The following is a 71,524-nucleotide window of genomic DNA, read 5'->3' on the forward strand; positions in this document are numbered from 1 at the left end:
ATGTTATTTGGTGTTTGCGTTGAGCATAATATGATTGGATCATGTTTATTGCAGTACGGTTATTCATTTAAGTCAAAGAATAATTGTTATTATGTTTACATGAATAAAACCTTCTGTGCTCATACACTCAAGGTGAATGGTTTATTGAATCTCGATCGTAGTGATACACATATTCATAATATTGATGCCAAAAGATGCAAAGTTGATAATGATAGTGCAACATATTTGTGGCACTGCCGTTTAGGTCATATTGGGGGTAAAGCGCATGAAGAAACTCCATGCTGATGGGCTTTTGGAATCACTTGATGCTTGCGAACCATGCCTCATGGGCAAGATGACTAAGACTCCGTTCTCCGGAACAATAGAGCGAGCAACTGACTTATTGGAAATAATACATACTGATGTATGCGATCCGATGAGTGTTGAGGCTCGTGGCGGGTATCGTTATTTTCTGACCTTCACAGATGATTTGAGCAGATATGGGTATATCTACTTGATGAAACATAAGTCTGAAACATTTGAAAAGTTCAAAGAATTTCAGAGTGAAGTGGAAAATCATCGTAACAAGAAAATAAGTTTCTACGATCTGATCGAGGAGACGAATATTTGAGTTACGAGTTTGGTCTTCATTTGAAACAATGTGGAATAGTTTCGCAACTCACGCCACCTGGAACACCACAGAGTAATGGTGTGTCGGAACGTCATAAACGCACTTTATTAGATATGGCGTGATCTATGATGTCTCTTACCGATTTATCACTATCGTTTTGGCGTTATGCATTTGAGACAGCTGCATTCACGTTAAATAGGGCACCATCTAAATCCGTTGAGACGACACCATATGAGCTGTGGTTTGGCAAGAAACCTAAGCTGTCGTTTCTTAAAGTTTGGGGTTGCAATGCTTATGTGAAAAAGTTTCAGCCTGATAAGCTCAAACCCAAATCGGATAAGTGCGTCTTCATAGGATACCCAAAAGAAACTGTTGGGTACACCTTCTATCACAGATCCGAAGGCAAGATCTTTGTTGCTAAGAGTGGATCCTTTATAGAGAAGGAGATTCTTTCGAAAGAAGTGAGTGGGAGGAAAGTAGAACTTGATGAGGTAATTGTACCTGCTCCCTTATTGGAAAGTAGTACATCACAGAAATCAGTTCCAGTGATTCCTACACAAATTAGTGAAGAAGCTAATGATGATGATCATGAAAACTTCTGATCAAGTTACTACCGAACCTCATAGGTCAACCAGAGTAAGATCCGCACCAGAGTGGTACGGTAATCCTGTTCTGGAGGTCATGTTACTTGACCATGACGAACCTACGAACTATGATGAAGCGATGATGAGCCCAGATTCCGCGAAATGGCTTGAGGCCATAAAATCTGAGATGGGATCCATGTATAAGAACAAGGTATGGACTTTGATTGACTTGCCCGATGATCAGCGAGCCATTGAGAATAAATGGATCTTCAAGAGGAAGACGGACGCTGATAGTAGTGTTACTATCTACAAAGCTCGACTTGTCGAAAAGGGTTTTTGACAAGTTCAAGATGTTGACTACGATGAGATTTTCTTACTCGTATCGATGCTTAAAGTCTGTCCAAATCATGTTAGCAATTGCCACATTTTATGAAATCTGACAAATGGATATCAAAACTGCATTCCTTAATGGATTTATTAAAGATGAGTTGTATATGATACAACCAGAAGGTTTTGTCAATCCTAAAGGTGCTAACAAAATGTGCAAGCTCCAGTGATCCATCTATGGACTGGTGCAAGCATCTCAGAGTTGGAATATACGCTTTGATAAGTTGATCAAAGCATATAGTTTTATACAGACTTACAGTGTAGCCTGTATTTACAAGAAAGTGAGTGGGAGCACTACAACCTTTCTGATAAGTATATGTGAATGACATATTGTTGATCGGAAATGATGTAGAATTTTCTGTAAAGCATAAAGGAGTGTTTGAAAGGAGTTTTTTCAAAGAAAGACCTCAGTGAAGCTGCTTACATATTGAGCATCAAGATCTATAGAGATAGATCAAGACACCTGATAAGTTTTTTCAATGAGTACATACCTTGACAAGATTTCGAAGTAGTTCAAAATGGAACAGTCAAAGAAGGAGTTCTTGCCTGTGTTGCAAGGTGTGAAGTTGAGTAAAGACTCAACCCGACCACGATAGAAAATAGAAAAAGAATGAAAAGTCATTCCCTATGCCTCAGTCATAGGTTCTATAAAGTATGCTATGCTGTGTACCAGACCTATTGTGTACCTCACCATGAGTTTGGCAAGAGGGTGCAATAGTGATCCAGGAGTGGATCACTGGACAGCGGTCAAAATTATCCTTAGTGGAATAAGGACATATTTCTCGGTTATGGAGGTGACAAAAAGTTCGTCGTAAAGGGTTACGTCGATGCAAGCTTTGACACTAATCCGAATGACTCTAAGTCTCAATCTGGATACATATTGAAAGTGGGAGCAATTAGCTAGAGTAGCTCCATGTAGAGCATTGTAGACATAGAAAATTTGCAAAATACATATGGATCTGAATGTGGCAGACCCGTTGACTAAACTTCTCTCACAAGCAAAACATGATCACTCTTTGGGTGTTAATCACACAGCGATGTGAACTAGATTATTGACTCTAGTAAACCCTTTGGGTATTAGTCACATGGAGATGTGAACTAATCACATAAAGATATGTACTATTGGTGTTAAATCACATGACGATGTGAACTAGATTATTGACTCTAGTGCAAGTGGGAGACTGAAGGAAATATGCCCTAGAAGCAATAATAAAGTTGTTATTTATATTTCCTTACATCATGATAAATGTTTATTATTCATGCTAGAATTGTATTAACCGAAAACTTAGTACATGTGTGAATACATAGACAAACAGAGTGTCCCTAGTATGCCTCTACTAGACTAGCTCGTTAATCAAAGATGGTTAAGTTTCCTAGCCATAGACATGTGTTGTCATTTGATGAACGGGATCACATCATTAGAGACTGATGTGATGGACAAGACCCATCCGTTAGCTTAGCACTATGATCGTTTAGTTTATTGCTATTGCTTTCTTCATGACTTATACATGTTCCTATGACTATGAGATTATGCAACTCCCGAATACCAGAGGAACACTTAGTGTGCTATCAAACGTCACAACGTAACTGGGTGATTATAAATATGCTCTACAGGTGTCTCCGATGGTGTTGGTTGAGTTGGCATAGATCGAGATTAGGATTTGTCACTCCGTGTATCGGAGAGATATCTCTGGGCCCTCTCGGTAATGCTCATCACTATAAGCCTTCCAAGCAATGTGACTAATGAGTTAGTTGCCGGATGATGCATTACGAAATGAGTAAAGAGACTTGCCAGTAACGAGATTGAACTAGGTATGATGATAACGGCGATCGAATCTCGGGCAAGTAACATACCGATGACAAAGGGAACAACGTATGTTGTTATGCGGTTTGACCGATAAAGATTTTCGTAGAATATATAGGAGCCAATATGAGCATCCAAGTTCCGCTATTGGTTATTGACCGGAGATGAGTCTCGGTCATGTCTACATAGTTCTTGAACCCGTAGGGTCCGCACGCTTAACGTTAGATGATGATTTGTATTATGAGTTTATGTGATTTGATGACCGAAGCTTGTTCGGAGTCCCGGATGAGATCACGGACGTGACGAGGAGTCTCGAAATGGTCGAGAGGTAAAGATTCATATATTGGAAGTCTATATTCGGACATCAGAAAGGTTCCGAGTGATTCAGGTATTTTTCGGAGTACCGGGGAGTTACGGGAATTCGCCGGGAGAAGTAATGGGCCTTATTGGGCTTTAGTGGAGAGAAGGGAGAAGGGCCAAGAGGTGGTGCGCGCCTCCCCCCTGCCCAAACCGAATTGGACAAGGGGTGGGGGCGCGGCCCCCCTTTCCTTCTCCCTCTCCCTCTCTTTCCTTCTCTCCTACTCCGAATAGGAAAGGGAATCCTACTAGGACTTGGGAGTCCTAGTAGGACTCCCTATGCTTGGCGCGCCCCCTAGGCCGGCCGCCTCCTCCCTCCCTCCTTTATATACGGGGGAGGGGAGCACCCCAAAGGCACTCCAAGATTTGTCTTAGCCGTGTGCGGTGCCCCCTCTCTACAGTTACACACCTCGATCATATCGTCGTAGTGCTTAGGCGAAGCCCTGCGCCGGTAACTTCATCATCACCGTCGTCACGCCGTCGTGCTGACGGAACTCTCCCTCGGTCTCAACTGGATCAAGAGTACGAGGGACGTCATCGAGCTGAACGTGTGCTGAACACGGAGGTGCCGTATGTTCGGTGCTAGGATCGGTCGGATCGTGAATACGTACGACTACATCAACCGCGTTGATAAAACGCTTCCGCTTTCGGTCTACGAGGGTACGTGGACACACTCTCCCCGCTCTTTGCTATGCTTCTCCTAGATAGATCTTGCGCGAACGTAGGCAAATTTTTGAAATACTACGTTCCCCAACAACACGACGGGCAATGAGAGCCGCGACGACGCCTTCAAGAAGGGAGCGAGCTTCGCCGCCGCTAGTCCGTCCGAAGATAGGGCAGGTTTTCACCCCGTCCAACACTCACCACCACCGAACGCCACATCCCATTGACCATGCCGCCCACACAACCATGGCCACCGTGCAGCACCTAACCACGGGCTCTGCCCAAGAGCACCGCGGAGCCACCACCAGGGCCGCCGCCCTGGCATCCAAGACCTGGACACCACCTCACTCGAGACCCATCGCTACCTCAACCAAAGATACGAGCGGAAAGGAATCGCCTTTCGCATCCCTGGGCTGCCCCCAACACCGAAACCCAAAGGCCGGCCAAAATTGGCCTCCATCGACCCGTCCTGCTACCGGGTGCGAGATGAGCACGGTCCTGCTGCCGGGCGCGAGACGAGCATGATCCTGCTGCCGGGCGCGAGACGAGGTCGGTCCTGCTGTCGGGTGCGAGACAAGGTCAGTCCTGCTGCCGCGTGCGAGACGAGCTCAGTCCTGCTGCCGAGCTCGAGACGAGCGATGGACCCTAGTCGGGGGAGGGCCGAACCTTCGACGAAGGTAGCAACCAGACGACGAGGAGAGGGCCGAAGGTCGAAACAGGCCGCCTATAGACAAGCCAACGCCGGAAAGCCAGCCGTCGGCCCAGTCAACCCGCCGAGCTACCGTGGAGCCGGCACGGCGAAGCCACCTCACCGTCGCCGCCCACAGCCGGGACCGCAGCCACGCCGGGCCGGGGCCCCAAACCCGCGTAGCCAGCCGAAAAAAGCAAAATCCGGCCGACACGCATCACCACCACGGCCACCATTCCGACGACGACGAGTGCATCAGCCCCCGCGCGCCGCCGGCAGGCCCTTGCCACCGAACCGCCGGCAACCAGAGCCGCCGGGGCCTCCACCACGCGCAGCCACCCTGCCACCCACGCGGCCCAGGACGGCCAGCACCGCCGCATCTCGCCGACGGCGCGCTCACCAGATCCGAGCAAAATAAGCCCCGATCCACCGCCAAAACGGCCAGCCGCCGCTCCTCCACCGCGAGGAAGACAGAGAGGAGGGGGCCGCCGCTCCAGCATCCAGCGCCGCCGCGTTGCAGAAGAGGCCGGAGGGCCAGATCCGCGCCGGCGCGCAGCTCCGCGACGCACGCCTCGCTGTCCAGGGCCGGCCTCCGCGTGACCAGAGAGAAAGGCCCACCGTTGCCGGCAGCCGCACGGGCTTTGCCCGGCGGGGACGCCCGACGGTGCGAGGGGGGAGGGAGCAGGTGGGGGTGGCGGCGGCGGGGTTAGGTCACCCGAGCCGCCCCCCTGGAGAGCGACGCGGGTGGGTTCGGAAGAGTGCTTTCACTTAGTATTTTCAAAGTTATATCATAAAGTCATTTAACAAGAAATACACGTCCACTCAAAGGACAAGGACCATTTTCAACTCTGACCGGATACAAGTACATATTATACTAAGATTAAGCAAATAAACCTTCCATTTTCGTGCCGTAGCAATTGTCCTGACATGACTCACTAGTCTTGTATGTAAGGCGGGAGCATCCCTTTCAGGAAGGAGGTCAACATTATCAACGCTCTCTCAGGCTGGAAGGACGGAACAAGATGACCGGCACCTCTCACTGATAGAAATGTCAATCCACCGGCGTACTGTTGGACATATCCTGCCACCTAAGCAGTGAGGGAAGTCGTCAGTTTCAGGCTCAGGGTGACCAAAACATTGTACTAGTAGATGAGAAATGTTGTCGATGATGGGATTCACCTCCTTTGCCACCCATGGGCGCCATGGAGTGGTCACAGGAAGGCCAAGGTCTTGAATGGAGTACCTCGTCGCCGGAAGAGGGCACACGGAGTCGAAGTCACCACTGTAAAAATGTAGCAAAGTTTATTTACTACTAACAGTAAATACTTTCCAGGTGTCTGAGAATAACTGATGGTAATCTGTTACTACCTGAATATCCAAACGGGAAGGTTGTTCTCGATCAAGAATTTGATGGATGGGAGCATAGTCACTGGCGCGTCTTTCCACGTAAAGTTTCTGCAAGCACAAATCAGGTGGTTAACTTCCGGACGTGTGGATGAAAAACATTGCAAGATTGTTGACCGGTGTACGCTAAATCAGTGTCCAGTTCAACGAATTACCTGCAGGGCGACCACTCTGTCATCCTAGCGTGGAAAGCGCACTGCACCTCTGGATCGTTGAGATAGGCAATAGTAGGATAGTCGCTGCACGGATCATACCCAGGCAGCTGCATGCAATTTTACAGAAACGCGACGGTCACAAATTCAGAAGATGATCACTGGTTTCACTTTTGACTGGACAAGCAACTTAGAATTTCTTTTTCCTTACGTAGCCACTGGGGTGATATGCTCCGTCGGGCCCGTCGACGCAGACGGGAGCGTATATGTTGTACGCATCAATCTGGCCGGCGTCGAACGCGTCCCAGGCGCCGCTGCATGCTTTACCGGCAAAGTCGCAGTGCTCGGTGACGTTGGCGTAGACCTCGTCCGACATCACTCCGTGGGTCCAGAAGAAGTCAATGGTGCCCTGATTGTTCCTCTTGTCGTCGAGATAAGGGTTGCCAACCTTCAGCAGAAAGGAGTCCATTTAATATTCAGAAGATCTTTCGTCATTCACCATGTGTTCATACGAGTATGACTATCGCAGTATAGCTTCTAAATTTCACGTACCAAGATGCCCTGAAGGTTTATGATGCTTCTGTTGTTGTACGTGTTGTGGAGCAGGATGGTGGCGGCGAGCTGCGGCGCATAGTGGCCGGCGTAGCTCTCGCCGGAGATGTAGAAGGCACGGTCCTTGTACTCCGGGAACCTCTCCAGCCATCTCAGCAGAAAGACGTACGCGTCGTCGGCGGTTCGCTCGTCGCCGCTCAGGTCGTAGTCCGAAGACGTGTTGGAGTAGGAGAACCCGACGCCGGCGGGGGACTCCAAGAAGATCATGTTGGCCGCTGTCGGTATATTTCACAAGCAAATTGAGTTCTCTTCTGTAATTATTAAGCAGGACCAAATTAAAGGGGAAGGAATTATTAGCCTGTAGAAGACGCCCACCGTTGTTCCAGGCGTGCATGTTTCTGCCGAGCGTTTTGTTGTCTTCAGCTACACGGAACGGACCGAGCTCCTGCATAGCGCCGTAGCCCAGCGACGAGCATCCTGGCCCTGTGCATGCAACAAGTGCCACTACGTACTGAGAATTTTCCACAGGAGATGTTCAGTTGTCAACTTAAGCCTGGGAATAGTTTCACATCCATACCAAAGCCAGCCCAGTCCATGTGACTACACGCCCCCTCCCCCCCCCCCCCCCCCCCCCCCCCCCCCCAAAATATCAGCTAGAATCCAAACCAAACTAAACTGTAGTTTTTGGATTGAATCCACAAACTCAAATCATGAAGAAATTGGTACAGCTTCTCAACTGCACTAGTACAGCTTGTATGCAAATTTGTACAGACTAATCCCAAATTTCTGAAAAAATGGGAAGAACATGGTACGGAGGGAGGGAGGAGGAGAAGGTAGTGGGATGGAGCATCTGGGGGACGGGTAGGCGGTGGCAGCTACGATTCCGACCGGCGCACCGGCAGGGAGGCGACGGCAGCTTCGATTCTGGGCGGCGTACCGGCGGGGAGACGTCAGCAGTTATGAGCGGGCATGCACGGCGGTGGAGAAGTCGGGAGGCGCTCCGACAGCGGGGGTACCTCTTGACGGAGGCGGATGGGTGGGGGAAGCTGCGACCGGAGGTCCGGAGCTCGAGCCACCGCTGGCAACCGGCGGTCCCTAACCCTAGCTGGAAGCCTGGCCGGGGTCTCGTGTGAGGTAGAAGAATTGGTCGCTCGGCCGGTTTTTCTACGTAGACTGAAACCGGTCTGAGACCAATTTGTCTCAGCCCAGACCAAACCAAATCGCAACAGGGGCTCAACTACTAGCAACTAAACTAAAGCGGCCGAATGAAGAAACCATATTAAAACTACGGTTTGAGACCAAACTATTCCCAGGTTTATGTCAACGTATGTATGATTCTAACCTCCGTTGAGCCACAAGACGAGTGGCTTGTCCGAGGCACCAAAAGGCGATTCGACGAGGTAGTAGAAGAGGGCGCGGCCGTTCTCCTCGTCGACGGTCACGTATCCGCCGTACTGGTCGAAGTTGACGCCCTCCGGCTGGCCCGGCAACGCCGTGATCTTGTCGGCCGCCTTCAGAGAGCTCTGCTCAGACACAGAGCTCTCTGTACCCAGGCTGCCAGCGACCCTCTCGTGCTCGGCTATGCTACGCACACTAAAAGTGTCGGTGGTGCTGTCAATGTCCTTCCTAGAAGAGATGAACTCTCTCAGCCGAGCCTCTTGGGATGCATATGCACTGGCCTGCAGTGTGGCCACGCAAATGAGAAGCAAGACATAAGAAGAGAGGCTCGTCATCTTGGGTGAGATCAGATGGTCGTCTCAGAGATGCACGGCTGATTTTATAGAGGCATAGAGGAATGGAAGAGGTCGGTTTGCGGCAAGGACTTTGGGGATTTGGTCCTTATAATATTACATACAAAAGTGCTCTGCATTGGCCGTTCTGCATCAAGTTTGTGATCTTGTTTCCACCCATAAACCATCGGAGGAGGATCACTCCTTATGCTTTTGATTCGGTAAAACGGCCTTGATTTGTTGAATTGACAGGATAATTGAAAGCGAAAGGAGCAGTGTTTTCAACCAGTTCTTTATCCACTTCCTTGTTTTAGTCGCTGAATTGGAAGATAATCAACGGCAACTCCTGTACCTACCGTGTGCGAATTTCTTGCACAGTAGACCACCTGCGCGAGTAAATTGTCAGAAAAGACCCACGGCGAGGATCATTGACAAAGCCCACACGTGAACAATTTTCTTTGTTGCTTACTTCAGCACTTCTAGAGTTCTAGTGGCATCTACTCGAGAGGGAGTACACTAGTGCTGTCACACTTTCGATGAGTCGGGTTCACAAAACTCAAATGCTCTTTTCGTACGTACATGCTCTAAATAAATACGATATGAGTTTGGTCTGGAAGGTGGAGATGACGCGTCCGACACGTCTCCTTGGCGACGCGGGGAGCGAACCCGCCCCACGACGGTGGCCGGCGTGGTTCGCCGCCAATCTAAAGACGGCGGCCCTACAGCTACACCGCGGGGTGATCGTGCTTGGCCCGGACTCAGCGACGGTCGACCTCGTCGACGAGCGGGGATGTACGGCGGACAGGCGGTACAGGAGGGGGCTCGTGTTGGCCCCCGGAACCACAATCGGGTTCCCTTGTCACGTTGCGCGCATCGAGGAGGAGATCCAGGGCGGGGGCGCCGCCTCGGGAGCCGGCGAGGGAGAAACTGCGACTGGTGGGAGAGGAATTGCGACCGGTGGGAGATTAATTGCGGGCAATACTTATGGTGAGTCCGCCCCGATCCAGCCCTATCCATCTCTTCCCACAACCACACCCACCTCCCTCTCTGGTGACGACCGCGGCGGCGAAGGTGGAGATCGGCGAAGAGAAGTTGAGGAAGTTTGCTGGCCGGGACATGTTCCTGCATGCTCGGCTGAGGGAGATCGGCTCGTGGTATACAAGCAAAAGGGAGATGTATGCGGAGGCGGAGGCAATCTTCGAGCGGCTGACGGCGGCGGAGGAGAGGTCGCTGTTCGGGAGGGGTGGACGTAAGCATCCGCTCCAGGTGCTGCTCTGGGCGACGGAGCAGGCGGATTCGCCGGAAAGGGCTGTGGCGAGGAAGTGGGTGGAGTTCACCTCCTTCGAGACGGCGCACCTTGCCCCCGCCATGAGGGGATCAGCTCTCAGATCTCGCGAAGGGGTCCTGGCCCTCCCTGCCCCAGGCTCGGCCATGGCGCCGATCGTGATCTGCGACGACCCGGTGGAGCAGCCACCGCAGGAGGAGCCACGGATGCCGCGCCGTTCCACGCGCCTTGCACCTACCCCGACTCCACGCCGCTCGGCTCGCCTCGCCGGAAACGATGCCTGAAGGCTTCGTTAGCCAACAACCGCTTCTGGAGGTTGGCTAACGAAGATTCAGGTACCGATTCTGACGAGGATGATAACTCAGGTGAGGATTGTTGCCCCCTTTCTCCTTATGCTTCTATTACCTATGATAATAGAGAGCATCTTCGTGAAATTGATATACAAAGCCGAATCAGGCGAGTAAATAGGCAAATGAAAAAAAGGATGAACCAATACGTTCAGAGCTTGCTTCTGAAAAATGAGGTTGATATTGATAAGAAGGAATTTGATATGATTCAGACCAAATGTGAGGGTAGTTTTACTCATATTGATTCTCCTAGCTGGGGGAAATATCATTGTAAGAAGGTAGATATGCCTCTAATTAAGATGAAACCTAAAAATCCAATAATCTGGGATTATGCTAGATTCCCTGAATATTTGAGTGATATGGAGATGGAAGAACTCAATCCAATCAAAAAAGTAGCTGATCTTAGTTCGGTGGGGGGGACGAAATCGAATGGGAGTGACAACAGAGATGGCAAGCTGTCGAATGTGAGCATCCCTGAAAACTTTAGCCTTGAGGAAGAAGTTGATGAAATCCACATGGGAGAAGAAAGTCAGATTTCTGCACAAGGGGGAAAGAAAAAAGACAACAGAGGAGATAATTGGATGCAGGGGGGTTTGGGAGGAAAAAGCCCCCTAGGCTTTTGGCCCAATAAGGTGGACGGGCTGGGGGGCCCAGGGAGGAGTGTGGAGGGGGGAGGGATTTATAAAGGAGGCATCCCACCTTCTATACCAGAACCAGATTTCCTCCACCCCTGTCGTGGAATTGTCACGGCAGATGTCCTCAAGCTAGGACTTAGTCGTGGAGCCATCGCCGCTAGGAAGCTTGAAGGGGTTAACGGGACAAGGAACACGAGGGTTTAGACTGGTTCGGCCCCTTACGGTGAAGGTAAAAGCCTACGTCCAGTTGAGGTGGTATTGATTAGGGTTTCGATGACCAGGGAGCTTAACTGCTATGCCTGGCTCTCGACGAGATCTTTCTTCCCCCTAAACCGCTGCCGGGTCGTCCCTTTATATAGGGAGGTTGACGCCCAGCAGCTCTCAGAGTCCCGGCCGGCTCATAAGAGCGTCCGGCTCGGACTCTCAACTATTCTTGCCTTACGCTACAAGTTCTACCATAATGGCGGTTGTAACTACGGGCCTTAAGCCATCTCCGGGTCTTAAGCCCATCTTCGGCCCGCCGTCTTCAAGCTTGGCGCCGGGCTTCAGGTGATGACCCTTATGTGTAACCCGGCCCCGCCGGGCGGGTGACTCTAAGGGTTATATCCTCAACATTAGGCCCCAGATTGATTTGAGCCGGCTCATGTCAATCTTCAATCCTTTCGACAGAAAAATCTTCGGCTTACGTTTGTGTGAAGGCCATAACCCGGCGTGACGGCATCCTCTGGTTTCCGGGTAATCCGCCGTGACGTCATCTTCCATTAAGTCCATTTTTTACTCCATCATATCCGCAACGGATCTTATCTTTACTGCCATCCCGAAAATCGAGGCGTTTTATGGTGAGATAACCGCGCCGTGGTCTCCTCATTTCTCGCGCCCACTTTATGAGTCTGGCCTTATAAATAGCCCGACCCTCGGGTTTTTCCCATTCTCCTCCTTCTGTCGTCCTCTTCCTCTCGCTACTCTTGTGCTGCTCGAGCTCCGCCGCCGCCACCGCCGCAGCAGAGCTCCGTGTCCTCGTCGACCTTGGCCGCTGCATCACCCTGAACTGTCCAGAAAACCGCGGCGAACCCTCGCAGGACACCTGCATCTGTAAGTTCCTTCCTCTTCGTAGAATAGATCTGCATCAAGCTCCTGCCGTTCTTCCCGTGTTCTTCGCCGTTCGTCATGAACTCTTCATGGATTTCACCACCACCGCCCTTTCTTGATCTTAAGATAGTACAAAACCAACGCGCTAGCTGTTTGGCACCCATTTCAAATGTAAAATAGATCTCTTTTCACTGCATGAAAGCTCCGTTCGAACCCAAGAACTTCCTTTGCGTCTGTTTTAGGTCTAGAAATTTTCCTTTTAGCCGACCGTTTTGATCCAAATTAATTACTGCGATGTGTGAAACCTGTTTTCACCACACTTAGTGAAAATTTACACCTGCTGAGTCATGGCGGTTTACATTTCCGGCTTTAAAGAAACCACGCACTGTAAAACCTTCCGGCTCAAAAGAAGCCACGCGCCGTAAAATTTTCCGGCTCACTTACAACAAGGCTGTAGACGATTTGAATTACTCTCAATACCTCCAGCGGCTTAGATAACCCGATGCACTTAGATATATGTCATTAGGCCCCTCCATAAGCCGCCGCTTTAAACATTGAACTGTAAATTTCCTCCGGCTTATAATTAAATCGGACATTTTCCTTTTATCATAGGCTTCCGACTTTCACCATGCCTCCCAAAGTGCCCAAAGCACCCATCACATGCAATTGGATGAGGTCCAACGTCACCGACGAGACCTTAGCAGATTTCGTGAAATCGGGTTACCTGCCCAAGAAGGACGTCATGTCCTACCGTGCCCCTGACCCGTCAGAGGAGAGACCACAGCCAAAGGACGGGGAGGTAGTGATTTTTGCGGATCACATGAGCCGGGGCTTCGCACCGCCCGGCTCAAAGTTCTTCAGGGATGTACTGAATTTCTTTGACCTGCGGCCACAAGATATAGGACCCAATTCGGTGTCAAACATATGCAACTTCCAAGTGTTCTGCGAGGTCTACCTCGGAGAGGAGCCTAGTCTTCTGCTCTTTAGAGAGCTGTTCTATTTGAACCGCCAGAACGAGTGCGCCAACGGGCCGAGCTTAGAACTTGGTGGAATCTCCATTCAGCGACGGAGAGATGCCTTTTCCCTTACGCCGAGCCGCCAAGCCACCCAAAGGACTGGAACCAGACGTGGTTCTACTGCCAAGACACGTCGCCGGCTGACGAGAGCCCGCTGCCCGGCTTTCGCCCTTCACGTCTGGAACCAACTCACCCTCTGTCAGACAAGTTAACTCAAGCGGAGCGCCAACCTCTGATCCCCACCATCAACAAAATCAAGGCTCTCCTGGGAAATGGCCTTAATGGCATTGACCTGGTCCGAGTCTGGATCTCGTGGCGGGTGATCCCCTTAAGCCGCCGCCCCGGCTTAATGTGTGAGTACACGGGCCGGAAAGATGACCCCCTGAGACACAGCCGCAACGATCTTCCTGAAGACGTTGTTGAGGACATGACCAAGGCTCTCTTGAACGAGAGCTTGGCAGACTGCGGGAGGACCGGCTTAAGCCCCTTCTGCAAGACCAACCCGGCCCCGGCGGTAAGCCGCTGATCTGAACATCTTATTTTCTTCTGTAGATAACTTTCATCCGAACCTTAAGAAATCGTCATTGTATTTTCAGGCTGACGACAAATTCTGGAAGGTCAAATATGACCATGAGGCGGCCAAGAAGGCCAGGAAGGCTAAGAAAGCCGCCAAGAGAGCCGCTCCCCGCAAGAAGGGAAGTAGGCCTACTGCTTCAGAGCTGCTGCAACTAAGCGACAGCTCCGAGTCAGAGGTAACCCCTGAACCTGTAAGCTCTTGTTGTATGTCTTGTTTATTTCTGTCCACCTTATCAATACCGTTCATCAACAGGATGACACCGGATTGCAGCTCAAGAACCGCCAGTTGCCTCTGCCTGGAGAGACAGGAGAGTTGGTGGCCAACGCCTGGGCGAGGCACAGGCTTTGGAGGGAGAGGTAACTATTACAACAAACCTGATAACTCTGAGAGAGGTTTTAACAGACTAGATGGGAGAGATCAGGAAGGTTTTGATTGGAGAAACAGGGATAGAAATTACAGGGGGGGGGGGTCTGGGACTAATAGCAATGGTTCTGGAGGAGAAGGAACTTCGATGGGTAGTGGGAGAGATCTGAATGGCAAGGGGGGATCATTTGGCTCAGGCAGAGGGGGGGCAGCAAGAGAGAGCTCAGATTGGAAATGGAGATTTGGGACCTGGTAGTAACTTTGCGGTTGCCAATCCAAATATACAGCAAATGGGTATGCAAGGGGGACAGATGCAGATGGCAGGTGGATTTCCCATGGTGAACAACCCTAATTTCCCCCAGCTGGTGCCTGTTGGGATGGGGCTGGGGCAGTTTGGTTTCTTGCCACAGGAGCAAATGGCACAACAATACCAATATCTGTTGTCTAACTTGCCTAAGCAGGAAATATTGAAGATGCAAGGGCAAACAAAGGATGAGGGAGGAAAAGAGGCTCCAAAGAAGAAGGAAGTAGGGAACAATAGCAAAGATCTTTTTTGTGTCAAATGCAAAGAGCAGGGGCACCTCAAGAGTGACTGCAAAAACAAGGTGTTTTGTGTGGTGTGTCAGAGAGCATCACACAGTACTGAAGAATGTACAATTCTGAAGCAAGCTAAACCCGTAGCCAAGTATGTGGGGTATGGAGCTAGATGTTTGGGATGTCTTTTGGTTCAACATACAAAAGACATTGTTGCTACTGAGCATATAAACCCAATGGCACTTGTCACTGTACAGTCTGGGCAGTTGATGAAACTACAACTGCATATGGATTTGCTAAGATGTTTGAATGGGGGTGGACCTGGAGAGCTAAATTTCAGAGTCCAAAAACCTTTCTGATGAGATTCCCTAGCAAAACCAAATTGGTGGAGCTCAAGAACTTTGGAAAATTCACTTTGTTGGGGACATGAGCAATGGTGGAGGTTGATTTCTGGAGCCCAGATGATAAAGCCAAGGGGAAGCTTCACTCAGTATGGATAAAGATGTGGGGGGTGCCTGACACTTTGAGACACTATCTAGGAGTGTGTGAGATTGGATCTTCTTTAGGGCCAGTGGTGGAGGTTGATGTGGAGCACATACACTCCCAAGAAGAAATCAGGGTGAAGGTTGGTGTGAGAGACATGCACAAAATTCCAGCAGGGACTGAGATAACTACTAAGGACCTGCTGCTGTATGACATAAACTTTGAGTTTGACTCAGTTGCTGAACAGGGGTGGTACAAGTTTGATGAGGGGAACAAAAGAAAGATGTTTGAATATCTGGATCTTGAGAGTTTTGAGTCACAAAGAGAGAATAACATGCAAAAAAGAAGCAAACAAGTGGACACTGGAAAACAGAGCATGAACTTGGGAGATTTGGGTCTGAAACAATATGAGCAGGTGGTTCTGAAACCTAGTGAAATCTGTTAGACTGATGAAGTCTACAAAAAAAGCAAGGAGACAGCTGCAGTTACAGAATTACAAGAGAGGGAAGAGAGTCTGATGATCAGGTTACAGAAAGCAGAAGAGCTGGCTGCTAGGCAGACTGCACAACTTATGCTAGAAGAGAAAAAAAGGAAAGAAATGGAGTTTATTAGAAAAACCCTTGAGAAAGAGGTTAAAAGACAACATGAGCTACTCCAGATCAATCTGAAGGGAGGTGATGAGGTGAAAGGGTCACAATCTGGAGATAAAAGCAGCAATCAAGATGAAGAGGTAGAAGCCATTGATAAAGATATGGGAGTGGAGGACAAACAGGAAGAGGGGGAGAAATGACAGAGCAAGAATTGATTGATTAGGCCATTGGGATGGGATATGTTGAGCCAGTGGATTACACAGCCAGTCAAGACATAGACTCTTTCGAGACTAAGATCAAAAAAGCTGGGAAAGGGGAGGATGCACTGAAAGACGAAGAAGAGGAACTGAGAAGATGCGCTAGATTAAAGGGAAAAGAAGATCGTAACATCACAGAACTGGCCAAGGAAAGGGCAGCAAAGAAAGATAACTATGGTGAGTTACCTTGTGTTGGAAACTTTCCTAAATCTAATAGTCTCCTGCGAAAGGTTGCTAAGGGGGTAGGGGTCACACTAGGGAAAAATGCTAAGGTGATTAAACATAATTTGGAATTGATAAATTTTTTAGAGCAGGCTAGAATTGACTTGTGCCTGTCTGACTTAAATCAAAAGCAGAAACAAGATGTGCTGCTTGAGGAAAACAAGATCATTGACACTGGGGAGCATACCCTGGAAGATCTTCTTGATCAGGGAGACGAGGAGGGGGATAAAAAAGATGATGAGCACTGGGAAATAGTTAGAGAACTTTTCTCATCAAAGAAAGAGAGAAAAAAAGGAGAAAACCAGCAGAGGTTTTGGGGTGAAAACTGCCTTTGCTGTTAAAATGTTAGAACTTTCTGCTAAGAAAAGAAACAAAAAATGAGAGGCATCTTTTGGAATATGAGAGGTTTTGGGGGAGACATTAAAAGGAGATTTCTTAGGGAAATGGTAATGGACATGAAAGTAGACTTCCTGGGCCTGCAAGAGACCATGAGACATGAGTTTTCTAGAAATGATTTACAGAAAATCTATGCTGGTAGAGACTTCCACTGGCATTTCACTCCTGCTAGGGGGAAATCTGGTGGACTCTTGTTAGGGGTGAATTACACCACTCTTGATGTGATTTCACAAAGTGAAGGAGACTACCATATTAAAATGACAGTGCAAGATCTAAAAACTAGGTTCATTTGGGACTTGGTGGTGATTTATGGAGATGCTCAACTAGAAAGGAAAGCTAAATTCCTGGCTAAGCTGTCTAGAATCTTCCAAACCAGTATAAACCCCATTCTGATAGGGGGTGATTTTAACATCATTAGAAAAGCCAGTGAAAAAAATAAACCAGGTTCTCCTGGGCACTGGAGTTTTCTGTTTAATGCTATTTTGGAACAAACTGGAGTTAGAGAGCTCGAGATGAATGGTAGACAATTTACATGGGGTAACAGTTTGCCTGTACCCACCTTTGAAAAATTGGATAGAATCTTATGTAGTACAGAATGGGAAAAGGTATACCCCTTGACCCAAATTTCTGCCCTAACTAGAGAGAAATCTGATCATACACCACTTTTTTTGGACTCTGGGGACATTCAAAAATCTAATCCAATGTTCAGATTTGAAAATGCCTGGTTTTTGCGAGAGGGCATTGACAAGATTATACATGATGTATGGAATGACACTAATATAATTGGAGACAGTGTGGATAGGCTGTTGGGAAAATTTAGAATTCTCAGGCCTAAACTTAAAGGCTGGAACAGAAACAGAAATGCTTGGTATATTGAGCTGAAAAAAGACATTTTACTTAAGCTAGATAATATTGATAAGCATTGTGAACAAAATGGACTTACTGCTGATGTTAGAAAAGAGCAAATAGAACCTAGAGCTCAGTTGGACAGATTGTTGCAACAGGAAGAAGCCAAGTGGAAGCAAAGGGCTAAGGTGGATGAATTATTGGAAGGAGATAGTAACACAAAATTCTTTCATGCCATGGCAAATGGAAGACTTAGGAGAAATAAAATCAATAGGCTTGAGCAAGAGGAAGGGGTGATAGAAGGAGACAAAAATCTGGTAGAATATATAACAAGCTTCTATAAAAACTTGTCTGGTCATCCTGACAATTCTACGATTTCTCTAAATATTGAAAATCCAAAAATGATTCAGGAACAGTATAGAGACATACTGATCAATGAGTTCTCTTTGGAGGAAATTAAGAATGTGGTGTTTAATATGGCCCATAATAAGTCGCATGGACCTGATGGATTTACAGCTGAATTCTATCAACATTACTGGGAGTTGGTCAAATATGATCTTAAGGCCTTACTGGACGATTTTGGAAACAAAAAAAATTGATATTAGTAGGTTGAATTATGGGATTATTACTTTGGTCCCAAAAAGCAAAGACGCTGCCAAAATACAAAACTTCAGGCCTATTTGCTTGTTGAATGTCTGTTTCAAAATTATTACTAAAGTTCTGATGAATAGATTGAATATGGTGGCGACAGAAGTTATTTCCCCTCTACAAACTGCTTTTGTTAAGGGCAGATATATTATGGAGGGGGTCTTGATTTTGCATGAAGCTTTGAATAGCATAAAAAAGAAGAAACAAGGGGCATTGCTCTTGAAAATCGATTTTGAAAAAGCTTACGATAAAATTAAATGGTCCTTTCTTTTCCAAATGCTTAAAATGAAAGGATTCCTAGACAAGTGGATAGATTGGGTAATGGAAACAATCAGAGGAGGGAAAGTTTGTGTGAAAGTGAATGAAAATTTAGGGAAATATTTTCCTACTCACAAAGGGCCGAGGCAGGGGGATTCCCTGTCACCTCTTAATTTTGACTTGGCGGCTGATGCTTTAGCTATAATGCTTGATAATGCAAGAAAAAATGGCCTAATTAAAGGGGTGTTGGAAGAATATGCTACAAATGGGATTAACATGTTGCAATATGCAGATGATACCATATTCCTTCTACAAGATGACATAGATAGTGCACATAACCTCAAATATATATTATGCCTTTTTGAGCAGATGTCTGGTCTGAAAATTAATTTTCATAAGAGTGAACTTTTCCTTTTTGGGGAGGCCAAGAACAAAAAAGATGAATATGCTAGGATATTCACTTGCCCCATTGGGACTCTGCCAATGAAATATTTAGGACTACCTGTAGATTGCAGTAGAATTAGCAACAAACACTGGAAACCTCCAGAGAGTAAAATGGAGAAAAAATGTGAAACCTGGCAAGGGAGGCTCCTTGCTAGTGCTGGAAGGGTTGATTTGATACAATCTTCCCTGACAGGCATCCCTTACTTTATGATGTCCTTCTATGGATTACCTATTGGGGTGAATAAGCGAATGGACTTCTTTAGAGCTAGGTTATTGTGGCAAGAAGATGATAAAAAGAAAAAATATCATCTGGTTAAATGGTCTGGTGTCTGTGGACCTAAGGACATGGGTGGTCTGGGGATTCAAAACCTAGCTCTAATGAATAAAGCCCTCTTGAGCAAATGGTGGTGGAAAATTTACAATACGGAGGGTTATGGCAAGAGATTATCTCGAAAAAATATCAAGGATCCAAACCTGTTGGAAACTTATCTGTTAAACAAGGTGACTCCCAATTTTGGAAGGACTTACTAAAACATAGAGACTATTTTACCTCTTTGTGCAAATTCATGATAGGAGATGGAGGAAATACCAGGTTCTGGGAAGACTGGTGGATTGGATCTGCTCCACTTTGTAAAAATTGTAAAAATTTCCCCAGATTATATAATATTTGTTTTGATAAAAAGAAAACAGTTAAAGAAATTTTTGAGAAAGAACTTAATAATACAGGTTTTTTTGGGGAACGTAGCAATAATTCAAAATTTTCCTACGTGTCACCAAGATCAATCTAGGAGATGCTAGCAATGAGAGAGAGGGAGTGCATCTTCATACCCTTGAAGATCGCTAAGCGGAAGCGTTACAAGAACGCGGTTGATGGAGTCGTACTCGCGGCGATTCAAATCGCGGAAGATCCGATCTAGCGCCGAACGGACGGCGCCTCCGCGTTCAACACACGTACAGCTCGGGGACGTCTCCTCCTTCTTGACCCAGCAAGGGGAGAGGAGAAGTTGAGGGAGAACTCCAGCAACACGACGGCGTGGTGGCGATGGAGCTCGTGGTTCTCCAGCAGAGCTTCGCTAAGCACTACGGAGGAGGAGGAGGAGTTGGAGGAGGAGAGGGCTGCGCCTTGGATGTGGTGTTGCAGCCCTCCCTCCACCCCTCTATTTATAGGGAGAAGGGGGAAGGGGACCGGCCCCACTAGATGAGATCTAGAGGGGGGCGGCAGCCAAGGGGGAGGGGGCTTGCCCCCCAAGCAAGGGGGCACCCCCCCTTTAGGGTTCCCCCCAACCCTAGGCGCATGGGCCCTAGGAGGGGATGGCGCCCAGCCCACTTAGGGGCTGGTTCCCTTCCAGCTACAGCCCATAAGGCCCTCTGGGGCAGGTGGACCCTCCCGGTGGACCCCCGGAACCCCTCCGGTGGTCCTGGTACAATACCGGTATACCCCCGAATATTTCCGGTGACCGTATGATGACTTCCCATATATAAATCTTCACCTCCGGACCATTCCAGAGCTCCTCGTCATGTACGGGATCTCATCTGGGACTCTGAACAACCTTCGTTAACCACATACTATTTCCCATAACAACTCTAGCGTCACCGAACCTTAAGTGTGTAGACCCTACGGGTTCGGGAACCATGCAGACATGACCGAGACGTTCTCCGGCCAATAACCAACAACGGGATCTGGATACCCATGTTGGCTCCCACATATTCAACGATGATCTCATCGGATGAACCACGATGTCGGGGATTCAATCAATCCTGTATACAATTCCCTTTGTCTATCGGTATGTTACTTGCCCGAGATTCGATCGTCGGTATCCCAATACCTCGTTCAATCTCGTTACCGGCAAGTCTCTTTACTCGTTCCGTAACGCATGATCCCGTGGCTAACTCATTAGTCACATTGAGCTCATTATGGTGATGCATTACCGAGTGGGCCCAGAGATACCTCTCCGTCATACGGAGTGACAAATCCCAGTCTCGATTCGTGCCAACCCAACAGACACTTTCGGAGATACCTGTAGTGCACCTTTATAGCCACCCAGTTACGTTGTGACATTTGGTACACCCAAAGCATTCCTATGGTATCTGGGAGTTGCACAATCTCATGGTCTAAGGAAACGCTACTTGACATTAGAAAAGCTCTTAGCAAACGAACTACACGATCTTGTGATATGCTTAGGATTGGGTCTTGTCCGTCACATCATTCTCCTAATGATGTGATCCCGTTATCAATGACATCCAATGTCCATGGTCAGGAAACCATAACCATCCATTGATCAACGAGCTAGTCAACTAGAGGCTTTCTAGGGACATGTTGTGGTGTATGTATTCACACATGTATTACGGTTTCCAATTAATACAATTATAGGATGAACAATAGACAATTATCATGAACAAGGAAATACAATAATAACCATTTTATTATTGCCTCTAGGGCATATTTCCAACAGTCTCCCACTTGCACTAGATTCAATAATCTAGTTCACATCACTATGTGATTGTAATGAATCCAACACCCATGGGGTTTGTTCATATCTCGCTTGTGAGAGAGGTTATTAGTCAACGGGTCTGAACCTTTCAGATCCATGTGTGCTTTACAAATCTCTATGTCATCTTGTAGATGCAGCTACCACACGCTACTTAGAGCTATTCCAAATAACTGCTCTACTATACAAATCCGGTTTACTACTCAGAGTCATCCGGATTAGTGTCAAAGTTTGCATCGACGTAACCCTTTACGACGAACTCTTCTACCACCTCCATAATCGAGAAAATTCCTTAGTCCACTAGTTACTAAGGATAAGTTCGACCGCTGTCATGTGATCCATTCCTGGTTCACTCTTGTACCCCTTGACTGACTCATGGAAAGGCACACTTCAGGTGCGGCACACAGCATAGCATATTGTAGAGCCTACGTCTAAAGCATAGGGGACGACCTTCGTCCTTTCTCTCTCTTCTGCCGTGGTCAGGTCTTGAGTCCTACTCAATACTCACACCTTGTAACACAGCCAAGAACTCCTTCTTTGCTGATCTATTTTGAACTCCTTCAAAATCTTGTCACGGTATGTATTCATTTGAAAGTACTATTAAGCGTTTTTGATCTATCCTTATAGATCTCGATGCTCAATGTTCAAGTAGCTTAATCCAGGTTTTCCATTGAAAAACACTTTTCAAATAACCCTGTATGCTTTCTAGAAATTCTACATCATTTCTGATCAACAATATGTTAACAACATATACTCATCAAAAATTCTATAGTGCTCCCACTCACTTCTTTGGAAATACAAGTTTCTCATAAACTTTGTATAAACCCAAAATCTTTGATCATCTCATCAAAGCGTACATTCCAACTCCGAGATGCTTACTCCAGTCCTTAGAAGGATTGCTGGAGCTTTGCATACTTGTTAGCATCTTTCAGGATTGACAAAACCTTCTGGTTGTATCACATACAACCTTTCCTCAAGAAAATCGTCGAGGAAACAATGTTTTTGACATCCTATCTGCAAGATTTCGTAAATAATGCAGTAACTGCTAATATAATTCCAACAGACTCTTAGCATCGCTACGAGTGAGAAAATCTCATCGTAGTCAACTCCTTGAACTTGTCGGAAAACATCTTAACGACAAGTCGAGCTTTCTTAATGGTGACACTTACCATCATTGTCCGTCTTCCTTTTAAAATCCATCTGCACCCAACAGCCTTACGACCATCAAGTAGTTCTTCCAAAGTCTATACTTTGTCTTTATACATGGATCCTCTCTCGGATTTTATGGCCTCGAGCCATTCGTTGGAATCTGGGCCCACCATCGCTTCTCCATAGCTCGTAGGTTTATTGTTGTCTAGCAACATGACTTCCAAGACAGGATTACGTACCACTCTGAAGTAGTACGCATCCTTGTCGTCCTACGAGGTTTGGTAGTGACTTGATACGAAGTTTCATGATCACTATCATAAGCTTGCACTCCAATTGGTGTAGGTGCCACAGGAACAACTTCTTGTTCCCTGCTACACACTAGTTGAAGTGACGGTTCAATAACCTCATCAAGTCTCCACCATCCTCCCACTCAATTCTTTCGAGAGAAACTTTTCCTCGAGAAAGGACCCGTTTCTAGAAACAATCACTTTTGCTTCCAGATCTGAAATAGGAGGTATACCCAACTGTTTTGGGTATTCTATGAAGATGCATTTATCCGCTTTGGGTTCGAGCTTATCAGCCTGAAACTTTTTCACATAAGCGTCGCAGCCCCAAACTTTTAATAAACGACAGCTTAGGTTTCTCTAAACCATATTTCATACGGTGTCATCTCAACGGAATTACGTGGTGCCCTATTTAAAGTGAATGCGGTTGTCTCTAATGCCTAGCCCATAAACGATAGTGGTAATTCGATAAGAGACATCATGGTATGCACCATATCCAATAGGGTGCAGTTATGATGTTCGGACACACCATCACACTATGGTGTTCCAGGCGGTATTAGTTGTGAAACAATTTCCACAATGTCTTAATTGTGTGCCAAACTCGTAACTCAGATATTCATCTCTATGATCATATCGCAGACATTTTATCCTCTTGTCACGACGATCTTCAACTTCACTCTGATATTACTTGAACCTTTCAATAATTCAAACTTGTGTTTGATCAAGTAAATATACTCAGCATCTACTCAAATCATGTGTGAAGTAATAACATAACGATATCCACTGCATGCCTCAGTACTCATTGGACTTCACACATCAAAATGTATTACTTCCAACAAGTTGCTTTCTTGTTCCATCTTACTGAAAACGAGGCCTTTCAGTCATCTTGCCCATGTGGTATGATTTGCATGTCTCAAGTGATTCAAAATTAAGTGAGTCCAAACAATCCATCTGTATGGAGTTTCTTCATGCATATCTACCAATAGACATGGTTCGCATGTTTCAATCTTTTCAAAAAACGAGTGAGTCCAAAGATCCATCAACATGGAGCTTCTTCATGCGTATACCAATATGACTCAAATGGCAGTACCACAAGTATGTGGTACTATCATTACTATCTTATATCTTTTGGCATGAACATGTGTATCACTACGATCGAGATTTAATAAACCATTCATTTTAGGTGCACAACCATTGACGGTATTATTCAAATAAGCAGAGTAACCATTATTCTCCTTAAATGAATAACCGTATTGTGATAAACATAATCTAATCATGTCTATGCTCAACGCAAACACCAAATAACAATTATTTAGGTTTAACACCAATCTCGATGGTAGAGGGAGCATGCGATGCTTGATCACATCAACCTTGGAAACACTTCCAACACATATCGTCATCTCACCTTTAGCTAGTCTCCGTTTATTCCGTAGCCTTTTATTTCGAGTTACCAACACTTAGCAACCGAACCAGTATCTAATACCCTGGTGCTACTAGGAGTACTAGTAAAGTAAAAATTAATATAATATATATCCAATATACTTCTGTCGACCTTCCCTGCCTTCTCATCTACCAAGTATCTAGGGTAGTTCTGCTTCAGTGGTCGTTCCCCTCATTACAGAAGCACTTAGTCTTGTCGTTTCATGAAGTATCCCTTCTTTCCCTTGCCCTTCTTGAAACTAGTGGTTCTACTAACCATCAACAATTAATGCTCCTACTTGATTTCTACTTTCGCGGTGTCATACATCGCGAGTTGCTCAAGGATCATCATGTCTATCCCTGATATGCTATAGTTCATCACGAAGCTCTAATAGCTTGGTGGTAGTGACTATGGAGAACCATCACTATCTCATCTGGAAGATTAACTCCCACTCGATTCAAGCGATTGTAGTAGTCAGACAATCTGAGCACATGCTCAACGATTGAGCTTTTCTCCCTTAGTTTGCAGGCTTAAGAAACTTGTCAGAGGTCTCATACCTCTTGATGTGGGCACTAGTCTGAAATCCCAATTTCAGTCTTTGAAACATCTCATATGTTCTGCGACGTTTCAAAACCGTCTTTGGCGCCTCAATTCTAAACCGTTAGCATTACACACTGAACTATCATGTAGTCATCAAAACGTGTATGTCAGATGTTCGCAACATCCACAAACGACGCTCGGGGTTCAGCACACCGAGCGGTGCATTAAGGACATAAGCCTTCTGTGCAGCAATGAGGGCAATCCTCAGTTTACGGACCCAGTCCGCATAATTGCTACTATCAACTTTCAACTAAATTTTCTCTAGGAACATATCTTAGTAGAACTAAAGCGTAAGCTACGACATAATTTGCAAAGACCTTTTGACTATGTTCATGATAATTAAGTTCATCTGATTATTTAATGAACTCCCACTTAGATAGACATCCCTCTAGTCATCTAAGTGATACATCATCCGAATCGACTAGACCGTGTCCGATCATCACGTGGGACGGACTAGTCATCAACGGTGAACATCTCCATGTTGATCGTATCTACTATACGACTCAGGTTCGACCTTTCGGTCTCTTGTGTTCCGAGGCCATGTCTGTACATGCGAGGCTCGTCAAGTCAACCTAAGTGTTTCGCATGTGTAAATCTGGCTTACACCCATTGTATGCGAATGTTAGAATCTATCACACCCGATCATCACGTGGTGCTTCGAAACAACGAACCTTCGCAACGGTGCACGGTTAGGGGGAACACATCTCTGGAAATTTTAGTGAGGGGTCATCTTATTTATGCTACCGTCGTTCTAAGCAAATAAGATGTAAACATGACAAACATCACATGCAAATCATAAAGTGACATGATATGGCCAATATCATCTTGCGCCTTTTGATCTCCATCTTCGAGGCGCGGCATGATCACCTTCATCACCGGCATGACACCATGATCTCCATCATCATGATCTCCATCATCGTGTCTTCATGAAGTTGTCTCGCCAACTATTACTTCTACTACTATGGTTAACGGTTAGAAATAAAGTAAAGTAATTACATGGCGTTTTTCATTGACACGCAGGTCATACAATAAATTAAGACAACTCCTATGGCTCCTGCCGGTTGTCATAATCATCGACATGCAAGTCGTGATTCCTATTACAAGAACATGATCAATCTCATACATCACATATATATAATTCATCACATCCTTTTGGCCATATCACATCACATAGCATACCCTGCAAAAACAAGTTAGACGTCCTCTAATTGTTGTTGCATGTTTTACGTGCCTGCTATGGGTTTCTAGCAAGAACGTTTCTTACCTACGCAAAAGCCACAATGGTGATATGCCAATTGCTATTTACCCTTCATAAGGACCCTCTTCATCGAATCCGATCCGACTAAAGTGGGAGAGACAGACACCCGCTAGCCACCTTATTCATCAAGTGCATGTCAGTCGGTGGAACCTGTCTCACGTAAGAGTACGTGTAAGGTCGGTCCGGGCCGCTTCATCCCACAATGCCGCCGAATCAAGATAAGACTAGTAACGGTAAGCAAATTGAACAAATCATCGCCCACAACTACTTTGTGTTCTACTCGTGCATAGAATCTACGCATAAACCTAGCATATGATGCCACTTTTGGGGAACGTAGCAATAATCCAAAATTTTCCTACGTGTCACCAAGATCAATCTAGGAGATGCTAGCAACGAGAGAGAGGGAGTGCATATTCATACCCTTGAAGATCGCTAAGCGGAAGCGTTACAAGAACGCGGTTGATGGAGTCGTACTCGCGGCGATTCAAATCGCGGGAGATCCGATCTAGCGCCGAACGGACGGCGCCTCCGCGTTCAACACACGTACAGCCCAGGGACGTCTCCTCCTTCTTGATCCAGCAAGGGGAAAGGAGAAGTTGAGAGAGAACTCTAGCAACACAACGGCGTGGTGGCGATGGAGCTCGTGGTTCTCCAGCAGAGCTTTGCTAAGCACTACGGAGGGGGAGGAGGAGTTGGAGGAGGAGAGGGCTGCGCCTTGGATGTGGTGTTGCAGCCCTCCCTCCACCCCTCTATTTATAGGGAGAAGGGGGCCGGCCCCTCTAAATGAGATCTAGAGGGGGGCGGCGGCCAAGGGGGAGGGGGCTTGCCCCCCAAGCAAGGGGGCGCCCCCCTTTAGGGTTCCCCCCAACCCTAGGCGCATGGGCCCTAGGGGGGATGGCGCCCAGCCCACTTAGGGGCTGGTTCCCTTCCACCTACAGCCCATAACGCCCTCCTGGGCAGGTGGACCCTCCCGGTAGACCCCCAGAACCCCTCCGGTGGTCCCGGTACAATACCGGTATACCCCCGAATATTTCCGGTGACCGTATGATGACTTCCCATATATAAATCTTCACCTCCGGACCATTCCGGAGCTCCTCGTCATGTCCGGTATCTCATCCGGGACTCCGAACAACCTTCGGTAACCACATACTATTTCCCATAACAACTCTAGCGTCACCGAACCGTAAGTGTGTAGACCCTACGGTTCGGGAACCATGCAGACATGACCGAGACGTTCTCCGGCCAATAACCAACAACGGGATCTGGATACCCATGTTGGCTCCCACATGTTCCACGATGATCTCATTGGATGAACTATGATGTCGGGGATTCAATCAATCCCGTATACAATTCCCTTTGTCTATCGGTATGTTACTTGCCCGAGATTCGATCGTCGGTATCCCAATACCTCGTTCAATCTCGTTACCGGCAAGTCTCTTTACTCATTCTGTAACGCATGATCCCGTGGCTAACTCATTAGTCACATTGAGCTCATTATGATGATGCATTACCGAGTGGGCCCAGAGATACCTCTCCGTCATACGGAGTGACAAATCCCAGTCTCGATTTGTGCCAACCCAACAGACACTTTCGGAGATATCTGTAGTGCACCTTTATAGCCACCCAGTTACGTTGTGACATTTGGTACACCCAAAGCATTCCTACGGTATCCGTGAGTTGCACAATCTCATGGTCTAAGGAAACGATACTTGACATTAGAAAAGCTCTTAGCAAACGAACTACATGATCTTGTGCTATGCTTAGGATTGGGTCTTGTCCATCACATCATTCTCCTAATGATGTGATCCCGTTATCAATGACATCCACTGTCCATGGTCAGGAGACCATAACCATCTATTGATCAATGAGCTAGTCAACTAGAGGCTTTCTAGGGACATGTTGTGGTGTATGTATTCACACATGTATTACGGTTTCCAGTTAATACAATTATAGCATGAACAATAGACAATTATCATGAACAAGGAAATACAATAATAACCATTTTATTATTGCCTCTAGGGCATATTTCCAACAGTCTCCCACTTGCACTAGAGTCAATAATCTAGTTCACATCACTATGTGATTGTAATGAATCCAACACCCATGGGGTTTGTTCATATCTTGCTTGTGAGAGAGGTTATTAGTCAACGGGTCTGAACCTTTCAGATCCGTGTGTGCTTTACAAATCTCTATGTCATCTTGTAGATGCAGCTACCACGCGCTACTTAGAGCTATTCCAAATAACTGCTCTACTATACGAATCCGGTTTACTACTCAGAGTCACCCGGATTAGTGTCAAAGTTTGCACCGACGTAACCCTTTACGACGAACTCTTTTACCACCTCCATAATCGAGAAAATTCCTTAGTCCACTAGTTACTAAGGATAAGTTCGACCGCTGTCATGTGATCCATTCCTGGATCACTCTTGTACCCCTTGACTGACTCATGGCAAGGCACACTTCAGGTGCGGTACACAGCATAGCATACTGTAGAGCCTACGTCTAAAGCATAGGGGACGACCTTCGTCCTTTCTCTCTCTTCTGCCGTGGTCAGGTCTTGAGTCCTACTCAATACTCACACCTTGTAACACAGCCAAGAACTCCTTCTTTGCTGATCTATTTTGAACTCCTTCAAAATCTTGTCACGGTATGTATCCATTTGAAAGTACTATTAAGCGTTTTTGATCTATCCATATAGATCCTGATGCTCAATGTTCAAGTAGCTTAATCCAGGTTTTCCATTAAAAACACTTTTCAAATAACCATGTATGCTTTCCAGAAATTCTACATCATTTCTGATCAACAATATGTTAACAACATATACTCGTCAAAAATTATATAGTGCTCCCACTCACTTCTTTGGAAATACAAGTTTCTCATAAACTTTGTATAAACCCAAAATCTTTGATCATCTCATCAAAGCGTACATTCCAACTCTGAGATGCTTACTCCAGTCCTTAGAAGGATTGCTGGAGCTTTGCATACTTGTTAGCATCTTTCAGGATTGACAAAACCTTCTAGTTGTATCACATACAACCTTTCCTCAAGAAAATCGTCGAGGAAACAATGTTTTTGACATCCTATCTGCAAGATTTCATAAATAATGCAGTAACTGCTAATATAATTCCAAAAGACTCTTAGCATCGCTACGAGTGAGCAAATCTCATAGTAGTCAACTCCTTGAACTTGTCGGAAAACATCTTAACGACAAGTCGAGCTTTCTTAATGGCGACACTTACCATCATTGTCCGTCTTCCTTTCAAAATCCATCTGCACCCAACAGCCTTACGACCATCAAGTAGTTCTTCCAAAGTCTATACTTTGTTTTTATACATGGATCCTCTCTCGGATTTTATGGCCTCGAGCCATTCGTCGGAATCTGGGCCCACCATCGCTTCTCCATAGCTCGTAGGTTCATTGTTGTCTAGCAACATGACTTCCAAGACAGGATTACGTACCACTCTGAAGTAGTACGCATCCTTGTCGTCCTACGAGGTTTGGTAGTGACTTGATCCGAAGTTTCATGATCACTATCATAAGCTTCCACTCCAATTGGTGTAGGTGCCACATGAACAACTTCTTATTCCCTGCTACACACTAGTTGAAGTGACGGTTCAATAACCTCATCAAGTCTCCACCATCCTCCCACTCAATTCTTTCGAGAGAAACTTTTCCTCGAGAAAGGACCCGTTTCTAGAAACAATCACTTTTGCTTCCAGATCTGAAATAGGAGGTATACCCAACTGATTTGGGTATTCTATGAAGATGCATTTATCCGCTTTGGGTTTGAGCTTATCAGCCTGAAACTTTTTCACATAAGCGTCGCATCCCCAAACTTTTAATAAACGACAGCTTAGGTTTCTCTAAACCATATTTCATACGGTGTCATCTCAATGGAATTACGTGGTGCCCTATTTAAAGTGAATGCGGTTGTCTCTAATGCCTAGCCCATAAACGATAGTGGTCATTCGATAAGAGACATCATGGTATGCACCATATCCAATAGGGTGAAGTTATGATGTTCGGACACACCATCACACTATGGTGTTCCAGGCGGTATTAGTTGTGAAACAATTTCCACAATGTCTTAATTGTGTGCCAAACTCGTAACTCAGATATTCATCTCTATGATCATATCACAGACATTTTACCCTCTTGTCACGATGATCTTCAAATTCACTCTGAAATTACTTGAACCTTTCAATAATTCAGACTTGTGTTTCATCAAGTAAATATACTCAGCATCTACTCAAATCATCTGTGAAGTAAGAACATAACGATATTCACTGCATGACTCAGCACTCATTGGACTACACACATCAAAATGTATTACTTCCAACAAGTTGCTTTCTTGTTCCATCTTACTGAAAACGAGGCCTTTCAGTAATCTTGCCCATGTGGTATGATTTGCATGTCTCAAGTGATTCAAAATTAAGTGAGTGCAAATAATCCATCTGTATGGAGTTTCTTCATGCATATCTACCAATAGACATGGTTCGCATGTCTAAATCTTCTCAAAAAACGAGTGAGTCCAAAGATCCATCAACATGGAGCTTCTTCATGCGTTTTATACCAATATGACTCAAATGGCAGTGCCACAAGTATGTGGTACTATCATTACTATCTTATATCTTTTGGCATGAACATGTGTATCACTACGATCGAGATTTAATAAACCATTCATTTTAGGTGCAAAACCACTGAAGGTATTATTCAAATAAGCAGAGTAACCATTATTCTCCTTAAATGAATAACCGTATTGTGATAAACATAATCTAATCATGTCTATGCTCAACGCAAACACCAAATAACAATTATTTAGGTTTAACACCAATTTCAATGGTAGAGGGAGCATGCAATGCTTGATCACATCAACCTTGGAAACACTTCCAACACATATCGTCATCTCACCTTTAGCTAGTCTCCGTTTATTCCGTAGCCTTTTATTTCGAGTTACCAACACTTAGCAACCGAACCGGTATCTAATACCCTGGTGCTACTAGGAGTACTAGTAAAGTACACATTAATATAATGTATATCCAATATACTTCTGTCGACCTTGCCTGCCTTCTCATCTACCAAGTATCTAGGGTAGTTCTGCTTCAGTGACCGTTCCCCTCATTACAGAAGCACTTAGTCTCGGGTTTGGGTTCAACCTTGGGTTTCTTCACTAGAGCAGCAACTGATTTGCCGTTTCATGAAGTATCCCTTCTTTCCCTTGCCCTTCTTGAAACTAGTGGTTCTACTAACCATCAAAAATTGATGCTCCTACTTGATTTCTACTTTTGCGGTGTCATACATCGCGAGTTGCTCAAGGATCATCATGTCTATCCCTGATATGCTATAGTTCATCACGAAGCTCTAATAGCTTGGTGGCAGTGACTATGGAGAACCATCACTATCTCATCTGGAAGGTTAACTCCCACTCGATTCAAGCGATTGTAGTACTCAGATAATCTGAGCACATGCTCAACGATTGAGCCTTTCTCCCTTAGTTTACAGGCTTAAGAAACTTGTCAGAGGTCTCATACCTCTTGACGTGGGCACTAGTCTGAAATCCCAATTTCAGTCTTTGGAACATCTCATATGTTCTGCGATGTTTCAAAACCGTGTTTGGCGCCTCAATTCTAAACCGTTAGCATTACACACTAAACTATCATGTAGTCATCAAAACGTGTATGTCAGATGTTCGCAACATCCACAAACGACGCTCGGGGTTCAGCACACCGAGCGGTGCATTAAGGACATAAGCCTTCTGTGCAGCAATGAGGACAATCCTCAGTTTACCGACCCAGTCCGCATAATTGCTACTATCAACTTTCAACTAAATTTTCTCTAGGAACATATCTTAGTAGAACTAAAGCGTAAGCTACGACATAATTTGCAAAGACCTTTTGACTATGTTCATGATAATTAAGTTCATCTGAGTATTTAATGAACTCCCACTTAGATAGACATCCCTCTAGTCATCTAAGTGATACATGATCCGAATCGACTAGACCGTGTCCGATCATCCCGTGAGACGGACTAGTCATCAACGGTGAACATCTCTATGTTGATCGTATCTACTATACAACTCATGTTCGACCTTTCGGTCTCTTGTGTCCCGAGGCCATGTCTGTACATGCTAGGCTCGTCAAGTCAACCTAAGTGTATCGCATGTGTAAATCTGGCTTACACCCGTTGTATGCGAACGTTAGAATCTATCACACCCGATCATCACGTGGTGCTTCAAAACAACGAACCTTCGCAACGGTGCACAGTTAGGGGGAACACATCTCTTGAAATTTTAGTGAGGGATCATCTTATTTATGCTACCATCGTTCTAAGAAAATGAGATGTAAACATGACAAACATCACATGCAAATCATAAAGTGACATGATATGGCCAATATCATCTTGCGCCTTTTGATCTCCATCTTCGAGGCGTGGCATGATCACCTTCGTCACCGGCATGACACCATGATCTCCATCATCGTGTCTTCATGAAGTTGTCTCGCCAACTATTACTTCTACTACTATGGCTAATGGTTAGCAATAAAGTAAAGTAATTACATGGCGTTTTTCATTAGCACGCAGGTCATACAATAAATTAAGACAACTCCTATGGCTCCTGCAGGTTGTCATAATCATCGACATGCAAGTCGTGATTCCTATTACAAGAACATGATCAATCTCATACATCACATATATATAATTCATCACATCCTTTTGGCCATATCACATTACATAGCATACCCTGCAAAAACAAGTTAGACGTCCTCTAATTGTTGTTGCATGTTTTACGTGGCTGCTATGGGTTTCTAGCAAGAACGTTTCTTACCTACGCAAAAGCCACAACGGTGATATGCCAATTGCTATTTACCCTTCATAAGGACCCTCTTCATCGTATCCTATCCGAGTAAAGTTGGAGAGACAGACACCCGCTAGCCACCTTATGCATCAAGTGCATGTCAGTCGGTGGAACCTGTCTCACGTAAGAGTACGGGTAAGGTCGGTCCGGGCCGCTTCATCCCACAATGCCGCCGAATCAAGATAAGACTAGTAACGGTAAGCAAATTGAACAAATCATCTCCCACAACTACTTTGTGTTCTACTCATGCATAGAATCTACGCATAGACCTAGCTCCGATACCACTTTTGGGGAACGTAGCAATAATTCAAAATTTTCCTACGTGTCACCAAGATCAATCTAGGAGATGCTAGCAACGAGAGAGAGGGAGTGCATCTTCATACCCTTGAAGATCGCTAAGCGGAAGCGTTACAAGAACGCGGTTGATGGAGTCGTACTCGCGGCGATTCAAATCGCGGAAGATCCGATCTAGCGCCGAACGGACGGCGCCTCCGCGTTCAACACACGTACAGCCCAGGGACGTCTCCTCCTTCTTGATCCAGCAAGGGGAGAGGAGAAGTTGAGGGAGAACTCCAGCAACACGACGGCGTGGTGGCGATGGTGCTCGTGGTTCTCCGGCAGAGCTTCGCTAAGCACTACGGAGGAGGAAGAGGAGTTGGAGGAGGAGAGGGCTGCGCCTTGGATGTGGTGTTGCAGCCCTCCCTCCACCCCTCTATTTATAGGGAGAAGGGGGCCGGCCCCTCTAGATGAGATCTAGAGGGGGGCGGCGGCCAAGGGGGAGGGGGCTTGCCCCCCCAAGCAAGGGGGGGGCCCTTTAGGGTTCCCCCAACCCTAGGCGCATGGGCCCTAGGGGGGGATGGCGCCCAGCCCACATAGGGGCTGGTTCCCTTCCACCTACAGCCCATAACGCCCTCCAGGTCAGGTGGACCCTCCCGGTGGACCCGGTACAATACCGGTATACCCCCGAATATTTCCGGTGACCGTATGATGACTTCCCATATATAAATCTTCACCTCCGGACCATTCCGGAGCTCCTCGTCATGTCCGGGATCTCATCCGTGACTCCGAACAACCTTCGGTAACCACATACTATTTCCCATAACAACTCTAGCGTCACTGAACCTTAAGTGTGTAGACCCTACGGGTTCGGGAACCATGCAGACATGAGCGAGACATTCTCCGGCCAATAACCAACAGCGGGATCTGGATACCCATGTTGGCTCCCACATGTTCCACGATGATCTCATCGGATGAACCACGATGTCGGGGATTCAATCAATCCCGTATACAATTCCCTTTGTCTATCGGTATGTTACTTGCCCGAGATTCGATCGTCGGTATCCCAATACCTCATTCAATCTCGTTACCGGTAAGTCTCTTTACTCATTCCGTAACGCATGATCCCGTGGCTAACTCATTAGTCACATTGAGCTCATTATGATGATGCATTACCGAGTGGGCCCAGAGATACCTCTCCATCATACGGAGTGACAAATCCCAGTCTCGATTCATGCCAACCCAACAGACACTTTCGGAGATACCTGTAGTGCACCTTTATAGGCACCCAGTTACGTTGTGACATTTGGTACACCCAAAGCATTCCTACGGTATCCGAGAGTTGCACAATCTCATGGTCTAAGGAGACGATACTTGACATTAGAAAAGCTCGTAGCAAACGAACTACACGATCTTGTGCTATGCTTAGGTTTGGGTCTTGTCCATCACATCATTCTCCTAATGATGTGACCCCGTTATCAATGACATCCAATGTCCATGGTCAGGAAACCATAACCATCTATTGATCAACGAGCTAGTCAACTAGAGGCTTTCTAGGGACATGTTGTGGTCTATGTATTCACATATGTATTACAGTTTCCAGTTAATACAATTATAGCATGAACAATAGACAATTATCATGAACAAGGAAATATAATAATAACCATTTTATTATTGCCTCTAGGGCATATTTCCAACAGTTTTAGAAGGGCTTTGATTGGGGACTCAAAAGAGCTCTGGGATCAGATAAAGGAGGTGTGCAGCTCGGTGGTATTGAGAGATGTAAAAGATAAAGTGAGATGGACTTTGACAAAAAATGGGATTTATACAGTAAAATCCTTATACAGACATCTTATAGAGAATGGAGTCAAATACCCACACCTCTATATGTGGAAAATTAAAATGCCACCTAGAGTCAAAGTCTTTATGTGGCTGGCTCTCAGAAATAGCATTCTCACTAAGGATAACCTGCGGCGCAGGGGGTGGAAAGGTGATGAAAACTGTCCATTCTGTGGGCATAGAGAGAGTGTTAATCATCTGTTTCTAACCTGCTTAGTAGCTAGGCTTCTGTGGAATATTTTAAAATGTGCTTTCAACTTAACTGATATACCAGACGAATTAGAACTGGTGGTTAAAAATTGGACAAAAAACTTTGGAAAAGATGAGAGGAGTTTAGTTTTGATAGGAATTTTGGCTATCTGTTGGACAATTTGGAAATTGAGAAATAGTGTTGTTTTTTATAATAACAGGGTAAATGATCCTTGTATACATGTTAACTTACTACTCAAGAACTTATATGATTGGAATATTTTGCAGAAAAACCCCGTAAGAAATAAGATGATGGAGGCAGGTGTGAAGCAGATTGGCGAGGTTGCTGAAGAAGTGTTCAAGGCAGTTCATGGATGGCGTCTGGGGACCAGAAGAATTGTGGGATAAGCTACAAATCCTCTGCCATTTGTTGTTGTGGTGGACGCTTGATGAGGCTGTTGCTGCCCTGCTTTCACCCCGCCTCTGTTGAGCGCTTGTATGGGGAATGTTTTCAGCTTTTGTATGAGATTAAAACTGCTTCTGTTCTGCTTTAGTGAACCTTATGATGCTGGTGCTGGGATCGGTTTGAGCCCAGGCCTTAGATCTTCCCCTGGGGATACATTGCTTGGGGATTTGTGGGAAGGGGAGGGATGGCTCTCCTTCCTCCTCGATAGGCAGTGCCTGACCTAGGGGGAGATAGTTATGTCGGTTTCTCCTTTTTAGCTGTAAGAAAAGACCTGGTGATTTCTCTTAATAGAAATCGGAGAGAGGGCTCTCTTTTATCAAAAACAAAACCCTTTCGATGAGTCTGTTTTTCTCTTCTTTTTTCTCGGGGGCACTTACCATGAATCTAACAAAGACAAAATGACATATTTGCATTGAAAACGAACCAATATCAGCATGCACATTTATTAATAATGGTAGTTCACAAAACAACGTATAGTACCTTTGAGATTTTCCTCACATGTTTGCTGAAGTTGGTAGACTATATGACCAAAATGCAACCGAGATACAACAGAGGTCAACAATAGTAGTGAGAAAGCACTGAACTTGTAAGATACGTCACAATGGTCCTACTCCCTCCGTTCAGGTTTATTAGACCCCTTTTATATTGGGTTAAAGTTTAACCATTGATTTAACTAATTTAAGATCAATAATGACCGCTTTGACACTCACTGGCCTTTTCTGTTCAATGTTGTAATTGATAGTTTGAATCTTCGAGAAGCTAGTTTATCTGGCCGATAATTCACTTGGGCCAATAACCGTTCTGTGCCAACATACGAAAAGCTTGACAGGGTACTCATGGATACCGAATGGGAGATAACATTTCCTCTGGTAACTGTAAGGGCCCTAGAGCATATCGAGGCGCTATCTGATCATGCGCCCATCATTCTTGATTCTAATTCTACAAACCCATCCGCCCGCCGCCCTTTCAAGTTTGAATTGGGATGGTTGCACCGAGATGGCTTTGCAAACATAATCAAGAATATATGGGAGAGACCCGCAATTGGTCGCACACCTATTCAGAGATGGAACTTTAAAATAAGAGCCATAAGGCGATACCTATCTGGATGGGCGAAACACACCAATGGAATATACAAAAAAGAAAAGCAGCGGCTCGCCACCATTATTGATGACCTCGATAAAATCGCAGAAACTCGCATCTTGTCACAACAAGAGATTGAATTGAAAAATCAATCCAATGAGAAGATTGCACGTCTTTTGCGAGAAGAGGAAATCAAATATTACCAAAGATCCAAAGCCGACTTCATCTTGAAGGGAGACAGTAATACACGATACTTCCAACTTGTCGCCAATGGTCGGCATAGGAAGAAGTGTATATTCAATCTCCAACAAGATGAGGGGCGGATCGAAGGTCAGGTAGAGCTCAAAAGTTATATCTCGAAATACTATAAATCTTTGTTTGGGGCACCTGATGAAGGGAACTTCACCCTTGACGAGACCCGAACAGATGATATTCCACAAGTCACAGCAGAAGAGAATGATATCCTCACGGCACCTTTCTCTAAGGAGGAGGTGAGAGCGGCGGTGTTTCAAATGGAACCTAACAAAGCTCCAGGCCCTGATGACTTCCCCGCAGAATTCTATCAGAATTTTTGGGATATCATCAAGACTGACCTATTGGAGTTGTTCAATTGTCTTCATGCTGGCCAACTTGATCTATTCAGGCTTAACTTTGGCGAGATTGTTTTGTTGCCGAAAATTAAGGAGGCTGAGCGAATCCAGCAATATAGACCCATATGTCTCCTTAATGTCAGCTTCAAGATTTTCACCAAAGTGGCTACTAATAGGCTCAACACGGTTGCTGACCATGTCGTCCGGCCATCTCAAATGGCTTTCATGAAGGTAGAAATATACTCGATGGAGTAGTAATCCTACATGAGACCGTTCACGAGATGCACCGTAAACACATGAGTGGAGTAGTGTTCAAGATTGATTTCGAAAAGGCCTATGATAAGGTTAAATGGTCGTTCCTTCAACAGGCCCTAAGAATGAAAGGATTCTCTGATAAATGGCGCCAGTGGATCCAAATTTTTGTTACTGGAGGTAGTGTGGCTGTCAAAGTCAATGATGACATAGGCCATTACTTTCAAACAAAAAAAGGACTACGACAGGGTGACTCCATATCTCCAATGTTATTTAACATCGTGGCTGACATGTTGTCTATTCTGATTGATCGTGCCAAGCAGGACGGTCGAATTGCAGGGGTAGTGCCCCACCTTGTGGACGGTGGCCTCTCTATTCTGCAATATGCCGATGATACAATTCTTTTTATGGAACATGACCTGGATAAGGCTCGAAACCTGAAATTATTACTTTCAGCGTTTGAGCAGATGTTAGGTCTTAAAATTAACTTCCATAAAAGCAAACTGTTCTGCTCTGGAGAAGCCAGTGAGGCAGCGGCTGAGTATGCCGACCTGTTTGGTTGTGCGCAAGGCCAATTCCCGATTAAATATTTGGGAATTCCGATTCACTATCGGCGACTCACTAATGCGGAGTGGAAACATGTAGAGGAGCGCTTAGAGAAACGGTTGAGTAGTTGGAAAGGCAAGTTGCTCTCTGTTGGAGGACGACTGGTCTTAATCAACTCAGTCCTTACAAATATGGTTCTCTATATGCTCTCTTTTTTCCAAGTCCCAAGAGGGGTCTTGCAGAGGTTGGATTATTTCAGATCCAGGTTCTTTCGGCAAGGGGACAGTGAAAAGAAAAAATACAGGCTAACCAAATGGAGCGTGGTTTGTAGGCCCAAAGACCAAGGTGGACTTGGCATTCATGACCTTCAAGTCAAGAATGATGCCTTACTTAGTAAATGGTTGTTCAAACTACTTACTGAGGATGGCGTTTGTCAAACCCTGCTGCGCAATAAGTATCTAGGCCAAAAAGCTGTGTCATAGGCCTATTGGAAACCCGGTGACTCACACTATTGGGCTGGTCTAATGGCGGTGAAGAAACACCTTTTCTGTTTTGGATCCTTCGCGATAAAAGATGGGTCGGAGATTTGTTTTTGGGAGGATAACTGGCTGGGCAATGCCAGCCTCCGAGAACAGTATCTAGCTTTGTACCACATTGTTCGCGATAAGAATGATACTCTAGCGCAGGTGCTCAGTTCATTTCCGCCGATAAACCTGACACAAGGATGGGATGTGTTTCACTGGAACCTCACCACATCTGGGTCCTTCATAGTCGACTCTATGTATCGTGCGCTCACGCATTCAGTGGTCCCAGTGGATAATAACAAGAAAATTTGGATGTCGAAGATTCCACTAAAGGTTAAAATCTTTATGTGGTATCTTCGAAAGGGAGTTGTGCTAACCAAAGACAATCTTGCCTGTCGCAATTGGCACGGAAGTAAGAAGTGTAGTTTCTGTACTCATGACGAGACAATCAAACACCTCTTTTTTCAATGCAAGTTTGCGCGCTCTACGTGGTCAGCCATCCAAATAGTGTCCAATTTGTATCCGCCCACAAGTGCTGCCAATATTTTTGGTCATTGATTGGACGGCATTTCAAATCGGTTCAAAATGCTAATTCGGGTGGGAGCATATGCCTTATTATGGGCACTCTGGCTATGTAGGAATGATTTGGTTTTTGAGGGCAAAAACACCTCTCCTTTGCAGGTTATATTCCGATGTACGCACTTGCTTCGTACATGGTCTACACTACATCGAACGGAGTATCAACCACTATTCAAGATGGTGTGTACGCGGTTGGAGCGGGTGGCCAGGGAGGTCTTCACTCAGCATGGGTGGCAGCATAATCTACGGATAGCCGCACCAACTCCTTCGACATAGGCGGACTGTCGGTCCTATATGATCCTGCTGTTGCTGATATGCCACCTTTTTTTGTTCTTTCAATTTGTTTTTGTTTGGCTATGTGCATCTTAGTTATGCAGAAGCCGAGTGATGCTCCTTATGTTTTGTATCCGCTTGATGCTACATTTTGAGTCAATAAAAATGCCCTTTATAAATAAAACTAATTTAAGATCATTTTTTCGCTAAAAAAACTAAGTTGAGATCATTAGATTAAGTAAAGACGCACGTCCTCTTGCCCCTTCCACAAGCAGGTCCCACATTAGGGTTTCCGTGCCTCCCGTCGGCGCCACCGCCGATCTGCCTCGCCTCCTATGGCCTTAGGGCCATGGAGGCGCAGTGGATAACGGCCCTTGTCGGTGGGCGGGCTCCTGCTTCGTTTCTAGTTTTTTTAGCTTATTTAGGGTTAGTGTTTTGTTCAGGAAGACGAGGCAGTGGTGGCTCTCTGAAGATGAAATAAGGTTCTCCCCGCCTAGCCCCTGTCTTGGTGGTGCGTCTACTGTCATCGGAGGGCGTGTGTAGGTTTATCTCCGACGGATCTCATGAGAGTCCGTCGGTGTTTTTCTTTGGTGAATCAATTTGGGTCTGGTCTTCATTCATCTATGTTCGTGTGTCTACATGTTGGATCCTTTCTATCTACTCTTCTCTTCATCTACGATGATTGATGTTCGTGAGCTGGTCCATTGAGGCCTTACGACAACGACTTCCTGATTGTCTACTAACTAGGTTTGTCTGGCTCCACTGAGGGAGGGGCGATGACGGTGGCACGCCTTAGACTTGCTCCAGTGCGGGTAGTCGTCGCTAGGTGGTCTACGCGCATGGATATAATTTATATTGCTTCTTGTGTTCTTTTGTACTATAATGATGATTGATGAATAGATCGAAAGTGTTTCCAGAAAAAACTAATAACTATAGATTATATGTCACAAAAATTATATCATTAAAAACCAGATCCACCAATATACTTTTTTTAACATATACTTTATGTTTTGTTAGCCAAATAAGTGATTAGAGCTTAACCAAAATACAACGGGACCTAATAACCCGGAGGGAGGTAGTATTTTTTAGCAAAGTCGACAAAGTATATGGTGCTCCAGCTTGATGACGGGATCAAAGTATGTGATTTTGGGAACCTTCTAGAAGACTCCTGACTAGTTTTGGGAACCTTCTTGAACCGATTTTTTACACTTTTTTTGTTAATTTCGTTTTTCCTGTTTCTTCTTCCTTTTTGAAAAAAACTACAAAAAGTGTTCACTTTTAAAAATATGTTCACAATTTTGAAAATGGATCGTTTTTCTTCAAAAATGTTCACATTTTTATATAAATGTTCTTATTCAAAAAAGTAAAATTACAATTTTTTTTGCGTTGTTAAAAAATATGTGACTATTTCTAAAGATATTCGGAATCTACAATATTATTCATAATTTTGAAAAATGCTCAAGCTTTAAAAAAGAAAAAAATGGTTCACGTTTAATAAAATCTGATTTTGAAAAATAATTCACCTTTAAAAAAAGTGCTCACCATTCCTAATAGATGTCCGAAAATTTTCAAAAACAATATTCGGATTTGCTACGGTTAGTTCTTTAATTTTTGTTTGCCCATTAGTCACTTACACAACCTGGGCCATCAGCCCCTAGCCGGGGAGATTTGTTCATATGATCATCAGGAAATGGCCCATAGAATCACTGAAATCTAGCCTAAGCTTGATTTTGGTTGCCCCCAGCCCATTTGCCCCTCCTAAGATGTGGCCCAAGCTCCGTCACTGTCCATTGGGTAGCAACTCTTACCAGTGTCAGGTGAACCGCTCGCTCCTAAAACACCCTCCCGGACCAGTTGGGCTTAAAGTGTGCGTCGTGAGCCTATTTTACGCAAAAATGCGTGAAATAGGAGGTCTCCATTGATAGAAAAACCAACATGTTCTTAATTGGGGCACAATGAAGCTTTTTTTAGGCAAGGGGCACAATGAAGCTAGCAACCACAAAGCTCACAGGGCCAAATGTTCTATTGGAGTGGGCACGGACACACACAATCAAGGTTCGAAGAACTTCTACTTCAGTAGACCAAAAGTAAGAAAAAACAAAGGGCCCATGAGTAAGGTGTTTTTTTTCCTCCAAAAAATACTGAGAGCTCCTAATTGGGGAGCTCCTGTATGGCGCCTTTAGCGCCAGTTTTCCTTGCTAGCGCTCAAACGCTTGTACACATGGGCCTGGCCCAGTTTCTCCCTTACTTCGCTTTTGTTTCTGGCGCTCAGCAGCTCGGGTCGCTCCTTTCATTTCCTTGTCTCGGTCGATACTTCAAAAGTTGACGAGTGAAAAGGGTTGGCTGGTCAGCTGTTGACCAGTCAACCATTTTGACTTGTTAAAAAACCCGGAAGAAACTGATTTTTATAAATAAAAACTTAGATTCAAAAACAGTTCATATATTTGCAATAAAAAGTTTGCGTTTATTGAAAAAAGTTCAGAATTTGAAAAAAGCACATGGAAATTGAAAACAATCCATAGATTCTTTTTAAAGTTCTCACATTTCAGAAAAGTTTATGATTTTGAAAAAAAGTTCATCGATATTGAAGATAGGTTCAAATTTTTTGGAAAAACTTCATTGGTTGAAGAAAAGTTCACAAATTTGAAAAAAGTTCATCGCTTTTAAGGAACAGAGTGCCAATTAGGAGGCATTTTCTTAAAAGCGATGAACTTTTTTCAAATTTAAGAAAAACTCAACTGGCACTCATGCACAAAGTATATGGGCCGGCCGAGTTGAGTTTATCTTAAATAGGTAAAAAAATTTCTTAAATAGGTTAACTGGTGGACCTGCAATCGTTGACCATGGAGAGTTGACTGTTGACTTTTCAAAAATGGAAAAAAAAATTACAGTAAAATTGAAAAAATCAAACAAAATTGAAAAAGTTCTTGAAAAAATGTTCACGACATTTCATATTTTTGCAAATTTCAGAAAAGTTCATAATTTGGAAAAAGTTCGCAAAAATGAAAAACAATCACGAATTTGGGAAAAAAAAGTTCACAAAAAATGGAAAATAATTCGTCATTTGAAAATTTTCACGAAATTTTTAAAAAATAAAACTTTTTAGAAAAGTTCACAGGTTTGAAAATAAAAATTTCACAAAAATGATAAAACTTTTTGAATCTGAAAGAAGGTGCACGAAATTGTAAAAAGTTCACGAATTTGATAAAAGAGAAAAATGAAAGAGAAAGAAAAAAGAAAACTAAAATGAAAGAACCGTGAAAAATACCCTACATGCGCCCGCCACTGGTTAGTGGCCAGATTACCAGTGGTGGATACAAATGCCTCCGCGCCATTGATGAGCTTCCACATATAAGCAGTTTCTCAGTAGTGTTGGTCTTTTTGCTGTATTGCCACGTATCAATTCAAGAAAACATACTATAGTATCGTATGAGGGTATGTCCATCCAAGACTACATAAGCCATCTTCTGATCTTACACTTTTGTTTATTGTAATTAGTAGAGATTTATTTCTCCTTATTGAATAAAATCTCTGCAGGCTCTTGCTCTTCACAAACTCCAAAATTTACAAGGTACACCGGTTTTTTGTCTATTAGAAATACGAGAAGTGCAACTGTAACCAGTCAGCCATAGCCGTTTTCATTATTTGAAGTTACATCATAAATCATACAAAAAGAAATCCATGTCCACTCAGAAGGGACATGGACCTTTTTCAACTCTAACCAGATACAAGTACATATTATACCAAAATTAAGCAAATAAACCGCCCATAGCAAGTGGTAACTCCATTGTCATGCGTAGCAAACTAGCAATTTGTCTTGGCATATGACTCACTGCTCTTGCGTGTAAGGTGGGAGCATCCCTTTCAGGAAGGAGCTCAACATCACCAATGCCCTCTCTGGCTGGAAGGATGGAACCAGATGGCCAGCTTCTCTCACGGATAGGAACGTGAATCCTCCGGCGTACTGCTGCACATAGCCTCCCACCTGCGAGTGCAAGCAGCGAAGCCATCAATTTCAGGGTGATCAACCGTTCAGATGAGTAATGTTTCCGGTGATGGGATTTACCTCCTCCTTCGCCGTCCATGGACGCCATGGAGTGGTCACGGTTAGGCCAAGATCTTGGATGGAGTACCTCGTCGCCGGCAGCGAGCACACGGAATCAAAATAACCACTGTAGATTGTAGGGAAGTTCATTGGGTGGTGAATTTTGAAACGTATATAGATGAATAACGCAAAAGGTAAAATGTACTTTTACGGTGTCTGACGATATATGGTGGTCGTGATATGTTACCTGAATATCCAAACCGGAAGCTTGCTTTCGATCAACCATTTCAGGGTCGGCAGCATGGACATTGGCGCATCTTTCCAGTGCAGGTTTCTGCATGCGCAAATCACATGAGTTCCGTACGTGCTGGGTGAAAATGACAAGCGTCCAACATATTAGCCGCAAGTTGAAGGATCTCACTTGCAGGGTGACCACTTCGTCGTTCTAGCGTGGAAAGCGCTGTGCACCGCCGGATCATTGAGATACGCCCAGGTAGGGTAAACACTGCACGGATCATACCCAGGCAGCTGCATGCATGTCGTTTTAGCTAGCCATTCAGAACATGGTCACTATAGTTTCACTTTTGACTGGAAAAGTAATTGAGAATCGTTGCCTTACGTAGCCACTGGGGTAACGTGCTCCGTTGGGCGCGTGGATGCAAACCGGGGCGTATATGTCGTAGTAGTCGATGTGGCCGCCGTCGAACGCGTCCCAGGCGCCGCTGCACGCCGTGCCGGCGACATTCCCGTCCCAGTTGCCGAAGTCGCAGTTCTTGGTGACATTGGCGTAGACCTCATCGGATATCGCGGCATGGGTCCAGAAGAAGTCGATGGCCCCCTGGATGTTCCTCTTCCCGTCCAGATACGGGTTTCCGACCTTCAATCAAGAGAAAGAAAGGAGACCGTCGTACGTTGTTCAGAAGAAATTAGTCTTGTGTCGTCGAAAACGAAGATAGAAAACGTATATGTCGTACCAAGATGCCCTGAAGGTTGACTATGGTTCTGTTGTTGTACGTGTTATGGAACAGGATGGTGGCGGCGAGCTCCGGTACGTAGTGGCCGGCGAAGCTCTCGCCGGAGATGTAGAAGGCACGGTCCTTGTATTCTGGAAACCTGTCGAGCCATTTCACCAGGAAGACGTACGCGTCGTCGGCGGTTCTCTCGTCGCCACTCAGATCATAGTCTGAAGATGTGTTCGAGTATGAGAACCCAACGCCGGCGGGTGACTCCAGGAAGATCACGTTAGCCACTGCCATTATTTTTCACAAGCAAAGTAAGTTCAGGTCTGTAATTAAGCAGGTCCAAGGGGGGAGGGATTAGAGTTGCCATGGGTACGTACTTACCGTTGTTCCAGGCGTTGATGTTTCTGCTGAGCGTTTTGTTGTCTTCGGCTACGCGGAAGGGGCCGAGCTCCTGCATCGCTCCAAAGCCGAGCGAAGAGCATCCTGGCCCTGTGGATGCGTACATATATCTAGCGTGATCAGCCAACAGTATCTATAAACGTGCACCTTACAGCTATGCAGTTGCCATTGCCATGCAGGTTCCAACATGGGATGTTCAGTGATCGCTCTAACCTCCGTTGAGCCACAGGACGAGCGGCTTCTCGGGAGCACCGGAAGGCGACTCGACGAGGTAGTAGAAGAGGGCGCGGCCGTTCTCCTCGTCGACGGTCACGTACCCGCCGTACTGGTCGAAGTCGACGCCCTCCGGCTGCCCGGGCAGCGCCGTGATCTTGTCGGCGGCCTTCATGGAGCTCTGGTCGGTGACAGAGCTCTCTGCGCTCAGGCTGCCGGCAACCCTGTCCGCTATGTTACGCACCCTAAACGTGTCGGTGCTGCTAACGCTGCCTCTTCTGGACGAGATGAACTCTCTCAGCCGAGCCTCCTGGGAGGCACTGGCGTGCGGTGGCAGTGCCGCAGCAGAAAAGGAGGAACAAGAAGTACAATGAGAGGCTCCTCATCTCTGATGAGAATGATGAGATGGTCGTCTCTAAGATGAGAAATGCCACTCGGCATGCATGGTTTATATAGGCGTCGTAGCAGGTAGGAGAAACATGGCAGCTTCGTTTGCATTGCAACAAGGAGCTTTGGATTCATCCCTGTGTTGTTTCGGGTAAGAACAGCGCACAAGGCTTGCAGGATTGCAACAAGGTTTGGATTCATCCTTATGTTCTTGTTAATTTCCGCTCAGACAACAATGCGAGGAGGGTCGTCGGCTCGTCGCTGCTTCTTTGCGCCAATGATTTGATTCGTCAAAACGGCCATGATTAGTTGAATTGACATGCAAGCCAAGGTATTGAGAGCGACTTAAGCCGTTGGTTATCCTTGCAACTAGTGCGGTGTGTGGGTTTTCAGCAGGTACTTTACCGCACCGGCCTTGTTTAGAACGATGATTTGGAAGTTAATCAATGGCAATTCTTGCGTCTGCGTCTACTATGCGCGCCCAGGTTTACGTGCTTTGGTGACATGTACGCTGGCAAGGAAATTTCCATTTCGAAGCGTACAAGTGCCAAGTGGAAGCTGGTCATGCAGCAGAATACATTCGGAATTTCATGAAGTTTCATCAACTAGCAAGTGTCCCTAAAAGAAAGAAAAAAACTAGCAGGTGTTCCATGCAATTGCACCAAAAATGCCTTTAATCGTCTTTCGTATCCAATACTGCTATTATGCGTCAATTGCTTTTTTTTCCTTCGGAAATTTTTTCAATCTATTCATCAAACATCATGGCAGTATAAAGAACACAAGAAGCAATATAAATTACTTCCATGTCTGTGGGTCATCTAGTGACGACTACAAACACTGGAGTGAGCCAAAGACAAGGCGCCGTCATCGCCCCCCCTTCATTGGTCCCGGACAAATCTTGTTGTAGTAGACACTCGAGAAGTCGTCATGCTAAGGCTCAAAAGAAACATCGCACTAGAACAGCAGGCGTCGTCGATGAAGAGAAGCGTAGATCAAAAGAAATCAACCTGTAAACACACGAACGCGGAAGAGCGAAGACATGATCCATCGAATATAAACACTAACCAAATAACACAAAATTTGACATCTTCTCTGGAGGAAAAGACGTTGCCAATAGTATCTTTTAGAGACAACAAGAATTTCAAAATGTCATATAAGTGCCTCAAAGACACATCTCTACACGTCCTCCGACGATACTAGACGCACCGCCAAGACGGGGATTAGGTGGGGAGAGCATTATTCCATCTACAGGGGCCGCCGTCGGCCGTCTCGTCTTAGCATGACATAAACCCTAAACAACACCTAAAATGAAGCAGGAACCCTCCCACCGGCAAGGGTTGGGATCCACTGTGCCTCCATGGCCCTAAGGCTAGAGGAGACGAAGCAGATCGGCGTCAGAACCATCTGGAGGTGTAGAAACCCTAGTCACAAGGGGAGTCAATTGTTAAGAGACGTTACAAACACACAACAAATACGCCCGAACAATAGCTAGTACAGTGGACAGAAAACTTGAGGCTGAATGATCAGTAAAAAAAATTACATTGAGAATCATACGAGGCCTTCATGTTCCTTCGATTGTATGTCGTTCACTGATGATTGAAATTTGCATTGAACCAACAGTAAAGGAAGAGAGAGACCTACAAACGCCCTCGGCATACCAGGCTTTGAATACTGTATTAGTCATTCATCCCTTGAGATGAGATCTAGAAATCACTGAACCAACATTGGTTGAAGTATCACCCAACATGCTTGCAAATCCATCACCACTAGTTCATGCGGTTGGAGAAACCAAAGCATGCCGTAGAACAACACGAATGAAGATATTGTATTTGCCAAATCAATAGTCAGTTAATAGATCTACTTGAAAGACACACGAACTCCCAAGATCTGAATAGAGTTAGTATATCTCGGAACACAAAATCTCACAAGTCCTTAGCCGGCACTGAATCGGACATCATGGGGGTATGGAGAGACCAGAGATACCTTATTCCAACATGACATCGCCGCCGCCACCTTGTTGATGTCGTGAGGGAAACAAAAACCTAATAAGAAATAAGAAAACAAGAAGGATGGGTCCACACTCCTCTTGCTGTCGTTGAGGCCCTCGGACCTTAATTGGGCATGACCTTACTTTTGCATAACGCAATCTAGCTCAATTTTGAAGAGTTCGAGCGCATCCCAGAAGAACCTCGGAGGTAGCATTCTAAGGTCACACTCAAGAAACTCCTTGAACGTGATTATCTCTCTACTTTGGGCTTGGGGATGACATGGCCATGCGCCCGCTCGCCAAGGCATATCATGGGGTTTAAGTAGCACTCCATCTGCATCCCGTCGAGAGCTTTTTTGACTGAGGTGGCACTCGTACCACCCAGGTATACATGCAACACAAAATCGACATCGAGATAAGCCAAAAAATGTAGGTCGACGTGCTTCATTGCATGTTTGCCGTCTCAAGAGTTCGGGTGCGACCACTACCGTGCCTGGAGTCGTAGCCCCCCAACGAAACTATGACGCTTGTGGAGCAAAGTAGAATAAGGATATTTCTCCATCTCCACTTCGTCTAGGTGGAGGCGCCACACCCTTGACTTGTTGCGCATTGACAAGTTAGCGGTGGTGCGGAATGTCGACGTGACAGATTCAATTTGGGAAAGAGTAAAGAGGAGTCGCTACGAAAGAAAATGTTGTCGACGGCAGGTGTTAGGAGCGACTCCTATTGTTAATAATTAGGCCTCCAAATACAATGCTTGTAACAAGAGGTAGTTTTTCCTTAAGTAGATGACCTGGCCACACCTGGGGTTATCAATCTATGACCTTTGCAATTTTCTAGGGTTATCCTGATTTCTGTAAAACGAGTTGAATTTATCAGAATTTTTCACAATTCCGAGGACTGGTGGTAACTGAATCCAAATGAAGAACTCCTAAATTTCAATACGTGTCTGCCAAACGAGCAGTAAGCAGCACCGATGCAACCCGTAGCACAAATCGCAAAGCACAAGACGGCAGATATCTCGTAGACCGGGTTCACGAATACACTCTTTGCCCACCCTGCGCCCAATCTCGTCGCCCCCAAACCCCATCCATCCCTTCCTCCTCCCGAGCAGCCTCCTCGCCGACGAAAGTGCCGGAGAGCTTTCCAGAAGGTCAGGGGGAGGGATGGGCGAGTTCGACGACTACTGGGCGCGGGCGTACAGGGGCGACCCCGCGGTGCCGCACTCCGACCCGCAGCGGCTCATCTCCACCTGGACCGGCGCCTTCGCCCTCGGCGCCGCCGCCTGCGTACACCACCACGTCTCCGGCCTCGCCTCCAACATCAAGTCCCTTCCCCACAGGCATGTCTTTCTACCTAGTACTACCTATCACCAACCGCCCTTCGCGCTTAGGTTTATATGATTTTTTGTCTTCTTGAGATTGATTGGCATCTATCTATATATCTTGAGCTGCAGTGAATTACCTACCCATCTTACTGGATTTAGGAGTACCAGGTTATGGGAATTCTGTTCTTATATGATTGCTGTTTGAACGGTGTTAATGCTCGGTTGATGTAACCTACTGTGCTGGTGGTTTCCAGATTGGATAGATGATATATGTTCTTGAAGGTGCCTTTATAATCGACCAATATGTGTCTAGAAAGATTATCTGAATTGTGAAAGTAGTGGTCGACCTGGTCGTCAGCATTCGCTCTATTAGCTGTCTTCATTCATTGTAGTATCAACAGAGGAGGTCTGGACCATAGGAGGTCTTTTCCTCGGTCAAGTGTTTCTCCCTGGTTATAGTAAATTGATATCTCTTAACCTTAGCTTCTTTATGCTGAGCCTAGCTGTGACCGTAGTTCTTTCTATCTTTATCTTCTATAAAATACCTGCCCTTCTGGCAGTGTTTAGACTTTCATTACTTGGACACGGGTGATATAACACGGCATGGACTGGAGTGTCTTATATAGTAAACAAATTGGACAAGTAAAATGTTACTTAACAAGGGTGTATGAATCGAACTCGAATTTTAGGTATATGCTTCGGCTGAAGAATTAGGTATATGCTTCAGACCAGATTGTGTACCTATGCAAAGGTTACATGTGGCATGCCACCATGATATGCTTTTTTCTCTTAGCATTGCTATTATAATTATTGTCTTGCTAGGTTGCCAACTATGTACTTCGTGCTGATCAAACAAAATCGTGGATTCGGCTTTGATTGTCCACATGCCTTCTCTTGCATTTTTTAGCGAAGTTTGATAGTTATTTTTCTATCACAGACTATCATACAAGGTTCTGTGATATGTGTATCCATACTGGTTTAAACTGCACGTAGTATGGGACTTAATTTTGTACTAGTTTAAGTTATGGCACAAGAATTGACATAGAAAATCCTTTTTTAAATAAGATTGTCCTAGTTCCTTATGTCGGTTAAGGGTGCATACTTTATTGTCTGATAGTTGTAGTGAGTGTTGGCCTCTTTGGGCTGTTGAACTTGATTTTTTGACGGAAGGATTATATGGAGCGCCCTAGTTTCAGTGTGCGCTGAAATAAATTTATCCTGGAAAGGAAAACAGCATAGTTGAAGTGGAGCGAGCAACATCATGCTCATAAATATGTATGATACTGCTGACAGCTATAGATTTATATGCCTCCAAACCTTAATTAAAGAATGTGTCTCGTTATCTGCACACTGGATGGACTCTGCTGCCAATTTATTTATGAAGCTGCTACAAACTTTAATTCAGCAGCAGAGTTAAACAAAACCATTATCAAATATCAAGTGCTTTTTATCCTTTCCATTTAATGTGAATATAGTTGCTGTATCTAATGCACCTCTTCAAAACTTGCATTATCTAAGTAACGTAAACAATATTAGCTCATCCTTATACTGGCTAGGCATCTGTGTTTATAACAATGGCAAAGATGGTACTTACATACTCCTTCCGTCCCAAAATAAGCGTCTCAACTTTAGTACAACTTTGTACTAAAGTTGAGACACTTATTTTAGGATGGAGGGAGTACAGGTTAAATACCACACACCTCACCTTCGGAATGTGCAGATGTGGAAAATTATTTTACCCTACAGAGAAGATACTAATTGTGGTTATTAGTAATCTATATTGGTGATGTTCTAAAAGACCGTGTTTTGTGGACAAAGTAAGTTTGGTATGGTATACCTATTCCTCTGGCGAGCCACCTTCCCGTTACATAGTGGCATGCACTATAGTTTGAGTAACCTCTTGTGTTCATGAAGCCTGCGTTCTCAATTATTGACCGCTATCCCGACCTTGTTCCGAGGAGCTCAAGTGCGTTGGGCACATAGTTCCTCAGTTGTCAGCATCCACTTCCATTCCGTCCGGGAGAGCTGATCTACCTCTCCCCTACAGCTTGTTGCACTTCTGGATGAGCCCTCTGTGATGCTGTTGAACTTGCTGAGGCTCAAGCACATCGCCTTGACCTTGGCTCCTATTGTGATCTTATCCAATTGTTTCATTGAATAGGACTAGATGCTCCCTAATCCCATCGCATTGACCCCTCCTTGTGCTACACCCTGTGCCCATACACTTGTCTTTTGTCTTCACCACTGTCAAGCACCTTCAGTCCAGCAAGCAACTTCTACTTTGATGTTTTGACATCAACATTCTTTGTAAATTATTTGCTGCTCTTGGAAAAAGGACTATTAGGCAAAAGTATTTCATTATGTTAAGTAGTAGTGAGGTTATTTTTGACTGGCGGGATTGAACCGCTGAGTATTCAAAGTCTTAATCCACAAAAACACGAAGGATGGCACCCATTTGTGTTATTGACTAGCAAAAGCTTGTCTGCACCTGGAATTCTGGGATAGGCATGTGTGATTTGCACACTTGAGTTGTACATTCAAGTTGTTATTTATGGGGAAGGGCGGAAGGCCGAAAGGAGATGGGGCATTTTGTCAAATTTTCCATTATCCATATCAGGTGTTTTGCTAGTTGAGCTACCAATTGATTGTCAAAATTGACCAATAAACCTTTTATTTCTAGGCAAGTCACTATGTTTATGTGTTCTCCACTATATTTTTATGTCTTATAAAAAGGTTACCATAATGAACGTTCTGTCCATTCGATTGGGTATGCGGTTTGGATATTGATTTGGTTGGATTGGCAACAAAGGTAGTGGCATAAAGGGGATTTTCTCTACCTCCTTTTTGTGTATATTCATGGACCGAGTATCTCCAAATCCTTCATAACTGTTTGTGTTTAATCATATGATCTGCTCATCTCAGCTGGCAAGACATGACAATGATGCTCGATCAGAAGCGCTGGAAGAAAATTCTTGACAAGAAGCAGCAACAAGCTTAAGGTGAGCTTTCCTTCAAATCATCTTTAGTTTGCTGCATTTAAAAAAAAAATCCCAAGTAACTGTAAGTTAAACCTGATCCATTCTCGCTCCTGTCAATATAACTCGCCATCCATTTCATTGCTTGCAAGCTACTTAGTTGATGATTAGCAGTGCCCGTGCGCCATGTCTTAACTTGTTTGGTGTTCTTGCTCATTGCAGTTCCATAACCTTCACCGCTTGGGCCACAGTTGGAAGAGCTTTCTATCTTGCTGTTGGGCATGGCAGAGGAAGTTCTGCATCAGTTTGGTATTTGGATAGAGTTTTTCTACCTCTTGTTTCCTTCCATGGTGTTGGAACCTCATTCTTGAAGTTGTACGTGTGACCGGTTGTATTCATCTGCTGCCATTGTGATCTACATATACAGCTTTCTTGGGAAATGGTGATATTTAGTAGTAAATGCTTGCAATCCTAGTATTTGAGTGGTTTGAACAAAGTTTTTGTGCTACGTACACTTCGGATTTTAGAATGGTGCATATATGGATCATTATTAAGCTTTCCTTTTTTTTGCGAGGATTAGTAAGCTTTCATGTAGATAAACTAGAGCCCCCTATCTCTCTTCAAAACGCCGACATTAACATATTTTAAACCGGTTCTGATTTCTGAAATACACTCACATTTGGTCATATTTCAAGCATTAAATGGGTTTTTGTTCACTCTGATTATAATGGCACAGAAGATTAATCAAATATAGGGATGCCGAAGATGATTCCTCAAACATCAATGATCAGGAATGAACAAGAATGTTAAGAGCTCACTGCCAGGCGTTATGTGGATATGCAAGACGCAGCTATTGCAGGTTTTAACCAAGTGGTCACTTGCATTGACAAGCTAATATAGAGATTACATGTATGCACCTCAGATGACATTTATCGAGAGAGTGGCGTATTTTGGTGATACGAAATCTACATTTTACACGGCGCGTGTGGTGCGTGAGCAGCGTGACACGGTAGTCCCCGGAGAAAACTGCACACAACGCCAGGAGAAGTTACACGAGAAACTCTTACACGCTCCATCGTTGAACTGCATTTTGTCTCACCGCTCCACGTGCCATACATCATGCGTTAGACGACTCTAGTGTCCTCGTCCGGAACTAGCAGCTTCTCTCATGCGTGTCCCTTCATCCGCATTCTCGTGGCCCCTTCTCAACACGTAGGTGGACTGTCACGGACACGCGCCACCTCAAGGATCACACGTGTGCAGCTGCATGAGCCCACCCACGCCTTAAAAACAGCTGAACCAGCCCGCACCTGTCCAGAGATTCGAGTACACTCACCTGAGCCACCAGCCTACCAGTACCCCAACACAAACACACAGTCTACGCAGGATCGAAGATGGCGGCGTCGTGCCACGACGTGGACGTGCCGGGGAAGCCGACGGAGACGGGGACGGCGCTGCTGGAGACGGCGACGGGCGCCATCCAGGGGTTCGCGCCGATCAACCAGATCCACCAGCACCTCTGCGCGTTCCACTTCTACGGGGACGACATGACGCGGCAGGTGGAGGCGCACCACTTCTGCGCGCACCTCAACGAGGACGTGCGGCAGTGCCTCATCTTCGACGGGCCGGAGGCCGGCGCGCGCCTCATCGGCCTCGAGTACATCGTCACCGAGGAGCTGTTCCTCACGCTGCCCGACGAGGAGAAGCCGCTGTGGCACACCCACGAGTTCGAGGTCAAGGGCGGCGTCCTCTTCATGCCCGGCGTCCCCGGCGTCGTCGAGCGCCGCGACCTCGAGCAGGTCGCCAGGACATACGGCAAGACCGTCCACTTCTGGCAGGTCGACCGCGGCGACGCCCTCCCGCTCGGCCTCCCGCAGATCATGATGGCGCTCACCCGCGAGGGCCAGCTCCGGCAGGATCTCGCCGACTGTATGCGCGCCGCGGGTTCACCGTGATTTTCGTTCACCTAGTGTCAGTGTTGGCTTACTGATTAGTATTATGTGGGTGCAGGTGTGGAGAAGAAGTTCAGCGTGTCGTTCCAGAAGGAGAGGGAGAACCGGGCGTACATGAGCGGGCCGGCGCACGGCATCCACCCGCTGGCCAATGCTGCTGGCAAGGGCTTGAAGACGGAGATCCGCGAGGTTGATCTTCCGGCTGCCAATACTGGAGCCAGGATTTTCACCTGATCTGCCCGTGGCGTGCGTACGTGTCTGCGAGATGGGTGTATGATAGCTGGAGATAGGGTAGTTAATAAAGTGTCAACTACCCTTTGTTTCGCCTCTTGGAAATGGAGTGCTCGAAGAATGAGTTACGAATGACAGTATAGGCAGCGCCGGAGGGAGGAACCGTGTATCTAGACTTAGAAGGGGCCAAATGAAACCATCTTCCACTCAAAGATATTGTTTTATTTTTAAAAAGGGAGCTCTCCGGCCTCTGCATCGGCCACATTTATTAATAAGCAAATAAGTTCAACACAGGTTTTGATGTCTCAAACAAAAGAACAAAAAGGCAAATAAGTTCAACACAGGTCTTGATGTCTTAAACAAAAGAACAAAAAAACAAAAAATGCTCACAAAGAGAAAAAAGTAAAAGCAAAGCTAGGTCTTGATGTCTTAGCCATTCTTTCCAGTGAACTCAGACGATTCCTTTTATGCTGAAACTAGGGAAACAAAAGAACAAAAAATGCTCACAAAGAGCAAAAAAAGTAAAAGCAAAGCCATAACCGGTTGGGAAACAAAAGAACAAAAAATGCTCACAAAGAGCAAAAAAAGTAAAAGCAAAGCCATAACCGGTTGGCATACGCGGTTGGCATACGGAAGATAGCAAAACTAATTACCTATCCTATTAGCCACACCCACAACCGGCTGGCATACGAAAGATAGAAAAACTAATTACCTATTTTATTACATAACCGTCATCCAAACCGGTTGAAAATAAAAAAAATAACCGTCATTCAAACCGGTTGAAAATAAGAAAAAAAAACTAATTAACCTATCCGTCATTCAAACCGGTTAAAAATAGTCCGTGCTACTATCTTTCATCGGATAGATCGACCACATATGAATCAACACGGTTTGAAAGATAACCCGTAAAAAATGAGTATTTGTTGGTCTGTTAAAGACCAAATTATTTCTGCAGTTCCAGACTGCCTATAACTCATTTGAAGATCAAATTATTTCTGCAGTTCTAGACTGCCTATAATAAAGCACATACCCTTACACAATTGTGTACCCTTGCATAATTATGTCTCGCTGTTTCGAAATCTATCCTGTCAAGCCATGCCCCAAATACTGTGTTGATAGTATTAGGAGGAGTAATATTAAAGGCTATGTGAATCGTCCGCCATAAAACTTTTACCAACGGACAGTCAAGAAAGAGGTGTTTGATGAATTCATCCCGATCACAAAAACTACATCTTGTAGATCCAGTCCAGTTGCGTTTTGCCAAGTTGTCCTTAATTAAAATGACTTGTTTATGTAGAAAGCACATAAAAACTTTAACTTTCAAAGGTACTTTGACTTTTCAAACATGTTTCAAACTAGAAATATAGCTAAAGTTGATAACATCCAGATACATGGATTTAACCATAAACTGTCCATTCCTAATTAGCTTCCAGCACAACTCACAGGCCGTTGAGAAAGTTGAATATCTATCAGTCTTCTCACAAGATGAAGCCAGACTTCCCAACGGTTTCCCGCTAGCTTCGTCCTGAAGTGAATATTGAGAGGAGTGGACTGAAGTACTGTCGCAAGGTAAGCGTCTCTTCGTTGAACAATGCTATAAAGTGAAGGATATTGAAGCGCGAGGGGTGTTTTCCATGTATCCTCCCAGAATCTCGTGAGGTACCGTTTTTGACTATAAACTTTGTCCTATTGAAAAAAACTGATTTAACTCTCATCAGTCCTTTCCAAAAAAGCGAGCCCGTCGGCCTCACTGTCCCCTGGGACAAAGTTTTGGAGTGAATGTACTTATTACGCAGAATTTGCGCCTATGTGGCCTCCGTCTCTACAGATAACTTATACAATCACTTGCTGAGAAGATATTTATTTTTCACCTCAAGATTTTTGATACCTAGACCCCCTTGGTCTTTCGGTCGATAAATAATATCCCATTTAGCGAGTCTGTATTTTCGCCTAAGTTCATCACTCTGCCAGAAGAAGCGGGAACGATAGAAGTCCAGCCTTTTCCAAACTCCAACTGATACCTCGAAAAAGGACAAGAGAAACATGTGCATACTCGTGAGAACCGAACTAATGAGAATTAATCGGCCTTCGTATGACATCAGCTTGCCCTTCCAGCAGCTCAGTTTCTTCCCAAATCGATCCTCAATACACTTCCATTCTCTGTTTGTCAGCTTACGATGGTGAATTGATATACCCAGATATGTGAAAGGTAAAGCCCCCAATTCGCACCCGAACAATTGTTTGTAAGCATCTTGTTTCTCTTTAGCACTTCCAAAACAGAATAATTTGCTTTTATGAAAGTTAATCTTTAACCTGGTCAATTGTTCGAATAAGCATAACACCAGTTTCATGTTTCTCACTTTTGCTAAGTCATGCTCCATGAAGATGATAGTATCATCGCCGTACTATAGAATAGACACACCTCCATCAACTAGATGAGGAACCATGCCACCTACTTGACCAGCATCCTTAGCCCTTCCTATTAGAATCGTCAACATGTCGACTACTATGTTGAACAGAATAGGTGACATCGTATCTCCTTGTCTCAGGCCTTATGTGTTTGAAAGTAGTGACCTATGTCGTCATTCACTTTAATTCCAACACTCCCTTTTTACGTGAAAGATTCTACCTGGTGTCTCCAGGCCTGATCAAAACTTTTCATACGCAAGGCCTGTTGAAGAAATGGCCATTTGACTTTATCGTACGCTTTTTCAAAATCCACTTTGAAAACAACCCCGTCTAGTTTTTTCGTGTGAATTTCATGGAGCGTTTCACGAAGGATCACAACCCCTTCTAGGATGTTTTTGTCCGGCATGAACGCAGTTTGGGACGGCTACACCACAGAGTGCGCGATCTGCGTAAGTCTATTAGTCCCAACCTTGGTGAAAATTTTGAAACTTACGTTAAGAAGACAGATCGGCCCGAACTGCTCAATTCTCACAGCCTCTATTTTCTTAGGAAGCAAAATTATCGTTCCAAAATTCAGATGAAACAACTGAAGCTGTCCAGAGAATAAATCATGAAACATCGATATCAAATCCCCTTTAATAATATGCCAACACTTTTTATAAAACCCCGCCGGAAATCCATCCGGCCCTGGAGCTTTATTATTCTTCATCTGCGAAATAGCTTCAAACACCTCTTTCTCCGAAAATGGGGCGGTCAAAATATCGTTCTCATCCGCAGCAAGTTGAGGAACATCCTCGATCCTCGAGTCATCTAAGGACATGAAATTATCCTCCGAAGGCCCAAACAGCTGCTTGTAGTAATTGGTTATGTATAATTTTAGGTTTTCCTATCCTAAACTCGTCCCCTTGTCTTGCTCAAGCTAAAAGATTCTTTTCTTTCTGTGCTTGCCATTGGCGATCATATGAAAGAATTGAGTGTTGGCGTCCCCTTGGACAACTTTGCAAACCTTAGCTCGCAATGCCCACTTCAATTCCTCCTCTCGCAGGAGTTCTTTCAATCTCATATCCGCGTCTACTTTAGCATGTAGCTCCGTGGTCTCTAGAATTGTGGACTCGGCTTTTAAATCTAGGGACTGAATAAGTGTAAGGAGCCTTTTCTTTTCAACCTTATAAATCCCACTAAGATGCTTAGCCCACCCACGTAAGAAACTTCTTAAGTGCCTTATCTTATTCTGCCATCTTTCAACAGAAGTCGTCCCTCCTGCATCTTTAGCCAATTCCCTGGCTATTGATACGTCTTCAACATATCTATAATTTTTGATTGTTCCATGCTATTATATTATCTGTTTTGGATGTTTAATGGGCTTTAATATGCTCTTTTATATTATTTTTAGGACTAACCTATTAACCGAAGGCCTAGTGCAAATTGCTGCACGAATATCAAACGTAATCCAAACGGAACGTAATCTTCGTGAGGATCTTTCTTGGAACAAACGCAATTCAAGAGACTTGGAGTGGAAGTCAGAGACGCAGCGAGGCGGCCACGAGGCAGGAGGGCGCGCCCGGGGGGTAGGCGCGCCCCCACCCTCGTGGGCCCGTCGTAGCTTCTTTCGCCTATATATACTCTTTGTGACGCCCGGATAATCAAGCTACAGTAAACCTTTGCTAATGGTGCCACGTCACCTCGGTTACTGTTGATAAACTCGAGTTAGTTCAAAAACGATTCAAGTTAAAATTTAAAATATAGGCCAACAATAAAAGTTTTCAAATAATGAAAACTAAACTAAAAAAAACTGAAAACTAAATTATTCAAAATTTAGAAAATAAATCATGGGTGATTGTGGTGGAGAAACCACATTTTGATAAAATGTTTAGATGCAAGAAATTAATTAAAACAGGGGCTAAACAATTACTTAAATGCTTTTAAATAGCAAACAAATATAAACCTATTTTATTAAAGTGTGAAACTTCTTGTGGCAGAGGGGTAATTTAAAACACTAATTTAAGTGTTGGTCTCATATTTTTATAAAACTAAAATCTACTAGTAATAAAATAAAACAGAAAAGAAAAATAAATAAAAGAAACTGGAAAAGAATAAAAATAAAAAGAGGAGAAACCCCCTGCCCTCGTGGGCCTCATGGCCCAGCTGGCCATTCAGCCGGCCGGCCAGGCCTACCCACACGGCCCACCCCACTCCCCCGGCCTACATACCCTCCCCCCGAAACCCTAGGCCTCACCCACTCTCTCCCCGATCCCCTTCTCCTCCCCATCTGGATCGGGCAACTGACCCCGAGCCCATCGCCCCACATCGCCGGCGCCCTTCCCACGCGCCCGTCGCCGTCGACCGCCTCACCTCGCCGACCCCTCCACTGACGGACCCCCCCCCCCCCTCGAGCATCGTAGCCACCCTGGCTTCGCAGGACGCCGCACCGAGGACACTGCACCGCCCCGACGCCATTGAAGTTGCCATCGCCCCGCTCCACGCCGTCGCCCGGCCTCGTCGATGCCTCCCCGCCTCTCCCTCGCCGGCTCCAACACGCCATCGCCGCCCTCCTCTCCATCGCCGGCGCTCCCCGTCCCCGTCGCCTGTGCGGCCTCGCCGGACCTCCCCGAGCCCACTGCCGTTGCCCTACGACCGCCGGTGAGGCCCCGGCCTCTCCTTCTCCCCCCCCCGCGCTCTCTGCTGCAGTTGCGTCCCACCGCGCTCGCGCCCCCTTGCCCCGCCGCTGGACTTGCTCCGGCCGCCACCGCGCGCCCGCGCGCGCCCGCACTTGCCCTGCAGCCCCGCCACACCTCCCTGCCCCGCCGTATCTGCCGCCCATGGCCGCAGCCCCCAACTGCTGCGTCGCCGCTCCCCTGCACCCGCGCGTCACCCCGTTCCCCCCCACCTCCAGTCGGACGAACCCGCCTCGCCTTGGCCTCGCCCCTGTCGCCTCAAACGGCCGGCGTCGCCGTGCCCGTGGCTGGCGCCCAGCCCCCTGTTAACCTGGGCATGCCAGCGCCCGTAACCCGCTCGCCCGCTAAGACTCCCACTGGCCCAATGACAAACGGGGCCCATGCCCCTGAGAACAAAAAAAGGAATAAAAATAATAAATAAATAAATAAATAAATAAAGAAAATAAAAAAAAATAAAAATAATTAAATAATTAGTTAATTAATTAAGTTAATTAACCCTGTTTAGATTAATCTAATTAATTAGTTAATTTAATTAATAGTTAATTAATTAGTTAACCCTAATTACCCTGATCAGTCTATGACATGTGGGACCCACGTGTCAGATGACTGCTGACGTCAGCATGATGTCATGCTGATGTCATCACAACACTGTTTCGGATAATGTATATATTTAAATAATTAAATAAATTCCAGAAATTAGTAAATCTTTAGAAAATCATATCTTTTAAACCGTAGCTCAGATGAAAATACTTTCTACATGAAAGTTGCTCAGAACGACGAGCCGAATCCGAATACGCAGTCCGTTCGTCCGCCAGACGTCCCTAGCATAGCAAACTTGCAACTTTCCCCCTCCGTTTCATCTGTCCGAAAAATGCAAACTTTGGGAAAACTTTCCCGGATGTTTTCCCCCTTTGCCGATATCACCTACTACCGCGTTAGGGCACACCTAGCACCGCTCATTGTCATGTCATGCATCGTCATGCTTATGTTTGCATTGTATTTACTGTTTCTTCCCCCCACTTCTCTCCGGTAGACTACGAGACTGACGCTGCTGCTGCCCAGTTTGACTACGGGGTTGACGACCCCTCCTTCTTGTCTGAGCAACCAGGCAAGCCCCCCTTGATCACCAGATATCGCCTATTCTTCTCTATACTGCTTGCATTAGAGTAGTGTATCATGTTACTGCTTTCCGTTAATCCTATCCTGATGCATAGCCTGTCATTGTTGCTATAGTTGTTACCCTTATCTGCTATCCTACTGCTTAGTATAGGATGCTAGTGTTCCATCAGTGGCCCTACACTCTTGTCCGTCTGCCATGCTATAATATCGGGCCGTGATCACTTGGGCGGTGATCACGGGTATATACTTATATACTCTATACATGACACATGTGGTAAATAAAGTCGGGTCGGCTCGTTGAGTACCCGCAAGTGATTCTGATGAGGGGTCTGAAAGGACAGGTGGCTCCATCCCGGTAGAGGTGGGCCTGGGTTCCTGACGGCCCGCCGACTGTTACTTTGTGGCGGAGCGACAGGGCAGGTTGAGACCACCCAAGAGAGAGGTGGGCCTGGCCCTGGTCGGCGTTCGCGGATACTTAACACGCTTAACGAGTTCTGGGTATTTGATCTGAGTCTGGCCATTTGGTCTATACGCACTAACCATCTACGCGGGAGTAGTTATGGGTATCCCGGCGTCGTGGTATCAGCCGAAGCCTTCGTGACGTCAGCGACTGAGTGGCGCGCGCCGGATTGGACTAGAACGCCACTAGGCTAGGTCTGCTTCCGGCCGCGTACGCAACGTGCAGGTGTGCATAGGGCGATGGGCCCAGACCCCTGGGCGCATAGGGTTAGACCGGCGTGCTAACCTCTCTGTTGTGCTTAGGTGGGGCTGCGACGTGTTGATCTTCCGAGGCCGGGCATGACCCAGAAAAGTGTGTCCGGCCAAATGGGATCGAGCGTGTTGGGTTATGTGGTGCACCCCTGCAGGGAAGTTTATCTATTCGAATAGCCGTGTCCCTCGGTAAAAGGACGACCCGGAGTTGTACCTTGACCTTATGACAACTAGAACTGGATACGTAATAAAACACACCCTTCCAAGTGCCAGATATAACCCGGTGATCGCTCTCTAACAGGGCGTCGAGGAGGGGATCGCCGGGTAGGTTTATGCTATACGATGCTACTTGGAGGACTTCAATCTACTCTCTTCTACATGCTGCAAGATGGAGGTGGCCAGAAGCGTAGTCTTCGACAGGACTAGCTATCCCCCCTTATTCTGGCATTCTGTAGTTCAGTCCACTGATATGGCCCTTTACACATATACCCATGCATATGTAGTGTAGCTCCTTGCTTGCGAGTACTTTGGATGAGTACTCACGGTTGCTTTTCTCCCTCTTTTCCCCTTTCTATACCTGTTTGTCGCAACCAGATGCTGGAGTCCAGGAGCTAGAGATCCCGAGGATGATTCTACGTGGAGTTCGGCTTCGAGGAGTAGTTAGGAGGTCCCAGGCAGGAGGCCTTGCCTTTTCGATCGTTGCTACTTTTGTGCTAGCCTTCTTAAGGCAAACTTGTTTAACTTATGTCTGTACTCAGATATTGTGGCTTCCGCTGACTCGTCTATGATCGAGCACTTGTATTCGAGCCCTCGAGGCCCCTGGCTTGTATTATGATGCTTGTATGACTTATTTATGTTTTAGAGTTGTGTTGTGATATCTTCCCGTGAGTCCCTGATCTTGGTCATACACCTTTGCGTGCATGATTAGTGTATGGTCAAATCGGGGGCGTCACAAGTTGATATCAGAGCCAACTGCCTGTAGGAATCCCCCTTCCAAACTCCTTGGCCGAAGTTGAGTCTAGTCATTGCTAAACTTTTACTAACATGGTTGTGTGGCTTACGGGCCCACGTCGCCATTGGGTGGTATTAGGATCTTTTATTCCTCGACCTTTACTCTGGGACTCTGAACTCTCTTCTATTTGGGTTAAATGATTTTGCTAAAATCTAACTTTAGGTTCTCGAAAACACTTTCTCCCGGAGAGCCCCTTCAGTCCAGATGATCGCCGGCTGCACCGAAGAATTTTGAAGATACTCTTCGATGTTCTCTCGAGACTTTGTGCCCATTGCTTTTTTCAATTCCCTATCACCGATATATCCCTATGGATAAATACATACACTTGCCGTTCATACCTTCAGTCGAGGTTGCTCTTGTTATTACTAGATACCACGAAAAATTTGCCAATATCTTGAGGATCCTTTGTGCCTACTGCCTTGCAGTTCCTTGCCACCTGAATACCCCTACGGATGATTTCTCGCCCTTATCGAGTATCCGTTCATCCCCAGTTGTTCATGTGTTTCACAATGGTCTTCGAAATACTATTCGATCCTCCAAAAATCCTTAGTAGCTTATTGCTCTGCAATACTTGTCTGCTTGCATTATGGATGCTTTCCATATGTCTGGCAATTTTCGTTAGTATCCTTAGGCACCGTCATTTTGATCCTATTGATTCAACATCAGTGCGAATGCATGCAATCATCAGTTGATCCTTTTAAATTATCTTTCCGGCTCAGACGTCATTTTAAACATGAGCTGGATCTCGACCAATCAAATTGCCGTCGATTGTACCCCTAAGGCTATTCAACTTATCCATCCTTAATCAGAGCATTGCTTTGATCCCTTGTCTTGGAATTCATATTTCCTTTGCATTTGAGCTTTGAGTTAGTCAGTTGTTTCTATAATCCGATGCACTTGCATTCCTTCTTCCTTTGATAGAGTACCGATACTCACATCAGCTCCGTTGTAGACCACCAGACCTCTTGTTGGATTATTATCCGGCGGTGTCCTTCCTATTGAATAACCTTGTGAGCCTTTCCATGGGTATATAATGCCTTTGGTAAATTGTATCCTCTGTTTTCTCAACCATGCTCTGTTTTCGAGCTGGTGGTATTTACTATTGAAGCTGGTGGTATATGTTTCCACGATACCCTGACGGGTTGAACCTATGCCTTCCTTAATATGTGTGAACTCAGAAGTTTTCACGAGTCATACTCATCTGGTATTTCACCAGGTAAAACTTTCAACACTAATGCCTTTACCAAAGCGAGGAGTGAATGGAAGGTTATACATTGAAGAAGTGGGAGTCGACCTTGAACCTTGCGTTCATGCCCATGGACATGATGTATAACTTATCATGGAAGCTGCTTGTAAAAATAATTACCCCCCTTGTTATAAGTTCATCTTGTATCCGTGGTTCGGTCATTTATGATCGTGGTTTCTGACCATGTTCTCCTTTAAATACCATTTCTCGTGCAAGTTTAAGCACTTGTCTTCTGCAGAGTAATACCCCAGTCCAACCTCTACTTTGATTTGTCGTCGAGTATTACCCCCTGGTATCTCGAGATTATCATGGAACTGCATAACTTCTTATGAGTTCTTCATCAAGTGCTACATTCTCACTGATTCCAATTTTTCACGGGCTCTGAGTTATTAATCACGCAAAGACACCGATAACTGAACCGAGTCCGCACTACGGTTCAACAACTCCTAGTAATCTTCTTTAAGTACGAGTTTGTACCCGATCACGCCATTCCTGGCATGTTTGGCTATATCATTATCTTGATGATTTTAACTGTGCTACCTGGTCCTTATCCCCGGAGCACCACTTTCGACGATGAGCTAAGCTTACGTCGATTTTCCTCGCCATATCGTTTCACCTCGAACAACAAACTTGACCCCGAGTTTGTGTAGTATCTGTGGCTCCAATAATCTTTTGTTGCATCAGTCCTTTTGCTTGATGCAGTCGCTAATCAATTGCTTCTTCGTGGATCCCCTCGACAACAAAATGTCGTGATCATCATCAATAAAATGTCGTGATCATCATCAACATTTTGACTCCTTCCAGGATATCAATGGAATTCTTGATGATAAGTGCCATCCTCGTTCCTTGGTAATTTGGGTTACCATCGACAACATCCTTACATTCCTTTCACCACAAACTTGATCATGTTATGGAGCTCCTTGCTAACCAGCTTATGTTATGTTCTACCTTGGAGTATTACCATCTTTTATGTCAAGGATATTGTGAGAATTTCTCCATCTCTTGAGAATTCTTGATATAGTAATACTTCTCGCCATCTCCATTTGTTTTCTGATCCCCGTGTTGTTTCTAACCGGAAAACCGACAATTGAACTATGATGTGCGACTTCAAAACTTCTAGCAACCCTATTGCTTTGAAGTTAATGGTCGATATTTCATTCTTAGACCATTGGTTATCGAATCACCGTTCTAACATTGATCATTCTACCTAAGCCCATATTTCGGGTGCACCTTTCAACCAATGTTTACTTGAGTATGTTTTCCTCGAGCATACCTCACTATATCATTTGATCTGACAAATGTTATCTCCTTGTTCACATAAGTGTGGAAATCCCTCGTTTTGGAAATCTCGAGGAATTGTCGCTGAGTCCATCAGCCACCCCCTCATCCTCTCCTTGGTTTAATGATGAACTCTTGTTTCGGAACTCGCTTCCATAGTTCAATTCTCGAGAATCTTACAATGTCATCTCGACAATTCGTGTTGCACTTTTCTTCTCAGGCATCCTGAGTTTGAGTTATCCTGACACCAATCAGATCTGAATCTCGGTCAGATATGATGGTTGGAACATATTTCCAAGAGTTGTAACATTGGTCTATTCATGACCCGGTAAGGTGATGCCATGCCTAACACACCTGGCCAGAGGACCTATTGTTATAAGTTTTCCTTTTTAGCAAGGTTAGCTATTCTTCCAAGAGGAAATTGTAAGACTTATTCTATAAGTTGTTCCTGATGGATCCTTTTTGTTTCCAAAGTCTGATCTTCACCTGTTGACCATGTCAATGCTATCTCGAAGCATGTCTATGGTACTCCGATTTTCAACAGGAACATTTGAAGCCCAATGCTAAATGTTTCCTGCTCAATTATCCAAACACCGTTGTATGGGTAATGTCATGAAATTTCTCTCCCCTTACCTAAAGGGTTTTCTACATTATATCATGTCATGGATATCATGCTCTGCTTGTCCTTGGGAAGGATATACCCTTAAATTTGTGTTTAAACACATTTTCCTATCAATTCTTCTATTTAATCTGATAATCATATTTTCCTTTCCATTGTTTGGGTTAACCTTTCTGGTGATCTATATGATCTAAGCAGTAATATTCTCCTGCTTATGTAAACACCTCGGTGTACAACTCTGTCAGTAAGACCCTGTTACTATTGTTGGTGACATTTCGGTAACCACCGATGGACGAGAACTTTGCCTAATGGTCCGCTTCGTTTCAACGAGCAGGAAAATGGTTCTCTTCGTCCCTCGCCCTTGGTACCGACGATGTGGCTGACATATAACTGACAGGCTACCCTCTGACATGCCTTGCTATCATGATCGTGCAAGATGTCACCGCCCTTCCTACTTTTAACCCACATGGTGGGCCCATAACCCACAGTTCCACAGGATCGAAACCTGACTCTCCTGTGCACCCCCTGTTCCCAAATTTATTCATCGCGCGTGGCCTCGTATGTAATTCACGGACCACCGTCCTACTGATCTATACTGGCATCAGACATAATACTTATTCCGATTGCTTTGAACCCCTTTCACACTTTGTTTCAGGCTTCAAACGATTGCCTACCCGTTTGAAACTCCTCATGGTACTTTCTTACTTGCTCTCGGCTTTTCTTAAGATTTAGTCCGAGAGATACTTTCCGCCACCTTCCCCGATGATATTGACCAGATAGTAAACCCTGCAGAAGTCCGTTCTTCCAGAATACCCCCTTACTCTGTCGTAAGTACGATGGAGTTCCCGAAGAAAGGACGACAACTTTATCATGATGACCTGAAACAACAGAATGAAGTCATCAATGTAATGGATCAACCTCTTCGAGAAGAACAACCAAGACCAAGAACACTCCCTAGAATTTCGTAACCCGAACCTTCCCCCTTTACTTCCCTCTTAAATCTCGGGACGAGATTTCTTGTAGTGGAGGAGAATTGTGACGCCCGGATAATCAAGCTACAGTAAACCTTTGCTAATGGTGCCACATCACCTCGGTTACTGTTGATAAACTCGAGTTAGTTCAAAAACGATTCAAGTTAAAATTTAAAATATAGGCCAACAATAAAAGTTTTCAAATAATGAAAACTAAACTAAAAAAAATTGAAAACTAAATTGTTCAAAATTTAGAAAATAAATCATGGGTGATTGTGGTGGAGAAACCACATTTTGATAAAATGTTTAGATGCAAGAAATTAATTAAAACAGGGGCTAAACAATTACTTAAATGCTTTTAAATAGCAAACAAATATAAACCTATTTTATTAAAGTGTGAAACTTCTTGTGGCAGAGGGGTAATTTAAAACACTAATTTAAGTGTTGGTCTCATATTTTTATAAAACTAAAATCTACTAGTAATAAAATAAAACAGAAAAGAAAAATAAATAAAAGAAACTGGAAAAGAATAAAAATAAAAAGAGGAGAAACCCCCTGCCCTCGTGGGCCTCGTGGCCCAGCTGGCCATTCAGCCGGCCGGCCAGGCCTGCCCACACGGCCCACCCCACTCCCCCGGCCTACATACCCTCCCCCCAAAACCCTAGGCCTCACCCACTCTCTCCCCGATCCCCTTCTCCTCCCCATCTGGATCGGGCAACTGACCCCGAGCCCATCGCCCCACATCGCCGGCGCCCTTCCCACGCGCCCGTCGCCGTCGACCGCCTCACCTCGCCGACCCTCCACCGGCGGACCCCCACCCCTCGAGCATCGTAGCCGCCCTGGCTTCGCAGGACGCCGCACCGAGGACACTGCACCGCCCCGACGCCATTGAAGTCGCCATCGCCCCGCTCCACGCCGTCGCCCGGCCTCGTCGATGCCTCCCCGCCTCTCCCTCGCCGGCTCCAACACGCCATCGCTGCCCTCCTCTCCGTCGCCGGCGCTCCCCGTCCCCGTCGCCTGTGCGGCCTCGCCGGACCTCCCTGAGCCCACTGCCGTTGCCCTACGACCGCCGGTGAGGCCCCGGCCTCTCCTTCTCCCCCCCGCGCTCTCTGCTGCAGTTGCGTCCCACCGCGCTCGCGCCCCCCTTGCCCCGCCGCTGGACTTGCTCCGGCCGCCATCGCGCGCCCGCACTTGCCCTGCAGCCCCGCCACACCTCCCTGCCCCGCCGTATCTGCCGCCCATGGCCGCAACCCCCAACTGCTGCGTCGCCGCTCCCCTGCACCCGCGCGTCACCCCGTTCCCCCCACCTTCGGTCGGACGAACCCGCCTCGCCTTGGCCTCGCCCCTGTCGCCTCAAACGGCCGGCGTCGCCGTGCCCGTGGCTGGCGCCCAGCCCCCTGTTGAACTGGGCGTGCCAGCGCCCGTAACCCGCTCGCCCGCTAAGACTCCCACTGGCCCAATGACAAACGGGGCCCATGCCCCTGAGAACAAAAAAAAAGGAATAAAAAAATAATAATAAATAAATTAATAAATTAATAAATAAATAAAATAAAAATAAAAATAAAAAAATAATTAATTAATTAGTTAATTAACCCTGTTTAGATTAATCTAATTAATTAGTTAATTTAATTAATAGTTAATTAATTAGTTAACCCTAATTACCCTGATCAGTCTATGACATGTGGGACCCACGTGTCAGATGACTGCTGATGTCAGTATGATGTCATGCTGATGTCATCACAACACTGTTTCGGATAATGTATATATTTAAACAATTAACTAAATTCCAGAAATTAGTAAATCTTTAGAAAATCATATCTTTTAAACCGTAGCTCAGATGAAAATACTTTCTACATGAAAGTTGCTCAGAACGACGAGCCGAATCCGAATACGCAGTCCGTTCGTCCGCCAGACGTCCCTAGCATAGCAAACTTGCAACTTTCCCCCTTCGTTTCATCTGTCCGAAAAATGCAAACTTCGGGAAAACTTTCCCGGATGTTTTCCCCCTTTGCCGATATCACCTACTACCGCGTTAGGGCACACCTAGCACCGCTCATTGTCATGTCACGCATCGTCATGCTTATGTTTGCATTGTATTTACTGTTTCTTTCCCCCACTTCTCTCCGGTAGACTACGAGACCGACGCTGCTGCTGTCCAGTTCGACTACGGGGTTGACGACCCCTCCTTCTTGTCTGAGCAACCAGGCAAGCCCCCCCCCTTGATCACCAGATATCGCCTATTCTTCTCTATACTGCTTGCATTAGAGTAGTGTAGCATGTTACTGCTTTCCGTTAATCCTATCCTGATGCATAGCCTGTCATTGTTGCTACAGTTGTTACCCTTATCTGCTATCCTACTGCTTAGTATAGGATGCTAGTGTTCCATCAGTGGCCCTACACTCTTGTCCGTCTGCCATGCTATAATATCGGGCCGTGATCACTTGGGCGGTGATCACGGGTATATACTTATATACTCTATACATGACACATGTGGTAAATAAAGTCGGGTCGGCTCGTTGAGTACCCACAAGTGATTCTGATGAGGGGGCTGAAAGGACAGGTGGCTCCATCCTGGTAGAGGTGGGCCTGGGTTCCTGACGGCCCCCCGACTGTTACTTTGTGGCGGAGCGACAGGGCAGGTTGAGACCACCCAAGAGAGAGGTGGGCCTGGCCCTGGTCGGCGTTCGCGGATACTTAACACGCTTAACGAGTTCTGGGTATTTGATCTGAGTCTGGCCATTTGGTCTATACGCACTAACCATCTACGCGGGAGTAGTTATGGGTATCCCGGCGTCGTGGTATCAGCCGAAGCCTTCATGACGTCAGCGACTGAGTGGCGCACGCCGGATTGGACTGGAACGCCACTAGGCTAGGTCTGCTTCCGGCCGCGTACGCAACATGCAGGTGTGCATAGGGCGATGGGCCCAGACCCCTGCGCGCATAGGGTTAGACCGGCGTGCTGACCTCTCTATTGTGCTTAGGTGGGGCTGCGACGTGTTGATCTTCCGAGGCCGGGCATGACCCAGAAAAGTGTGTCCGGCCAAATGGGATCGAGCGTGTTGGGTTATGTGGTGCACCCCTGCAGGGAAGTTTATCTATTCGAATAGCCGTGTCCCTCGGTAAAAGGACGACCCGGAGTTGTACCTTGACCTTATGACAACTAGAACTGGATACGTAATAAAACACACCCTTCCAAGTGCCAGATATAACCCGGTGATCGCTCTCTAACAGGGCGTCGAGGAGGGGATCGCCGGGTAGGTTTATGCTATACGATGCTACTTGGAGGACTTCAATCTACTCTCTTCTACATGCTGCAAGATGGAGGTGGCCAGAAGCGTAGTCTTCGACAGGACTAGCTATCCCCCCTTATTCTGGCATTCTGCAGTTCAGTCCACTGATATGGCCCTTTACACATATACCCATGCATATGTAGTGTAGCTCCTTGCTTGCGAGTACTTTGGATGAGTACTCACGGTTGCTTTTCTCCCTCTTTTCCCCTTTCTATAACTGTTTGTCGCAACCAGATGCTGGAGTCCAGGAGCTAGAGATCCCGAGGATGATTCTACGTGGAGTTCGGCTTCGAGGAGTAGTTAGGAGGTCCCAGGCAGGAGGCCTTGCCTTTTCGATCGTTGCTACTTTTGTGCTAGCCTTCTTAAGGCAAACTTGTTTAACTTATGTCTGTACTCAAATATCGTGGCTTCCGCTGACTCGTCTATGATCGAGCACTTGTATTCGAGCCCTCGAGGCCCCTGGCTTGTATTATGATGCTTGTATGACTTATTTATGTTTTAGAGTTGTGTTGTGATATCTTTCCGTGAGTCCCTGATCTTGGTCATACACCTTTGCGTGCATGATTAGTGTACGGTCAAATCGGGGGCGTCACACTCTTATACCCTGAAAACATCCAGGAGAGCCACGAAACCACTTTTCCACCGCCGCAACCTTCCGTACCCGTGAGATCCCATCTTGGGGCCTTTTCTGGCGATCTGCTGGAGGGGGATTCGATCACGGAGGGCTTCTACATCAAAACGATAGCCTCTTCGATGATGTGTGAGTAGTTTACCACAGACCTTCGGGTCCATAGTTATTAGCTAGATGGCTTCTTCTCTCTCTTTGGTTCTCAATACAAAGTTCTCCTCGATGTTCTTGGAGATCTATTCGATGTAATACTTTTTGCGCTGTGTTTGCCGACCGATGAATTGTGGGTTTATGATCAAGATTATCTATGAACAATATTTGATTCTTCTCTAAATTCTTATATGCATGATTTGATATCTTTGCCAGTCTCTTCGAATTATCAGTTTAGTTTGGCCTACTAGATTGATCTTTCTTGCAATGGGAGAAGTGCTTAGTTTTGGGTTCAATCTTGCGGTGCTCGATCCCAGTGACAGAAAGGGAACCGACACGTATTGTATTGTTGCCATCGAGGATAAAAAAGATGGAGTCTATATCATATTGCTTGAGTTTATCCCTCTACATCATGTCATCTTGCCTAATGCGTTACTCTGTTCTTATGAACTTAATACTCTAGATGCATGCTAGACAGCGGTCGATGTGTGGAGTAATAGTAGTAGATGCAGAATCATTTTGGTCTACTTGACACGGACGTGATGCCTATGTTCATGATCTGCCTAGATATTCTCATAACTATGCGCTTTTCTATCAATTGCTCGGCAGTAATTTGTTCACCCACCGTTTATGCTATCTTGAGAGAAGCCACTAGTGAAACCTATGGCCCCCGGGTCTACTTTACGTTATATAAGTTTTCGATCTATAATTCTAGTTTACTATTTATTTTGCAATCTTTATTTTCCAATCTATACAACAAAAATACCAAAAATATTTATCTTATTATCTTTATCAGATCTCACTTTTGCAAGTGACCGTGAAGGGATTGACAACCCCTTTATCGCATTGTTTGCAAGGCTCTTGATTGTTTGTGCAGGTACTAGGCGATTTGCGTGTAATCTCCTACTGGATTGATACCTTGGTTCTAAAAAACTGAGGGAAATACTTACGCTACTTTGCTGCATCACCCTTTCCTCTTCAAGGGAAAACCAACACATGCTCAAGAGGTAGCAAGAAGGATTTCTGGCGCCGTTGCCAGGGAGATCTACGCTCAAGTCAAGACATACCAGGTACCCATCATAAACTCTTCTCTCTCGCATTACATTATTTGCCATTCGCCTCTCGTTTTCCTCTCCCCCACTTCACCCTTGCCGTTTTATTCGCCCTTTTTTTCGCTCGTCTCTTTTCGCTTGCTTCTTCTGTGCTTGTGTGTTGGATTGATTGTTTGTCGTGATGGCTCAAGAGGTAGCAGCTATCAGATCCAAGAGACCTTCTCTTTCAAACCACGCTAATTCGAAAGAAAAGGTATTTTTTTATTCCCCACATGTGTTGCCTCACCAGAGTCAACCA

The 71,524-nt window shown here is 45.5% G+C and overlaps 4 protein-coding genes across 4 annotated transcripts; 2 read left to right on the top strand and 2 right to left on the bottom strand.

Annotated features, from left to right (window-relative positions):
• Positions 1 to 5,874: 5,874 nt before the first annotated feature.
• LOC109732299 (serine carboxypeptidase 1-like) lies at positions 5,875 to 9,157 on the bottom strand. Its single transcript, XM_020291487.4, has 8 exons — positions 8,544 to 9,157; positions 7,577 to 7,684; positions 7,202 to 7,476; positions 6,861 to 7,097; positions 6,653 to 6,759; positions 6,462 to 6,548; positions 6,273 to 6,375; positions 5,875 to 6,181 (listed from the first exon to the last, which is right to left on the bottom strand). Exons 1-8 carry the CDS (start codon positions 8,932 to 8,934, stop codon positions 6,029 to 6,031), a joined length of 1,461 nt encoding a protein of 486 aa, XP_020147076.3. The 5' UTR covers positions 8,935 to 9,157; the 3' UTR covers positions 5,875 to 6,028.
• Positions 9,158 to 43,417: 34,260 nt separating this feature from the next.
• Positions 43,418 to 45,544, bottom strand: LOC109732295 (serine carboxypeptidase 1-like). The gene is made up of 8 exons (XM_040389777.2): positions 45,208 to 45,544; positions 44,977 to 45,084; positions 44,608 to 44,882; positions 44,253 to 44,510; positions 44,055 to 44,161; positions 43,881 to 43,967; positions 43,655 to 43,760; positions 43,418 to 43,573 (listed from the first exon to the last, which is right to left on the bottom strand). The coding sequence occupies exons 1-8, from the start codon at positions 45,380 to 45,382 to the stop codon at positions 43,418 to 43,420; spliced, it is 1,272 nt and encodes a 423-aa protein (XP_040245711.1). The 5' UTR covers positions 45,383 to 45,544.
• A 3,070-nt stretch (positions 45,545 to 48,614) lies between these two features.
• LOC109732301 (uncharacterized) lies at positions 48,615 to 52,343 on the top strand. The gene is made up of 3 exons (XM_020291490.4): positions 48,615 to 48,923; positions 51,831 to 51,907; positions 52,106 to 52,343. Exons 1-2 carry the CDS (start codon positions 48,748 to 48,750, stop codon positions 51,904 to 51,906), a joined length of 252 nt encoding a protein of 83 aa, XP_020147079.1. The 5' UTR covers positions 48,615 to 48,747; the 3' UTR covers position 51,907; positions 52,106 to 52,343.
• An 848-nt stretch (positions 52,344 to 53,191) lies between these two features.
• Positions 53,192 to 54,300, top strand: LOC109732296 (oil body-associated protein 1A). The gene is made up of 2 exons (XM_020291486.4): positions 53,192 to 53,812; positions 53,894 to 54,300. Exons 1-2 carry the CDS (start codon positions 53,278 to 53,280, stop codon positions 54,067 to 54,069), a joined length of 711 nt encoding a protein of 236 aa, XP_020147075.1. The 5' UTR covers positions 53,192 to 53,277; the 3' UTR covers positions 54,070 to 54,300.
• Positions 54,301 to 71,524: the final 17,224 nt, after the last annotated feature.

Source organism: Aegilops tauschii, chromosome 5 (assembly GCF_002575655.3).
Source record: "Aegilops tauschii subsp. strangulata cultivar AL8/78 chromosome 5, Aet v6.0, whole genome shotgun sequence".
In the NCBI taxonomy this organism is placed as follows: domain Eukaryota; kingdom Viridiplantae; phylum Streptophyta; class Magnoliopsida; order Poales; family Poaceae; genus Aegilops; species Aegilops tauschii.

Bases quoted from the DNA above. Each gene is read 5' to 3' on its own strand.
- LOC109732299 (XM_020291487.4), bottom strand. From the start codon at position 8,934: ATGACGAGCCTCTCTTCTTATGTCTTGCTTCTCATTTGCGTGGCCACA. The intron at 7,477-7,576 runs GTGGGCGTCTTC...ATATACCGACAG, and splicing joins CATGCACGCCTGGAACAACG to CGGCCAACATGATCTTCTTG. The intron at 7,098-7,201 runs GTACGTGAAATT...TTTCTGCTGAAG, and splicing joins TAAACCTTCAGGGCATCTTG to GTTGGCAACCCTTATCTCGA.
- LOC109732295 (XM_040389777.2), bottom strand. From the start codon at position 45,382: ATGAAGGCCGCCGACAAGATCACGGCGCTGCCCGGGCAGCCGGAGGGC. The intron at 45,085-45,207 runs GTTAGAGCGATC...ACGCATCCACAG, and splicing joins CGTCCTGTGGCTCAACGGAG to GGCCAGGATGCTCTTCGCTC. The intron at 43,968-44,054 runs GTGAGATCCTTC...TTGCGCATGCAG, and splicing joins ACGAAGTGGTCACCCTGCAA to AAACCTGCACTGGAAAGATG.
- LOC109732301 (XM_020291490.4), top strand. From the start codon at position 48,748: ATGGGCGAGTTCGACGACTACTGGGCGCGGGCGTACAGGGGCGACCCC. The intron at 48,924-51,830 runs GCATGTCTTTCT...TGCTCATCTCAG, and splicing joins ATCAAGTCCCTTCCCCACAG to CTGGCAAGACATGACAATGA.
- LOC109732296 (XM_020291486.4), top strand. From the start codon at position 53,278: ATGGCGGCGTCGTGCCACGACGTGGACGTGCCGGGGAAGCCGACGGAG. The intron at 53,813-53,893 runs GTATGCGCGCCG...ATGTGGGTGCAG, and splicing joins CCGGCAGGATCTCGCCGACT to GTGTGGAGAAGAAGTTCAGC.